General features: G+C 41.0%; 1 protein-coding gene across 1 annotated transcript; it reads left to right on the top strand.

The window, feature by feature from the left end:
• Nucleotides 1-21055: 21055 nt before the first annotated feature.
• Nucleotides 21056-39217, top strand: AMD1 (adenosylmethionine decarboxylase 1). Its single transcript, XM_085056162.1, has 9 exons — nt 21056-21603; nt 31644-31730; nt 33042-33168; nt 33597-33699; nt 34496-34538; nt 34638-34782; nt 35795-35887; nt 35970-36125; nt 37060-39217. Exons 1-9 carry the CDS (start codon nt 21473-21475, stop codon nt 37198-37200), a joined length of 1026 nt encoding a protein of 341 aa, XP_084912288.1. The 5' UTR covers nt 21056-21472; the 3' UTR covers nt 37201-39217.
• The last annotated feature ends 11995 nt before the right edge of the window (nt 39218-51212 follow it).

Below are 51212 nucleotides of genomic sequence, written 5' to 3'. Positions count from 1 at the left end.
GCTTGTTATGGAAGCAAGCGTGCTTGAAATAGAAATATGTGTGCTATCAATGGTAACAGAAGCAATAACAGTAGACTGGCATCAGATTACCAAACTGTTTTCAGTAGTGAAATCCTGAACATTGTATGTAGTGAACTGGATGCTTAAGGAAAGGAAGGTAAACTAAGATAAAGAAAATCTGTTGAAATGGTGACCATTGTGCTTATTACACTAATAATCCATTTTGGGTGCTAAGCTCACTTGATTCTGTTTAATTTTGATGTGTTGCTTTTGAGTCTAGTCACTCCCAAATAGACATCGAGTTCTGCTCTTAAGAAATTAAAAGCTCTGGCTTTTTTGGATCTGTGCCCCATTCCTCCTGATTTCCCCATGTCCACACCTCAGGTTCCCTGCCCATCATCAATCTTCCCTTCCCCCAGTGTCCACAGCTCCCTCCTCTTGCCTCCCAGCTACCATCTGGGTGAGAACCAAGGGGATGTGGCTGCTTTTGAGCTGGGCATGTGCTGGCTGCCAGCAAACTGAACATAATAAATAACCTTTGAGCTCAGGCAGCAGCCTTTCAGTCACGGTAGTAATTTGAAGGAAGTAGTTTTTCCTTTACTGAGCTGTTATGTTTCTTAAAACTTGGAATAATTTCATAGCATGAAGTTTTTTATTTCTGAGCCAAATGTAACTGAAATGAACTTATGGATTCAAAAGTTATTAGAAAGGGTCTGACAAGATGGGTAGGCAAATAACATATCACCTAAGCCCTGTTTCCTGAGGCTTACAATCCCAGAGAAGTATCCTTGGACAATGTAATAGATACAGTTCCCAGAAGTTTATAAATAAGGTTTAATGACGGAAGGTATGGGCAATATGCAAAATATTAGTCTCCAGAGTTTCCATACCATTTACAATATTCAAAGGAAATCTCCAAAGCCATTTAGCAGAAGAAGTACAGTGGTTTTGATTTATTTGGATTCGCACAGGAATTTAGTAGAGACTGGGAGCATATTTCAGGAGCCAGAACATGTGTCCTTGTTAAATGTCTCTGCTCCAGTAGTGAGACATCATTTCCCAAACAAATATAATTATAGTTTATTGTCAGAACCTGGACAGGATTATAAATAAATTGAAAAGGAAAAAGGAAAAAGTATCCATAGGTCCATACTACACAATCCAACTGAATGAAAGATTTTCACTGCCTTTAGGACTTCCTGCATACAAAAGATCTTCTGCTTGAACAGATGAGAATCATAGGCAATGTATGTATGACTGTATTTTCTGCTTTTATTAAGTGCATTCTTTTTTCACATTTTGAGCATCCTAGGCTATATCTGACCTGAGTTCAGATGCAAAAAAGAAATGGGTTTGGCACAGTGCAGGTAACATGATACCTGTTCTAAAGCCTGATAAAATTGCATGCTTTCTTTTCAGTGTAACCTCTTTTCCTTGATATCATTTGAATATTGATACCACATGTCATCCTTATCCCTTCCAAAATACACTAAAAGTGAGGCGGGAAAAGAGAAAAGAAAAAAAAAGCCAGACACAAATTCACCTTGATATGACCTTGATGGAAGGAAGACAAAGGCATATGCTGAACTCAGTGGCATTATTAATGAATTTATTTATGACTGGCAATAATTTGGATTTCATTGAAAATATGTCAGGTCCCTGAAATAGTAGAACGATCCATCTAGTGTCAATAATATGTTTCAGAAGAACTTCATGTCTGAAAGCATTCTGATGGTCATACCAATTCTGGTTAAGCTGAAAATAGAGGAGTAAATCTGGTAAATTACTGATGAGGAAATAATATGCAGTGACTGTAGCTCATATTGGTCAGGCAACAGAGCACATAATACACTTTCACAGAGAAAGGGGCTAATAAAGAAGTTCTGCACATATATGTGAGAAATAATATTGGAAATGAAGATAAAACATGGAAGAAAGCCATAGAACATGGGGAATTTGATTTCCCAGCTCAAACTGATCATGTGTAAAATGCAGATCTAAGTGCAGTGCCCTGACCACTGCAGAGCTTTCAGCAGGCAAGTCACGTAAAATCCCCTTCAGGACCTCTTTCCTACATACAGAAGCTATATGGACTTATTTCATGCGTTATTAACCAAACAAGTTCAATTTTTGTGTGTGGTTTCTCTTTCATCGACTTCAAACTATTTTTATCTGTTAGTTTATGACTATGCATTTACACCATAAGCACAAATTTCGTTTGCAAACATTTGCTCCTTTCAGAGTCATTACTTCTCTCTAGTCCTTTACAACTGACCATTTGCAAAAGGCCACTTACCGCCACAGTTCTGCCAGACTGACCTCAAACAGGTCCCTGATGCCAGCAAGGCTGTTAAATTCCTTCAATCACAACATTTTATTTATTGTACAGCATATTTGAAAATTATGCCCCTTATTTTAAAAGTATCTTCCTTAAGAAACCTAGACAGAAGTGTCGTGGGTTTGAGACAGGACCCTTGCCAGGAGGACGCACGAAAAAGGGCAAACAGGCTTCAAGCTTAAAGTTGCAAAAAGTGTTTAATTACCTAACAGAATTGGAGGATAAATGCAAGGCAAAAATATACTTTTCATACATTATTTTGTTCACTCCCCCCTCCCTCTTACGAACCTATAGTATTCACCCCCTTTCCTCCTCTACAATCCACAAGCCAGGTGGGGGGGGGGCAGGGTGTGGGGTCTCTTTTCAGTCCACAGAGCAGATTCTCAAATTTACTCATCACCACAATTCTTCTACTACAAATACTCTTTATCTCTACTTGTTTCTCTCTCTCTTCAGACAGTTTTCTGCTCTCACCCCCACCCTCTTAAGAAGCAGTCTCTGCACTCACCCCCCCCCCTTTTCCCTCTTTGCAAACTAGCAACACAGACAGGGGGCAGGTTGAGGGGTCTTCTGGTCAGTCCAATCAGGAAAAGAGGTTCTCTACTTAGCCAGGGGTCCTTCCCACGAGAGACAGTCCTCTAGGAACTTCTTTGGCGTGGGTCCAATCTCATGAGCAACATTCCCGCCCGAATTCTGCTGCAACATGAGTCTTTTGTCCATAAGGTGCTGTGCAGACTCTCCCGAGCTGAGGCCAGGCTGCTTCCATGCCAGGAGCAAGGCCTATCTCTCTCAGTCAAGGCCTTTTGCAGTTTTAACTCTTAGATGAGACTCCCACTGGTTCACAGTCTTTTCCAGGCATCCACCTCCTCCTCTGGAGAGAGCTGTGGGTGTATTTCTGCATCCTTATGGACTCCATGGGCTGCAGGAGGAATTTCTGGCTCCCCCATAGCTTCCACCACAGCTAGCAGAAAATTTCAGCTCTGGTGCCGGAAGCACTGGAGCACCTCTTTCTCCCCCCTTCTTCACTGACCTTGGCACTCTCCATGCTGTTCTCCCTCACATATTTTCACCTGCACCTCCTCCTCCTCCAACTACAAAGTGAAAGAAGTGCACGCCTGCTTTGTTTTGACTTTTTCTTAAATATGTTTTCACAGAGGCGTAACCAGCACCTCCAATTGGCCCAAACTTGGCCGGCAGCATGTCCATCACCTTCAGAGCCATCAGAGATTGGCTCTGCTGGACTTGATGTAAAAACTTCCAGAACTTACACTCAGGACACACAGGAGCCATCTTTGTGCCACACCCCACCCCTCAGACACCTCCCTAGGCCTACTAGAACAGCTTCTGAGGGGCCCAAATTTCTCCTAGATGTTAAAAACACTTCGCTGATGTTTTGGGCCAATCAAAACCACCACAAGAAGTCATTGCTATATGCAACTATATATTGAATGCATAAACATATAACACATAAAATTATTATTTTTTCTAATCATAAGATTGCATTAACATGGGTAAGGCTGGTTACCTGCTTTGATGCTTCTATCAGTACATTCACTTTGTGGGTGTAACTTTTAGGAGAACTTTAGCACCATGCCTTCTGCATGTTTACATTCCATTGTAAAGGTCTGCTCTTCCCTTTCCCTTCGCCTGAATCACACAGTCCTCAGAACTTACTGTCCTGCTGAGTTGTAAAGCTGTGTACAAGCACAGTAGATCTAGAGAACCAAAACCTGCAGGCAAGTAATGCATATTTGAGCACTTGCCTGTGCCCATGGCCACAGCCACATGATGGGCAAGTAATCCCATACTGTGCCTATCAGCCACCCAAATTTCTAATAGAGTTAAGAACTGAGTGACAGCCTTTCCAAAGGCAGCATCAGAGTTAGAGAGTTCAGACATGGCTAAATACTTGGTAAAAGCTCCACCTAGGCAATCCACATGTCTTAGGAATGCAAATATTTTGCAGCACTCTGATCTTAGTAGGATGTTTCTTCTTTGTAATCTTATAACAAATCCAAATCCAATAATTTTATCTTGTGGGACAATTTCTGCATTCAAACAGCAAACTCAGATATCTTTCTTAGTCAGAGGATTTGAAGCTGAAGTCATTCTGAAAGCTCCACCATAATTAATTTATATGTAATTTTGTATAAGTATATATATATATATATATATATAAGAAATAACCTGATAATATAAAAAATAGCAAGACCAGCACATGAAGGCAAGAAGTTTTATTTCTTGATTTAAATAATTTAGATACAGCATTTAAAAACTTTAGATGAGACTTAAGAAAGATTGTACGTTTAGCCATTAATCCATCTACTATTTCTAGCCAAGATTCCATTTACCGGAATAAAAACATTTGGGCAGGCAAGTACCAAAAAGAAGTGGCAGGAGCTGATCTCCCAATAATGAATTTTCTTAGGGTATCCCAGAGTAGGGGCAAATTCTGGGCCAACACATTGACAGCCATAATAATTATGTAATCTGGCTGGAGTTAATGGGATTATAGCTACCCTTCCTGGTTTTTCCAGTAGAATAACCTTGTATAACAGAGAACTTGATGGAAGACATACGTTTCCCAGCTCAGAAATCAGAAATCTGTGAGAAGGACCCTGAAAACAAGCTACCCCTGAAGCAAAAAACCAGCATTTCCTATTGCAAGTCAAGACACAGAGCAAACTTGAAGTACACCCTTCAGAAATGGTTTGATAAAACATGACTCCAGACTGCTCAGCAACTCAAAACAACAGGTACCTTTTGGTGGGTAGGCTGAAGTAGATCCCATTTCCTCTGCACTGTCTTGTGTAGTAAATGCCACCTTGCACCACCAGCCTTGGTGGTGGAAGTGGTATAACCCTTTTTTTCCCCCAAATCACATTATCTCAACTCCTGGCACAGAGCATTTCACACATGTTCCTCACTGCCCTGAGTTCAAGCAGACAAATAATGGCTGTGCTGTACCACGGGCTGCAGACCCTGCCTGAACATTATCTCAGTGAGATGCCTATCTGCTACTGCGTTTGTGCAGAAAAAGCAGGAACGCTCAGAAACTGGTCCAAGGTGTGTCCCAGACAGAGACAAATACCTTGTAGTTATTTGCACAAAGTCTCACATCCTGTGAGACAATCACCACAGGGAGCACAAGCCCTGGAAGGGCTAAACAAACCCAATGCTCAGAAGCCAATTTTGTGGCTTGAAAGAAGTCGCATTTGAGGTAGGATTTGACAGGAAGATGCTCTGTCATTTCACTGACAGACTTAAGCTTTGTATGAGATCTAGTTGTGACTTTGAGAAATTTAGCATGCAGTACAGAGAATAATGAATTTGTCATCTCTATTGCTTTTTGAACCAATGTAGCTCCTGAGCTTTGTGTGGCATGTATTCAGAATGTTTCCCACCTTTGTATAGTCCCCTTATTACCAGTTGCATTTGCATGGCAAAGCTAACCCTTTTACTCTCATACTAAGAATGCTACTTTTGTATTATATTACATTATCTTACATATTGTTAATAATCATGCATACTCTTTCTTTTTTTTAATAGTAATGTTTTCCATTAAATGCTCTTGTGTCATTTAAAAGATAAATAGCCATATTATCTTCAGATTGCCTCATGCATTGTGGCGCTGTAAGAAACTGGGTGTTGGAAATAAAATGTTAAGCCACCCAAAGCCACTGCAGTTAATCATATTTAACACCTGACTAAACTGGGCTCACCCAGAGATTTTGGTAGAGTCCTGCTCAAGTCATTCTGTTGCATTATGTGAGAGACCATTAATAACTGCAGTTTCTATTAAAGCTGGATGTAATTCTAACAAGCCAAAGGCCCTGTTCAAGTTGAAAGATATTTTGTATCTTGTTTCTCTGGTACAACAGGTCTTGGAAGGGCTTATCATTTATTTTTCTATGACCTACAGATTGACTACTGATCACAAATCTATTTGATTTTAATGTGTATATAATCATGGAAAGCATATGAAAGGACACTGTGGAGAGTATACTCTGCTTGTCAACCTCCATAGTGATGGCATAGTGCTGAGTGGCTATTTACTCTCTTGAACCTATAAAGAATACATCCTCTATAGTAATCGAAGTGTTAACTTTTGTTATCTCTATCCATGTTTGCATCTCAAAACTGATGTGAAAATTCCGCTTTTGTGTTGCCTGAATAACGTAATTCCCCCAAACAGCTCATACTTGAAATGTATCAAAGACCCCACCTCTGAAGAGCAAGCAGAGTGCAGAGTGCTAAGGCAGGGCAGGCATCAGTGTGGAGAGACATCGTTTTTTTGAAACAGGGTGGGATTAGAGACAGATTTACAAAAAGTCAAGTACATCAAGGAAAGGGGATAGGAGCTCAAGGATGTTCTACTGCATATTACTTTAAAAGGTATGCTTTTTCCTTTGTGGGAATGCTTGAACTTGACTTTTTTTTTTTCACTTGAAAGGAACAGCCTTTTCTTCTGTCTCTTAGCATAAGAAAGGAACAGGCTTTTAATAGTTGCTTGATTTTCTTCGGCTTGCAGACAAGTGAAAAATTCTGATTTCCTCAGAACATATATTTTACCTATAGAAAAATGGCCCTTTTATCCTCCTGGATCCTTTTTGATCCCTCCACATAATTTTCTTAGGTTCCCAAGCTTTTCTTCACTCCATGAAGATATGCCCTTGGGTCATCCCAGTACATATGGCTGGGAACCTGCAAAGGTGTGTACCTGGGCCTTTGTCAGTGCTGGGGTCATTACAATGGTCATAACCACTGCTTCCTGTACCGAGTTTGACACTGACTACACTGTTCCAGTCCTCCTACTTTAAGATCCCCTCCATCAGTTCCCCCTTTCATAGGACTCCCAGGCAATCCCCAGCAATTTAGCTTCCCTGCAGCAATGCATTTACACAGAGCAAGCTGTTTGGAAAGGGACAGAAATTCCTGCAGGGAAAGAAGTCTCAGGAACTTCCAAATTCCTTCTCCTTCCTGTTACCAAGCAAATCTAACAATCTCTCCTTTGATGGAAGGTCCTAGAAAACTGCAGCCTCCATAGTTGCTGAACAACAGATGCAGATTAAGGGGGGGAAAGGGTTAAACAAGATAATACACTTCCAGAGCCATTTTATTCCACAGAGAATGCTGACCAGAAGTATACACAGTAAAGAGAGAAGTATCCTGGGGAGATCACAGGAAAAATCCTGTTGCAGAAGAACAACATGCTTCAATAAAAACAGAAAGGCAAATAGGTGCATCTGTTATCAATCAGCTCTTTAGACAAGTTGAGGAGTCATGGAGCAAAAGAAGCAAGCTTTCCCTCGGGCTCAAATTCCTCCTTGGAACTTCTCAAATGTCCATGGCTGCAGAGCTGTAATTCCCAGTCTTCCCTGAGAACAGCAGCTATTGCCACCTTCCTTTCCAACCTGATTACCCAGCCAGAGAAACCAGCAAAATTCTGACTACCTGTACAGAAACCATACTGGCTTGCTGGGAAAAGGCAGATTTAGCCCCTTAATCTAAAAAGCCAAAAAGTGTTGAGAAATTCTTGATCACATACATACTCACTCACTGCTTTTTTGTTAGTTTGCTTTCAATAAGGATATTTAAACTGCAAAATTAACTTCCTGTGAAGTTGTTTTATAGTACCAATTCAGCTTTTCTCCCTGAGCATGGAAAACTGCAGAGTACATTACCGGTGTGCTGAGTGCCCATTTACTAATGTTAGTAGCAACCAAACCCCAGCAGTTTCCTTGGCATAAGAATAGGTTTGCTTTGTAATGACAATGCTGACTGAAAAACAGACGTTTCTGTAAAAACACTTGCATTTAAAGCTTGACCACATGTCCTTGTACAACACAAGTTGACCACATGTCCTTGTAACACACCCTCGTCCTTAGGGCTCTCACTTCTGGCTCCCAGCCCCCTCCTCAATCCTAGCTGCCCTTAACAGCCACAGGCCTCGTCTCTAACTCTAGGCAGCCCCATCTGCCTTGTCCCTTACTTGTCACAGAATCACACCAAATCAATTAGGTTGGAAAAGATCTCAGATCACCGAGTCCCACCTTGTCCTTCCTGACTGAGTGCAGGCAGGGTGGTTCCTGCCACTTGCCCTCTGGCACTGCTCTCCCTGGCAAAGGCACTGTGCTCCCTGGCAGTTTGAAAAGAGAGCAGGGCCTAAGTGATGAATTTCTGTGGGCAGGAAGAGAGGGGGAGGAAATTCAGAAAGAACGTTCTGGCCATGTAGTGAGTGCATACGCATTAGTATTTTGGTTTGGAAGGCCTTTTGTTCTTCATGTCTGTTCCTAGAAGTGTGCATTGAGATCGGGTATGTGGCAGCAGGAGGAGGACTCTCCAGAAGTGCCCTGCATCAGTGCTGCATGTTCTTTTGCTTCCAGAGTGTGTTCTTGTGCTCCTGAATATTTCCAAACCCTCCTCTAGCCTCTGGACTCTGACCTCAAACCAAGGAGAATTCAGTAATGAATGTAGTTAATTTGAAACCGATTATTGTTTCCAAGGTCAATAATGGGAAAATTGACTATAAGCAAACAGCCCTCCTAAGAACTCAGCTCTGAAGAGATCCTATATTTCCCTTAACCAAACAATGTCATAGAAACTAACCGGATGTTTGCCTACTCAACCAACCAATCTACTGCCATACTTTTCCTATTGGTTTAAGCAGGCCTCACAAGACCTGAACCAAAAGCATGCAGCAGTCACAACAGCACACTTATTTCACTCAGACCAAGCTTAACAGGGTGTGTTGCATCTGAATTTTAAGTAAATCAACCACATTCATTTTGCATTTGCTGAAACAAAAGTTGAATCTCTTCTTAGTTTCTGCATTTGGGAAGCAAAGGCCAAGTTTCACGATCCACCCTTGAATACAAAACAATCAAAGAAAAATGTTTCCTATGACTGTTGTGAATCTTCCTTGATCAGTCAAGGTTTACATCATGGACAAATATGCCCATTTGTATTCAGAGGATGCAGACTCAGGATGCGCCCAACCTATTTTCCTACCACAACCTCGTCATCCCCTGCTTCAGATTCCTCTGTTCCCCAGGCACCACCCTGATTCATAATCTCAAGAAAGTCGGGGATGCTTGATGATCTTGCAGACCTGCACAACAACTGTTTTCACTGTGGATTTTCCAGCCCAATTGATTGCCCACTGTCTGGTAAGCTGGCTTTGCTTGCTAACTTCTAAAGCATGAATACTATTTGCTTATCTGTCATCAGAGTGGCTCTCACTTTGGTTTCTCTTTGAAGGCCAAGGCCAGCACCTGTTCAGCATGCAATTTCCTTTATGTGGCTTTCTTCACTCTGAATTTCTTCATCCAATGCTAGCCACAAAAAACCTGCAAAACAGTTTCACCTCCCGGCCCAGTGGTTTCTAGGCCCAGAAGCATTATTCCATAGTGTTATTTTTTTCCTGCTCCTCAAAATGAAATCATTCTTTTCCTATAATGAGTCATCATTTTAGGAGGACTTGCTTTAGTTCCATGTATATAAAAGATATGCAAATGAGAAATGCAGGTACATTATCTTTTACAGATCTTTTGCTGATGACAGAAACTTGCAAAGTATGGATTTTTGTTAAATAAAAAAAAAAAAAAGAAAAATTGTGCAATGGAGAAATGTGTGAAACAGATCCTAATGTCTCGAATGGAAAAATTCTGCACAGAGGACTGCAGTGCAAGTTAGCACAGGGTGACATCAAATGTTGGTGTGACTCCACCCTGTACAATCACACTTGGTGAAGCTAGGTTGTGTCAGGCTGAGAAGCCCTGCGTGAGTGTACTCTGGTGTTGCAGTGTCAGCTGTTGCAGGCTGACAGCGGAGTTTTTGATGGAGCCACATCTATAAACCCTGGGGTTGTCAGTTACCCACTCTGCTTTGACTCCAAGCCTAGAGAACAAACTCAGATACAGACATCAGTACTGCAGACATCTTAAGTTAGATAATGCAAATTCCAGTGCTGATGCTGTAAAGATGTAAGACAAATGGTCTCAGGTCCATGTTCAGCAGGGCTCTTTCTTACCATTCTTAAAAAAATTTTTAAGAAATTTATTAATATTTTCTCTTCAGTAAAGGTGCATCAGTCTTTCAATCCCTGAAACAGCAAGGCATGCTTTTTATGTGGCCATTTTTTCATGCAGTCTATATGCAAAGTTCTTAGTAGTTTAGATAAGTTACATTAATAAAGTATTCCATAGACTACGATTTATTGTAACAGTTTGTAGTTTTCCTGAAAATGAGGAATAAAACCATTGCTATTTCTGTACAGGTGGTTCAGTTCTCTGCTCACTCATCCCAGACTGGACATACAGTTTCACTGCCACGCTTCCACTTACTCCTCCAGTAGAACAAGGAGATCCTTTGGTGTATGCAGAAAATTTAATAAATCCTTGCCTAAAATAAGTTGGGTGATTGATGCCCTAAACCTACTTCTGCTACACTGACCACCAAGGGAAGCCCTAGGTGACATATCTTAGTTATCAACATCAGCATTGTATATGTGAAAGTTAAATGAGATTCATTTTTCTGGTGGTATCTGCAATTGCTTCAGACATTTCCTAGCAAAACTGACATTTTTTAAAGAGCTCAAATGCATGTTTTTTTTAAAAGCCAAGAAAGCACTTGGAAGTCACTTGACCAAGGAAAATACTGATCAGCCTTTCCACAAATCTTTTTGCCACAGAGTGATTAATGTCTTAAAACAATCCACAAAGTAAATGCTCACAGACACAGGTGAGAAGAACAGGAAAACATGCAGAAATCTGGATCCGATACACTGAGGTAGAGGAAATAGAACCTGGACAGAACTTGCTGATGTTCTATATAAATCATATTTTCTAGTCTCCCATGTAAAATCCAATATGGACAGTTTAGTATCCTGACTAGACTAGAAAATTAAGCTGAGAAACAGCAAAAATTCATCACTTTAGTAGTCCTGTCAAATGAATAGTGCTAGCATGCTGAATTACTTTATTTTCCTGACATAAACAGACATGGATACACAGAAAGATAAATAAATTCTTAGATTACCTGTCTAAATCTTGTCATTTCTGTTATAAAACTAGAGATTGAAGAGACTGTCTGAATTAATGTCTTGTTTTAGGTCACAGAAATCTTAAGCATATGTATTTGCATATATGGTGTTTACAGTTTGAAGAACTAATTTGAAGTTATCAACCTCTTGTACTCAAACTATGTTAGGTGACTATGAGTCAAGAAAATTGGTACTACATCCTACCATTGTTTATGTGGGTCACAATTTGGTTACAGAGTATCCAAATCAGCAAAGTTCTTTGGATGAAACCTTGACCCCTTTGTTGACATATGAATTGGAGAGACTAAAGAGATGTTATGTAGCAGAACAAATTTATTTTTTTTTTAATATGTACAATCAAGTTATGTTTTGTCACTGCCCCACATGACATCCTCATCTCTAAACTGGAGAGACGCGGATTTGTCAGATGGCCCACGTGGTAGATAAGGAATTGGCTGCATGGCCACACTCAGAGTTGCCCAATGTCCAAATGGAGACCAGTGATGAGTGGTGTCCTCAGGGCTCAGTATTGGGACCAGTGCTGTTTAGCATCCTTGTCAGTGACATGGACAGTGGGATCGAGAGCATCCCCAGCAAGTCTGCCAATGACACCAAGCTGTGTGGTGCAGTCAACTTGCTGGAGGGAAGGGTTGTCATCCACAGGGACTTTGGCAGGCTTGAAAGGTGGGACTCTGTGTATCTTGTGAAGTTCAACAAGGCCAAGTGCAAGGTCCTGCACCTGGGTTGGGACAATCCCAAACACAAATACAGGCTGGGCAGAGAATGGATTGAGAGCAGTACAGAGGAGAAGGACCTGGAGGTGTTGGTTGACAAGAAGCTCAGCATGACCTGGCAATGTGTGCCTGTAGCTCAGAAAGCCAGCTCTGTCCTGAGCAGTATCCAAAGCAGCGTGACCAGCAGGGCAAGGGAGCTGATTCTGCCCCTCTGCTCTGCTCACCTGAGATCCCACATGGAGTGCTGCATTCAGCTGTGGGCCTCCCAGTGTAAGACATGCCCTTGCTCCAGCAAGTCCAGAAGAGGGGCATAAGGATGATCAGAGGCCTGAAGCATCTCTCCTATGGAGACAGGGTGAGAGAGATGAAGTTCTTCAGTCTGGAGAAGAGAAGGTTCCAGGGACACCTTAGAGCACCCTCCAATACTTAAAGAGGGTTACAAGAGAGATGGGAAGGGACTTTTTGCAAAGGCAGGTAGTGACAGGACAAGGGTGAATGGCTTTAAACTGAAAGAGTGTGAGTTCAGACTATATATCAGGAAGAAATTCTTTACTATGAGAGTGTGAGGCACTGGAACAGGCTGCCCAGAGAAGCTGGGGATGCCCCATCCCTGGGAGTGCTCAAGGCCAGGTTGGACAGGGCTTTGAACAGCCTGGTCTAGTGGAAGGTGTCCCTTCCCCTGGCAAGGGGGTTGAAACTACATATTTGAGATCCCTTCCAACCCAAACCATGCTATGATTCTATGTTATATGCTGCAAATACGAAGTTTAAAAAACAATCAAATTATTATAATAAACTGATGTATTGCTTAAGATGTGTCTTTTCATAACCAGGCTGCATATATTTCATAACTGCACACAGACTGAAATCACTAGTGACAGGTACTCTGTTGATGAAATGACAAAAAGGCTCCTGCACCTGCAGTTAGCAGCAAGTGTATAAAAGTTCAGTGCACATCTTCCACTACAGTTGGTGTAGCTGGTGCACAAATTTCAAGCTGCAATCAAAGACAGTTGTGCAATTTAGACCTTAGCTAGTATTTTGAAAACACAGAGGGAGGGGCAGTATTAAGCTACTAAAGAAACATTTATGAAAAGTAAAGGCACAAAGTAGATTTCAGTTTAATCAAGGACTACTGATCCATAGCAAAAAAAAAAAAAAAGTACTGTAATTCTGAAAAATAATAGATTTTTTTACAGCACCTTGTTGGGTTTTATGATGAGTTCCACTTATGCACAACACAGAGTAAAAGCTTTGTCTTCCAGTCTCCAAAACAACCAGATCACTTTTTTATATCAGCCAGAAATATGCTCTCTGCAACAATTTATCTTAGAGAAACTTTCAGAAATTAGTCACAACCTTTGTTTAAAGGTTTTATTTTTGAAATGCTGACAGCAGCTTAGCTGTAGCATTGTCTACAGATAACACTGCTATGGAGAGACTTAAATGATGCTGTCACATAGAGTAGAATAAATTATTTCATTGTAAATCAGCTAATTACACATTAAATCTGGTACCTAGTCCTCTTTGATATAAGAAAGCTTTTTTCTTGCTCTGGATGAAATATAGCAGTGTGCCCAAAGCCATATGAAGAACCATTTTGTTTTTATCCTATCAGTATCACTCAGTGTCTCAATTTAAGATTTATATTTCTAGTCATGTGATAGCCTCAAGTTTTCTTTTCACTTCATTTTCAGAGTTTTGAAATTTTCAATGTACACATTGACAAATACCCCAGAGGTCAAATCCCAATTTATTGATGTCTGAAATCTCATTATTTTTGTATAAATCTCATTAGTTTAAGACCTAACTGGTGATTTTTTTATGCTTAGGCTTATTAAAATTGATGATAATATAACCAATGTAAATCCCTTCTTTATATAAATGAGCAATTAGATACAATGTAAGCAATTACGAGCTATATAAATATATTTTCATTACTTTCCTGATAAATGTGATGAAATTTTCCCTGTGGAAGGCTGATTATAAATCAATCACAATCAAATGTCTCTGCAGAAACAGCCAGCATGAAGAAGAGACAGCCTGGCTTTCCTCAATCAAGTCAAAAAGGAATGAACTTGCTTTCCCTCAAAGACAGACTAAGTGAAAACAAAAGGAACATAATTTTAAACTGAACTCTGGATATACCTAGGTACCCTTGAGAGAAACATGAGTTTCAGTGTTGCCTCCCCAAGAATTGTTTTAGCTTTGACCGTAGGCCTTGTATGTGGGGTCATAAAAAAACAGATGCATTTTTGTTAACTCTGTGTAAACAAAACTTCTCCAAGTGGTTGACATCCCGCCCTTCCCAGGTTGGTTCCTTCAAACAAAGGAACCTCTATACAGTCCAGGTTGGGTATTTGAAAAGTTGGACCTTGGTCTCCTCTTTAAAATATAAAAATCATTTGGGGTTTGGGGTGTTTTTAAACAAATTATTTGTTTTCCCTTTGCCTACTGCACCTTTCTTAGTTTAGCTGCTTATCAGAAGATAATGAAAAGGTCTCTGATATGAACAGTTAACAATCCACATCTAGGAAATGAGGCACAGAAACTTTTAATAAATATTTCTCATGTGTTCATTCAGTATTGAACTATGTTATATGCCAATACAATTAATTAATTTAACTAATATATCTAATCCTTTGTGATGTTTCTATTGGTCTCTCACCATGGGCAGATGGAAGGAAGAAGGTAGAGCATATGGCAACCTGAATTCCTATTGTAAAAATAAGCACAAAAAAATTTTGGTTTGACAAAAAATGTCATAGATGAGAAGAAAGGGCACAGCCCATTTTCCTCCCTGGAGCACCTCTCTGAAGGTCAGTTCTGATGATTCTGTACCCTGGTGATAGAAGACAGTAGATAATACTGTAATTTACCTTTCCTTCCTTTCAAAGGAGCTAAGGGGAGTCTGCCTCTCTCATTCTGTCATGCCTGCTAATATTTCTGTACCTTAATTGCTTAATTGCTTCATAAATTTGTGTATTTTTATTGACCTCAAATTTAGTTTAAAAATTAAATGTGTAAATGTTTGCAGGAACAAAGCCTTAGTTTGTCTACTGACTTCCTTTAGACTGGACTAAAATGACCAATATAACATGGGGCTTTTAGAGGTTGTGGAAGGGGAGAAAGTATGAGTTTTGCTCACATGTGTGTATTGTCTTGTTTAGTAAAGCAACCTTCTCAGGGAAGTCTAAGTGAGTCTTTTAATTTTCAGGAACACAACTACAAGACATCTCAAGCAACAGTTTCCATTTACTTTTTAATTACCTAAATGTAAGGATTGACACAAGATTTTAGAACACTGAAAAAATGACACCAATAAGAAAAAAGCAGGAGTACCCAATTCCCTTTCTTCACTCCCTCTTTGAAGATCATCTGTAAGTCTTAGATTTTGGTTGAATAATATATTTAGTAAATTAAGTACAAATAAAAATTGAAGGTAACTACAACTGAGCTAAAGGTATTTATAAGTAATCTTCATAGATAAAGACAAAATATGTCACAATTGTGAATTAAATTCATTATTGCATTCAGTCCATTATATTCATTAATCAAATGCATATGAAAATCTATATAAGCATTATAGTAATTCCATTGCCATTGACTAATGACAGAAGTCTTTGACAGATACACAACAATTTAGTTAGGTAAAAATTTAATTGGGAAAAGACCCAAAAGCAAACAATATTCTCAATTTCAAAAAGAACAAGCTTTGAGAAACCAGAGAACTTGCTTGTGAAGTCAGGAGCTAAGGAATTCAACTACAGAGGATATTATAGTTATTTGAAGTGAAAAGGATAAAGGTATGTGGACTTTGTCTCAAGGAAGCAGAAGAAGTTTTACTGAAGAAAGGTAGTTGAATACATAACCACAAGCAAAACCCAAAACATTTGCAAAATGGCAAAGAGGCTTAAACACAAAGGAAATGTTATCTGAGGGATAAAGAAAAGGAAGGACAAAGTGAGAATTGCCAAAAGTCAAGCTGAATTAGACTTTTGAAAAGATATGAAAAGCAAACAACAAAAAAGATTCTTCATCCCCATAAACAAAAGACAATAAAGGACTGTAGTGTTATGGCATACAAAATGCAGAGAAATGGAAGATAATCCTGGCAAAATATAAAATGCACTTTGCTATTGATCTGAAATTAATCCTTTGCATCAGATTTTAATGAGTACATTGACTGATCATTGGAGCAAAGACAGTTTAGAAAACGGCAGGAGTGTGTGGCAAAGCATCATTCAGAACAAGGACAGAACAGAACTCAAGAAAATGAATGCAAGACCCTGCATCTTCTGCACCCCATTTCTGAAAGGAACTGGTACATGAGTTCATAGATCTACTGCCAGGTGATTGGAGAGGAGCAAATTTCACACCTATCTCTAAAATTCTGGTTAATTTCAGCAGTGGAGTTTTATGGCCCATCACCATTACATCCAGGCCTGCAGAACACACATAAACTAGCAGCAAGTATAACTTAGGTCAAAATTGAAACTCCTAATTATTTAATTCATCATTTCTAAATGTAATTGATTGATTATTCCATTGGCCAAATATTTTCAGCTGGATCTGCAAACTAAACTTAAAGAAGTTCCAGTAATGTAATGTTTTAAAATCAGACATACACTGTCCAACTATTAAAGTTATGCTACTTCTCTTTTACAATTTCATACATACAGAATTTTACAAGAGTTGCTTAATTGTCAGCACTTCCTTTTCTTTTTTCATCAGCAAGTATCATTTATCAGGAGATAAATTATATGGCACCACTACACTTACAACTCTCAGTCAAATCTGAACTAACTGCAGAGGAAACATAATGGCACCCTGAAAATTATTTCACAGGACAATTATTCATATTTACTTTCCCCATTTAATTTAGAAAATATCCTGGTGGTAGGTAATAAATCTATTTATTCAGTAGGGAATAACAGTATTAGGTGCTGAAATCACTATTCTGAGCTAAAAATAGCTCCTGTTACAGAAGGATCTTTTCTGCTTTTTATCATGACAGTTTACAATTTCTACCATATAGCAGAACAGCCCAGAGTTGCTAAGAAATTCTGTTCTGAGACCTTTGACTCTCTGAACTGTGAAGTTGGCTGCAGTTGCTGCCCTTTCTGTAAGCAGAAACCTGAGAAGCAAGGCAAGTAAATCAAAATGGGAATGGAGGAGCAGAGCCAGGTTGGCAACTGTAGAGATGAGTGCTTTTGTTTCTAAAAGAAGGGAAAAAATGCTTTGAAAGTCATGCATTCTCTATGTCTACACTGGCTCTGCAGGAATTTGCTTTTCTGTTCCTTTTGTTACAACCATTGAAGCAATTGAGGAAGACACTAAGGGTGCTCCTCCTCATAGCACACTACAGTTTTTGCTTTTCGTGGTGACATAGCAGAGATGCATAGAATTAGCATTAATGTAACTTTTACATGAATATTACCAAGCAATGTTCTCCTTCACAAAGAGTGAGCACGATCTGTTACTGCCCGGTGGGTGGAGGGCTGGTAAAGGCAGCTTTAATTCCATACTTGAATCTCAGTTTTTCTTGGCAATGCTTCTCATGTAAGTTGGCTGCTCTAAATTACTTTGCTGCCACAGCCCCCTATGGATCATTCCAGCTGCTCAAAATAGCTGTTCAAAGTGAGGAAACCTCTGCACAAGGAGTATTCCCTAGGGAGAAATTTTAAGAACCCTACATCCCCTCTGTGCTACTGGAAAAGTGTAAAGAGACTGGATAAGAATACAGAATTCATCATTGTCCTTTCCATACAATAAAACATTCATACTTTCTCATCTTTCTTTCTGGACTTGATTATTTGTTGACACCAAGCTTACCCTATTCAAGAATATGGGTAAGAGCAAAGACTGCTTCACACTAACTCTGAGAGCTCTGTGCTCTGTGGCTGGTCTAGCAATGAAAATGGGGAGCAGCTTGGTTCAGCACCATACAGGCTTGCATTCTTTTTCTGACTGCCCCAAAGGTCTGTCTCAGCATGAAGAAACTCTGAACCATTCTGACTGTTGGGCTTGGTTACACACCTAACATTAAAAAAAAAAGTCACAACAATAGTCACAACAGATTTTTTTACAACATAGAATTTCCTCCTGCACACAGGGGAATGTACCTGGCCAGTTACAGCCTGCTGTACCAGCAGATTACTACAAAGGAATCAGATCATAAACAATTTTTGGCCCCGCGTCCCACAATCATATGATGATATCTGAGCCTTCCTGTCTTCCCAAGCCATTCTTCCTCCAGATTCAAATGCCTGATTAATGTTATTAAACCAATTTCAAAACTGGTCGAGTTATATTAGCATAACCCCTTTGAATGGACATTTTCAAAACTGCTGGTCCTTCAGCTCCTGTCCTGTCCTTTATCTCTGGGTAATCTCAGTTGTAAACATGAATTCAGCAAGCATCTTTCCAACAGTGACTCACAGAACCTCCCTCTAATCCAAAACAATCTCTTTCTGTCCTTCCTGAAACCTCAGCCTGTCGCTCAGACAATACTTTGTTCATGTCTAGTTGTCAGTCAAGTTCAAAAAAGAGCTTTCACTGTTTCCCTTCTTTCCCTCCTCCACCTGTTTTTTGTGCATCTGTCAGCAATCCAGACTCCTGTGAAGGAAGGCCTGCAGCCTCCAGCATAATAACGAATCTCTTTTAGGTGATCATACCCACACTCTCTGGCTTCAAACATACAACATCACCATGCTACTTTTCCAACACATCAGAAAAAATACTATGTCATCTTACCCAGCATTGAGATCATTTCCCTCTGCATGTCAGCTGGTGATACTGGGCTGTATTGTCCCTTGTTAAACCTTCAAACAAATACTTCATGTGGTTTCATAGGTTATCCTTCCCAGAAAAAAAAAAAAAAAAAAAAAAAAGTACTTCATTTTTTTTAATCTTGTCCTCCTCCTAAATGTCTTAGAAACATTCTTATGGGCAATTGGTTTGCCTTTAAACCAAGGGACAACAGTAACAGCTAGTGGGTTAGGGACACTTTACTATAGTGAACTCTGTGTGGTAAAGGAGCAAAGTCCCAAATTAGAGAAGTCAGGGGGCAGACAAGAGAACAGTCAGACTTCAGGAAATGCTGAAGTCTGTGGGCACTTGGTCCAAGACACGCCATGAGACCACACCATAGTCAAGATCAGGAAGTCAGAAACTCCATACAAGGCAGGACCCATGACAAGAAAAAGCTGTATCTGGCTGGAGCAATGTCACACAAATCACTTGCAAACAGCAAGCAGGATCAAACACCTGAGTGAAAACCAGAGAAAACATTAGATCAACAGAACTCAGAACCAGGAGCTAGTACTGCACATCTGGAAAGAAGGATGGATGGACTGGTATTAAAAGTGAATGAAGAATAGTGCTGGACAAAGTCTCAGCTGTAGTTCTATTCGCACTTTAAGGAGATGTAATCCATTGTGGCTACTGAAACTAGTGGTCCTGCACTCCCCATCCATAATTTCATGTGCATGCCCAAGCACAGCTTATTATTTATACGAATACAAGCATCTATGCAGCTGGGACATGAACTGGCTTGGGAAACTGATGCAAATTAAAGCTGATCACAATTAAAAACGATTAACCATCATTAAAACTAAGTAGTTAGCATTAAACCCGATGCCATCCACTACACAGCCATGCAAGTGCTTGTGCTGGCACAAGGAAGGAGGCAGAATGGAGCACAGACAAACGGCTGAGGAAAGAAGACCTCTTTTTTGGGGTAGTCACAACTCCCACAAAGTTAATAGAAACCAGTGGAGCCCCAGCACTAGAGAACATGGTTCTCTGCCAGCTATTAAGGCTGTGCCATGTGAGCATCCAGCGGCAACTAGCCACCTAGGGAATGATTCACGTCCAGCTGCCTGGGGAATGACTCACTGGCTCAGTGACTCACTCCTCCGCTGGTGGACAGAACCCACTGCCTATTATGCTGTCCGATACTATCTCACTGTCTCCCAGTAGGGACTCATTCATCTGGCCCCAGCCATCTGCTGCTGCCTGTCCCATGTAGTGCAAGTACCATAGGCTCATCGGGGAAGACGGGATTTTCTGTTCTTCGTTTGGTCAGCAGCGAGCCTTTCCTCGAACTACGGAGTATTGCAACACTGAGCTTACAACGTATTATAGTGTCGCTAAAAAATGCTTTAAAAGCAACCATAAACCTATCTGTTTTTCAACAATTTATTCTAAATATTAGGAAAAGTCGCAGATCATACCGCGCATACAGATCAGCGGTCCCTCCCGTGTGCACTCATAGCCGCACATGCCCTGCCCGGTCACTCGCTCCTTGAGCCACACACCCCCGGACCTGTGACTGCCCACTTCCCGGTCACACACGCTGGGCTCCTGGAAGGGGCGAAGGGAACGGGAACTGCGCCTGAACGCTCGGCTGAGCTCCCCCTCACGAGCGAGGGAAGCGCCGTCCGGCGGGCGCAGAAGGAAGGCACGCCGGGTGCGGGCACAGCGCTGCCGCCGCGGCCCGGGAAGAGCCGGAATTCTCGGGATCGCCCCTTGCTACGCGCCGAATGGTTTCGGGGGATGCTCCCCCGCCGTCCCTAGGCCGTGTTCAGCCCTGCTCCGCATGGCACGGCTCACTGCCGACCACAGGCCGTGCTTCCCATCCCTACTCGGGGCGGCGCGGGTGGATCCGGGTGCGATCCCGGTGCGGCCGCCACACCGCGGCCCCGAGCGCTGCCCCAGCCCCAGCCCGCCGCCGCCCGCGCTCCATCTCCCGCTCCCTGCGGGCTGGCGGGCGGGCTGCAGCGGGAGGGGCCAGAGCAACCGGCATATGCCTCGACGGGCGTCGCTGCCGCCCTATGGCAAGCAGAGAAGGGCGGGCCGGAGCGGCTGCCGCCCAATGGTGCAGCGCGACCCGGCGTGATGCGGGTACCTACGGCTTATAAAGGCTGCTGCGTGCGCACTGGCCCCTCGCTTACACAGTATGGCCGGCGACATTAGCTAGCGCTCGCTCAACGCTCTTCTCTGTAACAGGGGAACACACGGACTACAAGGAACCGAACCGCATCGCCCGCCTGCATCCCCGCTCGGACTGTAACCCGCTCACACACGCTCACGCCGCATCCGCCGCCGCGCACTCCGGGTGGTTTTCGCCCGTTTAAAAAAAAAATCCTTCTTCTACTTATTTCTTTTTTTTTTTCCTCAAAAAATTAATATTAAGCAAATCCCCCAGAAGGTGAAACCCGCCCGGGACGGACTGGGACCCGGCGGCGGCAGCAGCAGCGCGGCCCGTGCAGCAGCAGCGAACGGTGGCGGCCGGGGGCGGCAGTTTGGTTGTCGTTTAATTTCTGTGGTTGTTGGTTGCCGAGTTGTCTCACCATGAAGGAGAGCGGTGCACACTTCTTCGAAGGGACCGAGAAGCTGTTGGAGGTGTGGTTCGCCCGGCAGCAGCCCGCGCAGCAGGAGCCGCACCAGAGCAAGGGGTCCGGCGACCTCCGCACCATACCCAGGTCCGCTCCCGGCCGGCGCGGGGTGGGGTCGGAGCGGGGAGAGGCGGCAGCGCTGCCCTCGGGGGGCGGCCGGCGGGGCGGGAGGGTCCCTGGAGGGCCCGGGTGTGGCGGCGCTTTGGGGGGCGATGGCGGCCGCGCCGGGGAAAGGCAGGTTCCGGGGTGGCCCTCGGTGGGGGCTGGGCCCCCGCGCTGCCGGCCGCCTTCCCGCTCCCCCGGTGACAGCCCCGGCATCTCCCCGCTGGGGGTGACCTTCCGCCGCCCTCCAGAGACCCCTGGGCAGGGAGGCTCCCCTCGCCCCGGCGGGCGGGAGGTGGCGGTGCCGGGGACGGAAGTCATTCCGCGCCGCCTCCTCGTGCAACCCCGCGCGGTTCCCGCTGGCAACATGTGGCGGAGCGGGGAGCGGAGCGGAGCGGAGCCGGGCGTGTGCCGCGCCGCCCGGGAGCGGGCGCGGTGTCGCGCTGTCGCAGTGCCGCTGGCGGCCGGGGCACGGCTGCGGCGCCCACCCCTCTGCGGCGGCTCCCGCCGGGCAGCGGCTGTCCCGCTCCTGCGGCCACTTTCGGGATGAGAAGGCTCGGGAAATCCCTGCCCGTGCCGTACTGCCGAGAGCGTGGGCTCAGGAATCTCTCTCCCAGTTAATGAAAGCTGGGAAGGGAAATAGCTCTCTATGTCGCGGCGAGGATTGATGGTTCCCTCACATGGCCGGTTTGGCACCGCGCAGCCGGACAGGTCCCTAGAGCGGCTCCCGCCGAGGGAAGCGGGCGGTACCCGGGGACCCTCCCCGTGTCTCCCTGCGGTGCGGTGGGCACGGGAGCGAGGGAGGCATGGGGAAAGGGGATGCCCCCTCCTCCCCCAGAAGTGTGGCTGGAGCCGCGGTTTACACGTGAGTGTCCTGGCCGCGCTCCCGGGCCGCGCCGCCGCTGCCGCCGCTCTCCCCCATTGAGGAGCCGAGGCCAATGGGAGCGGGACGCCGCGGAGGGCCGGGCCGCGCCCGTCACCCAATGGGCATGTGGGGAATGCGCTGGCGCCGCGCTCGGCGCCGCCCGGGGCGGGGAAGGAAGGCCCGGGGCCCGCTCGGCTCCGCTCCGCTCCCCGCGCACGTGTTCGGCACCGGCTCCCGCCGCTCCGCCCGCCGCCAGGAATGTGCCCGCGCCGCCTTTGTTAGCGCGGAGCCGATGGCCACCTGCCGGCACACGGCCGGCGCTGGAGCCGCGCTGGGCAAGGCGGGCGTGAGGCGGCTCTGCTGGGGATTGCCAGTGCCGGGTTTGGTAGGGAGACACTCTGGAAACGCTGGAGCTACATGGTCTTCAAGGCCCCTTCCAACCCAGACTATTCAACGAGTCTGTGGAATACTTAGACTTCTGACTTGGGAGGTCCAACAGTAGATCTGCAAGAAATTGTGTTCTCTAAATGTCAGAAAATGGTATCTGCAAGCCTAAAGTACAAAGCAAAATCTGCAGAACTATGCATGAGCTTGCAGTGACAACAAAAATGGTATGTAGGTGGGATCAGCTGACATATGGGCAAAGGCAGGTTTGTCCGAAGCAAACAGAGCAGATCTGAAGGTTATAGTTATGTCAGTAGTTCACCTTCAGTATGGTCTGCTGTTCAGCTTTCCGGGTTTGGGTGGTACCTGGAGCATCTGGCTCTCAATCTGTCCAGATCTGCTTGTGCATTTTTCTGTTGCCCAGTGGTCCCCGGTCAGAGAGCTTGAGCAAGAGAGCTTGTCATCATGTATCTGATGTTTGGAATAGGTTAATGAAGGTAGCATCTTCATTCCAGGATGTATCCTATCTGTATTTGCTTTTGGTATTCCTCAGCAAATATCCCATATATATATCGGTAGAGTTAGCTATTCACAGATCTGAATTGAGAGTGAGATAACTGCCTTTTTAAAAAATAATTAATAGCCCATGTTGTGTATGCATGTCTGCATGTTCATGGTTAGTGGAAGCTTCATTTCTGCTGCACTAGAAGCACTGCAGAATACATTGTTACCTCCGACCTGTTGGTTTAGTGAGGTGATTTGCTCATGTAACTTTGACTTGTGAAGCTATTTAGACCTTTCTGAATAAGGTACTTAAGGTGGAAAACATCAAGTGTGGTTTTATAGCTCCTTGAGACTTAGTGGTGTAGCAGATACAGGGTAGCAGCTTGTGTAGTTAATGTCCAGGCAATCCTGGAAGGAAAATTCTAGCCGAAATACTTGCAGATTGTGAGCTATGTAGGCACTTGAGGAGTCCTGTAGTGTTTGACTTTAAATGTGAAAGATTCCAAAAGTACTCGTTTGACTTTGTGTTAATATACAGATGTAGTTTGGAGATGGCATTCTGCAAATGCTTTCCTCGCTGACACATCCATGCTCTGGTGTTCCATTTGTCGGCTCAGACTTGTGTTTGCAAAACTGCAAACTTAACTTTTAAACTGCTCAAGAGCATTTAACGTAATTGCAGGGTAGGTACTGGGACAGTTCCTCTGTGCGGTTTAGATATGGCTGTAAAGTTTTAATAGAGTAGATAAAAGCTGTTAACTGTTGAACTTGTGGTCTTTAACACAGTGTCAGAGCTGTGCACAAGCTTTGAAGGCTTTTCTGTTAATTGGCTCTTAATACAACGCGTTAATCGAAGTTGCTTACTTTTTTTGGTAGGAAGCTGTGACATGCCTGAAGGTGCCATTAACGTGAGTCCACTTGTAATTATCAGTGATAGTGTGTTTCTAGAATGAAATGAACTTCTACAAACATTCTCTTTTGGGGAACTGTCAGAAGTAAATTACCTATTACAGCTGATAGATGCCAATGAAAGTCCTGAATACAATATATCCTACTATGCTAATTCTATAAAGGTGATTGAATAAGCTAGTTTATGTTGAACAGAACCTGAAATCAAAGCTGAAACTGTAGAACAATAGCTAAATTAGAATCAAGTTGCAAACCAGTTGAGCTTGCCTTTTGTATTGCAATACCTGCTTAGTAGTGAAATGTGAACCATTCATCTACTGAATGACTAAGCTGGTGTTCAAAGCTGAAAATTTCCATGTTGTATGTGCTTGTTAGGGATTAGATATTTTAAAGTCTTTGGTGGATATCATCAGTGAAAAAAGTTCTTGAGCTGATGCAATTAAGATTTTTTTTCCCCGCATTTTTTTCCTCCTGTGGACAAACCTGCTTTCTGGATAAAAGCTTGGATTAGGTGTAATGTATTCCAGAAAAGATCTGACTGCCAATATAATACATTCAATAAAGGTCCCAGCTAAAAAGTATTGAACTTGGGCTTTACTTTCTTGTTAAGTTTTGGGGTGTTTTTGCCTACTTGTTAATGAGTTACGCAGAAAGGTCTTGTGGTTGAAATAGTTAGTGGCAAGCATCTGAATATGCTTACCCTGCTTATATTCAGCAGTGGAATGAAATTAATGTTTTTGTGGTCTCAAAATAATTTGCTTTAATTTTATTGCTTGTTCTCACTTATGCTTTGTAAAGCATGTTTTTTTTTCCTAAAAAAATAGCCTTAAACTATGTATAGAAAACAGAGGGTTTGCTAAAAATGTGATGAACTTGCTGCAAGCCCTGGATTTCCATGGTGACTCTGTAGTGTGTTCACTATCCCCACAGTAAAATAAGCTGTTTATGCCTTCAGAGATGTGCAGCTATGCATTTGCCATCTCAAGGATTATCAGGATGTTGAACATACAGAAGTTTGAAACCATAAATAAATGATGCCAGTGTTAAAAGCCCATCTCTCATGTATTCAACCCTGAAGAATACTCAGAAATTAAGCTTATTTATGGACTTGTTAATCTGCTTCCACATTATGTGGAGACACAAGCTGGAGAAAACTGCAGCAATGAGCAGTATGGGGTGACAGTGATGCAACATTCTGATCCTGAGCTACAAGAAAGCTCCCAAGCACCGATACAGTCAAGGATTTGATAGGAGTCCTGTAAATCCTTGCTTTGTACTGCACCCTGTAGCCTGAGTCAGCTCACTGCTGCAGTGCTGCTGCACCTCTGCCCCTTCCCTCTTCCTGAGCAGTGTTACCTGCCTGTTTCCTCAAACATTGAAGGTACCAGGAAGGTGGGCCATGAGACCTGCTCTGCTCTTACTCCTGCAGTGCTTTGGAGCAAAAATGAAGGGACTCTGGAAAGAAGGCAGGCTGTACTAAGATAAGGGCTTCTGTCCCTGTGTACTTGCTGAGTTTTTGTTTTTTTTTAATGGGCAGTGCAAGGTTATCTGGAGAACTTTATGTAAGAGTGCAGTCTTCCCCTCATAGAAATGGATATTAACCAGATTTTAGGTTGGGTTCAAAACTGCAGGTAAAATATTTTCTTGTGACTCAAAATCATAATTAAAGAATGGTTTCACTCAAGGAAACAAGCCTTTTTATTCTCACTACTGCTGATTCTGATACTGCTTGCAGGAAGTGGAGACTTATGTTGAAGACTTTCTGACATTTTCCTGCCTTACCACTGAAACTGCCGAAGCATTTGGTTAGTCACTTTCTGTCAAAGGTCTGGGCCCTTAGTGAGACTTTAGAAAATAAATAAGCAGCTGCTGGAGTATTTCTCAAAGGGCTTTCCTAGTAGTTATTTGCTCAGCCAGGAGAACAGAAAGACTTGGGGCTTTTGATAGATACTTGCTGCCTTACAGTATTTTCCTTCTGGAGAAAATTACACTCGAATTTGCCCTGAATGTTGCTTGTAAGTCCTGCTGTGCCTGCTGGGGCTCATGTTTCTTTAAACACTTTGGATGTCCTTGGATGTGAAAGGCTTGGGAATACCCATTGAGTATCTTTGGACATAAAGGATGGAGTCCCCATTCCATGTAACTGTGATAGTGGTGTAAGGCCTGCAACAGGAGAAATATGCAGCCTTCAGAGCACTATCTGTGGCTATCCTTGTGCCATTGCTCAAATGTCTTAGTTTCATTTGGGAATGATGCTCTTAACTGGTTGGCTTGGGACTTTCTAGTTAAGGATTTTGTGAGGAGTACTGCATAGAATCAGTTTTGATGTGGATACAGTTTTCCATTCAGGTGCCTGTCTTTCAAGATTAGGTGCATGTCCCCAGAGAGCTTCTTAAGTTTAAGATAAGGGAGATGTGGACAGTCCCTCTGTATATCTGTGCTCAGAGCATATAAAGGGTGTGACACTTTTGTGCACCCCACAGATACTGCCAAAGTAAAATTATCAAGTTGCAAGTGCCTTGCACCTAAACTCAGGCTGTGTAAGTGGTTCAAGGTAATCTATCTTAAACAGCAATTTATAAATTAAGTTATATTTCTGATAGGAAGTAATTCACGTCCAGCTGTCTGCAGAGAAATACATGAGGGTATTTCACGAGGGTATTCTGCTGGGAGGTGCTTCAAAATGCTTGTGACTTTTGTGTGGTCTGTACTGCTCCTACCTGTTTCAGGATGCTTGAAACCACTGATACTTGGCCAGCTTTTGTGTGCCTTGGCTGAGTCTCCTCCACACAGGCAGTTTAGACACAGTATTAAGTTTGGCTGTCTGGATCATAGTATTGGTAGGAATTTGCCTATTTAACTGTAGTCTGCTAATGAGGTAACTGATATCTATGTGGCTCTTGAAAGTACTTAGTAGGTAACAGGTGAGGGATAAAAAATTGCTCTACAGTTAAATGCTTGATGTTAAAACAGAGTCTTACAGTCAAGATTAAAAGGCTTGTTACTTTTGGTACTACAGAATTGTCAGCTGTTCTATTTTATGAAAAGCTATGCAAGAGTATTTATGTGGCTTAAGCTGTCTTTAGGAGTTCCATATGATTTATTTCCAAAGAATTCCTGCCCTACTGCAAAACAGCTTTTCTTCCCAGTGCTGTCCAGCTGCCTTAGCCAAGGTACTGTTACTGGGATGGTGGGGTGGTGTCCTTGAGGAGGCTGTTGGTTGCTGATAGGATTGAGTTCTTGATGTAGTTCTTAATCTCTTCAAATTGCTGTTAGCACATTCCCAGTTGGCCTGAAACAGCAGTATTGTGCCTGGTATGCTTGACTCTTGTTAATGTGTTTTACCCCTGAAGGTAAAGGCTCAGAAGAGGCCAATAACTTGCCTTCAAAAGCACAGTTTTATCTGTCAAGGAAAACTTCCTTCTGAAATGAAGGAGCAAATATGATGCTTTGGAACTTGGTTGAGAGGGACTGTTGTCTATTCATTACAGACATGAAGCTTACTTCCTAGAATTAAATTACTTCTCAATTAGATTAGCTTTTCCTTACTCACATACCTGGTTGGCAGTTTGAATGGAAGTTATTCTTTGGTAACAAGCCTATTGATAAGGCACTAAATATTGCAACACAGGAATAGGAGTAGATTGCTAAACCTCATTTTTAAATTTTTTTCCCCCTTTTGGCATGTTCTGCTAGTCAAGTGTAGAACAAATAGCTTTTTACCATTCAAGCAAGGAGGGTTCTTCACACTTGAGTAGATGTATTCCATTTTCATTTGCTATTCTCTGAGAAGGAGCAGTCATTTAAGGTACATCATGCTTGGCCATTCGAGAAACTGATTTGACTCTGGCTAAGTGGCAGTTATTTGAAAATTCAGAAATGGGATCTCACAACTTTGGAATGAAGTGGCCAATAAGCCCATGTAGTGAAGAGTCCATCTCAAGTGTGTATTTTGCAGGTCTGCTGCAGAACTTGCTTCCAGTGAGAGCTGTCAATGACTCACTGATTGTATTCTACTGTGCTTGAGTATAGGAAAGCAATTACCAAACTGGCATTGTCCTGATATCTGACTATGGGAAATAATTTAGGAAATAGTAATGATTTGCACATTGATCATCGAAGGAGGAATTTTGAAGAGCAGAAGTCCATGATAGCACTTTATTGAGAATGTCTTACTTGGTTACCCTTTTTCAGTTGGAGAATTTGCTTCCAAGTTTAAACTTAACTCAGTTATGAAATAAGTAGTGTTTTCAAATACTGGAGTTACTAACTTAGAGGGCTTTGACTTATTACTGAATACCTGAAATACATGTAGTAATAACCATTGACAATTATACTACTTTAAAAAGAAAAAAAAAAGGAAGAAATGCGAGCATTATGTTTGTAGTGAACTTAATCTGCTTGGTACAAAGTAGCCCCAGATGTTCTTCCTTAGCTGTGCTTTAAACAATGGAACAAGCCAAATACTAAGGTCATCTTGTTTAAATAGATTATATTGGATCAAATCCAGCCTTTCTTTAGTTTTCTGTACTTAACTTTAAAATGCAGATAGAAACAAGCCAGTATCTCTGCAGAGCTTCTCCCTAATGGGGCCAAGTCTGATCCTGAGTGCTGCAACCCTTTGTAAGTCTATGTGTGCTTCTAGAGGAAGCCTGGCTGGCATCTTGTCCATTTCTAAAGTTGCAGGGTTTTTCCTTAATGCTGCTCTAAACAGATCAAATTATGACCTTGCCCTTTATTTCTGTAAAGGCTGATCACAACATTCAGTGTATGCTTAGCTATGGTTTCTGTAGTACAATAGTGAAGACTTGAGCAAAGCTGTGATGTGCAAAGGTCTTGTGCAACTGCAGATTTCAGCCCTTGTATCTAAACACCAGCTATAGTACCAACAAGCATAATGGGACTTCCTTTGCATAGTGGACTTTGGACTTCACGTGCATTGTTGGTGCTATGCTGACTCCTCACTGGATTACCAAACTTGTTACATCTTCCTGTATGAATATATGACTGAAACTTAGACCAGCCACTTCCCTGAAATGCGTGCACACAACTGCACTACAGTGATACTTAAAGAAAAAGTGTCACTTGCCTGCAGCAGGCTGAGGTTTTGACTGTCTGACCGGGTAAGAAGCTTGTGAAGGCTGAGACGTATGCTCTTCCAAAGCCCAAGATAGTTACATTCCCATTAATACTTAGACAAGTACAAAATCAGATTTGTAGTAATGTACAAATGGGGTTAGTACAGCTCAGCATCAGGGAACTCTTCGTCACCTTTCACAAATGCAATGTCAGACACTGCTGTTTATTTCACGGCAGGTGAAATGTCAGTAGGGATGCTGGCATGATTTGAACAATTTAATACATTACCTTGTTCAGTTTACAGGAAGAGTGGCTGGCAAACTTACGCTGGTGTGCTGTAGCCAGAGAAAACTAAATCCTTTAGTACTCATATCAGAAATAGAGTATGATTTTCTAGGAGCATTTAGAAGATAGTTTATATCTATTTCACTCTTCTCATTTACCAGTCTTTTTAAGGTGAGCAGCCACTTGCATTTTCATGTACACTTGAGTTTTAGGAACAGAGCTAAATCCAGTCAATGACATAAGCATAGAGCTGAATAAATGTGTGGGACTTGAGCTGAGAATTTAAATAACCTTTTTAATTTGACATGCAGATTGGAGTGTCTGTGCTGTCATGTCTGTGGCTGCAGAAGAGTATTTCATCAAGGGTCACTAACTGGGGTAAACCTCCCTTTGATTTTAAGTATCTAGTTATATCACAGAATTCCTAAGCTTGTTCAGATGTGCACTTGATTATGAGGGTTTTTTAAATGCATAGAATTTTCTTTAATTTTTAATATCTTCAGTCTCATATAATAAAAGGGTAGTATAGTATGAATCTGTAAGTGAAGTATGTTCTGGTTGAATCATATAGAAATATTATTATTCTGGTGTAATACATACTTTAAATGGGAAAACCCTCGAGTATTAGTAGTAAAGGTACAGAATTCAGTTTCAGGAGGCATTATCCTGAATGATTGAATTCATTGAGGGAGAAGTTAAGGCATTTATTTGCTGGAGTGTTTAGAGAGGCTAAAGAATATCTGGATATTTTAATTATGCATACAACAGAATCTAAAACTTCAGCTTCACAAATTGACCAGTTTTCAAAAGGGAAAGACTGGTGGCTGCAGGAGGAAACCTGCTGATGGAATTTACAGTGATTGCTTTGTCCTGGAGTACAGCCACAGGGCTTTTGCAGTGTCAGTAAAGGGTGAGAGGTCTGACTCCTGAGGAAGGATTAGGCTGACAGTTTTATATTGGCAGGCTGAGCTTGCTCGGTGTCAAAATATTGGCAATTCTTTCGTGCTCCCAGCTCCTGTAGATATTCCAGCTCTGCTGATGGGCAGCTTAGTTTTATGCTGGGTTAGTAAATCTCTTGGCTCATGACATCTCCAAGGACAAGAGCCAGCATAAACCTGCAGGTGGAATATGCTGCGGGAAGGGAGAAGTAGGACAGCTGGCAGTCTTGTAGTTTTGTGACGTCAGGAAGCTGTATCTGTTCCTGTCTTATTTATAGCAAAATTTACTGTATTGGATTCTGCTAATCTGGTGTAGACACAAGACTGAAGTGACAATCAAAGTAGTTTTTTGCAAGTACTTGGAAGTCTTTGGGCTTAATTTGAGTCTTTGGTTTTTGTTTGTTTGTTTTGAATTTTAAAATTCCTTGTAGAATGAGTAATATTAGTAAAAAACAGGAATATTAAACTTCTACCACCATACTAAATTCTAGCACTGTGGCTACAATTTGCACTGTATGAAGGAATTCTGTGATCCTGATTGGTCAAAGAGGAATTCAGGCCATTGAAATCGATTAGTTTTTAGGTTTTCAGTTAAATTATGGACTTGACTCTAAACTGGTCATTTAAAACATCTTAATGCCAACTTGCTGGTTTATTACTCTAGTAGGTGCCAATGACTGCTGTGGTTGAAGTGCATAGAAGTCCAACCTAAAGCATACCTTTAGTTACCAAGCAATTAATTTTATCTTAGTACCTGTGGGATGCAGGATTTGAGGTTATCCTGACTCACCTAGTTAGAAGCTTGAGTTCACTGTTTGGCAGTTTTTCTCATGCAGCAGATCATGGTAACAGATTTTGAGGAATACTGAGCCATCAGGAGCTAAGAATTGAGTATTACTGATTGTGAGAAGCAGTCTCTATATGAAAAGTCTTCTCCTTTTGTGCTCTCAGATGCAGTAACTCAATATAAGACTAATCTTTTTTGGGTTTTTTACCTGGGGCTCCAGCAAGCTTTGGTTTGTTTAACCTGTTGTTTGTGCTCTTCTATGATCTCTTCACAGGATTGAGTGGGACAAACTTCTGGAGAATGTGCATTGTTTGATCATAAGTGTGACAAAAACTGACAAGCAGGAAGCTTATGTACTCAGGTAAGGCACTACCTCATCTCTTTTTTTTCTAAGAGGGGAAAAAAGTGAACGCTGTCATATGTGATCCACTTGGCTGAGAATCCAATTTTGACTTAATGTGCTTCAACTTGCAGTGATCTGCTCCTCACAATACTGTCATGCTTCTGTTCAGAGGTGCAAATCTCTTCATAGTTGTCAATGTTTGTCTCTTTTTTCCTTTAAAAAGGCCGCTAAAAGGATCGACAGAGCTGTGGTGGCTTTGCACCTCATCACTGAATTTTGTCTGTGGGTAAATAAGTGTCCCCAGTACAGAATTTCAGGATTATTTCAGCAGAATAGGCTGTAGGTGTCCCAGATCAGCAAAAAAAAAAAAACCTTATTGGTAGATCAGCTTTAACTGCAGATAATACAATCAACTGGAACAACTCTTGCAGCTGACCGAAGGGTATCTGTAAAACTGTAGCTTTCCTGAAACCCTGGAATTTTTGTGTTGTGCAGCAGTTAGTTGTAAGTACACTACTTCTGCCATGTGTTTTTCATCTTGCAAAATACTTTCTTGCTTTTTCTACATGAACTTTACAGACACATTTGACATTCTCTGGTTTACTTCAGATTACAAATACTGAAGCTTTTGTACTCTGAAAGACTGCCTTGAGGGCAAGGTTGTGCTAAGAGGAAGCTACTCGGAGAAACTGTGCTCAAGTCTTGTTTCTTCAAGCTTCATATATTAAAAACAAAATTCTGAAAAGAGTCACTAGTTGTGCTGCATCCTGGATGAAATTTAACCTTGACTTTAAATTTGTAAACAGCATTCCAAATTTAGTTATTTAGGCTAATTTTTATTCCCGTTGTTTAGTTACTTTATGAAAAGATACTTGTTAAGAATATTTAAATGTTCTGGATATAGTATCAGTGCCTATCTCCAGTTCATATAGTTAAGGGGCTATAGTTAAGTATCTGACTTAGTTTATGTGTAGTTAACTTCTGTACCTTATTTATAAGGCATATCATATAGCTGTGCCTGTGAACCCACCTCACAGCATGTTTGTGTTTCTCAGATATTTTGAGGGTGTCTAATGTATGTTCCTTTTCCTGTAGTGACAGCTCTGTAGTAGCATGCTTGGTGCAGATACTTGTTTTGGGAAATCATAACAGCTCAAATGTTAGCTGCAATCTATTGGTTTGATCCATTTGCTAAGTATGTTTATGTGCATATGCTGAGTGTTCACTTAGAGTAATGCATTTAGTTGGGGTAAGAACCAAGACCTAACGACTCTCTCCTGGATTGTTTTATGTCAAGTACTTAATATGTTCTTAACATCCATTTTACAGTGAGAGTAGCATGTTTGTCTCCAAGAGACGTTTCATTTTGAAGACGTGTGGTACCACCCTCTTACTGCAAGCACTGGTTCCCCTGTTGGAGCTTGCTAGGGAGTACAGTGGGTTTGACTCAATTCAGGTAAGGTGTCAAAAATGCTGCATCTTCCTTGGAATGTACAAAAAGCTTTTTTACTGCTATTTCAGATTCACTCTTTTTATTAAATATTCTGAAACTTGGGCATTTATGCATGCTTCCCATAATGCAAAAATTGTAATGTAAGATTGCTCTGCTGTAGCATTTGCCCCTTTTTGTCTCTTAATGGATGATAACTAATAAATGGTATTATGCTGAGTTACTTAAGAGTAACTGTGCCCATGCTGTCTAGTAGAAAACAAGTTTGGAAGTAAGTTGTCTCCTGAAGCTTAGAAATTAAGATAGGAATAACCATGTGCTTCTGAACCTGGGTCCTGTGAAAATTCGTTATAAATGCTAGCACTTTTCAAAATTCTTAGATTCAAAATGGATGGATATACTCAATGCCTAAGATGCACCTTTATTTTTTTCAGAGCTTCTTTTATTCACGTAAGAATTTCATGAAGCCTTCCCACCAGGAGTACCCACATAGGAATTTCCAGGAAGAAGTAGAGTTTCTTAATGAAATTTTCCCAAGTAAGTTCATGAAACTGCAGCCATGTTGGGTGAAGGGTTGATGTTATGTGAGAAGTGACAAGCAGTACAATAGGTACAGGCTGCCAGGCCAAGCATTCAGCAGTCCTTGCATAAAAGTCAAAAGCTATAAATACTTATTTTCTGAATTTCTGACACTAGCTTGCCAAGATCAAAATTATAATCATACTAAATTTGACATTTAGCACCTTAACTGGGATAATCTTCAGACTTCCAATCACTCTGCAGAATCACTCTGCAGAATTCTGAAAGCTCTATGGAAAAGCTAGGATAGTAATTTAACTAAATAATATACTGAAGAAAAATGTGGGCTTTTCTCAGAGAAGTTACTATGCTAAAAACTGGATATAAACATTTAATACTGTTTAAGACTTACAAGAAGAATCTTAAATTTTAAATAGTGACAGGTTTTTGAAGGAACATGGAAGCTGTGGTGCTCATCTGAGTTATTTGAAAATAAATGATAATCACAAATGTACTTAACAGAGGCTTTAAGAGTAGCAGGCATTATCTCCATGCATAACTAAAGGTGTAATATCAATTTCCTGATAGTAGCCTCTCAGCTGGGATGTCCAGACCCAGTTCTGAGCAAGCTTGCCTTTCTGATTTTTAACTTCATATTCCTGAAGTTAAATGCCTGGTTATTTGATACAGCTGCTGACTGTGTCAGTGAACTTGTGGGGTTCTGTGAAAGTTCCCTGTCTTTAAATATGAAATGAATGTAATATTTTATATAAATGCTGTGGTACATTAACTGGGGACTTTTTGTCTTGTCTAGATGGAGCAGCTTATTGCATGGGGCGTATGAATTCTGATTGTTGGTATGTATGGGAAGAGTTTGGAGTCTTTGGGGGGGTTACAGTAGAACTTGGTAATAATATATGTATATAAAATGCATACTTGATCTGTACTTTATGTAGGTACCTGTACACCCTGGATTTCCCAGAGAGTCGGATATCCAATCAGCCTGATCAGACACTGGAAATTCTGATGAGTGAGCTTGACCCAGTAGTGATGGACCAGTTCTACATGAAAGATGGTGTTACTGCAAATGATGTCACTCGTGTATGTTTGCTTGAAAGCTGGGCTGTTTGGGGAGTGGTGAAAATTGGGCAACAAAATGCTTCATTCACTTACCTTTTAATACAAGGTTTATTTTGTGGTAGGAGAGATGTCATAGAAAGTGTCAAGTTAGGGCTTTGGGAGTAAAATGGGTTTAATTCCAGAATGTTTTGGGGAATATAACTTCATGTTTTCAATGCCCATCCTTTAGTGAAAGGAGCAATATGCAGTGCTTTTGGTGATTGGAAGCTTTTACTCTAAAGAATATAGGAGTAGCAATAAAACCACAATTTAAGAACTTTGAAGGATGTCAATTACAAGGAGTAAGGTTTAGAGTAGAGATAAGGAATGCAAAGCTTTGGTAGGGATCAAAATCAGGGTTAAATCATAGAGCCATTTGGATGAGGGGAAAGGCAGATTTGGGGTCTAAGCATAACTTGATGGGTTTGTCTCCTTTTCCCCTTTTTCCATATGGGGAAGTCATGTGACATGAACAAATTTTTCTGACAAGTACACTGACTTGATCTTGTTTTCCATCTTAGGCTTTGATTCTCATACTGTATTTGCTATTGAGATTTGGCTGTAGCTCAGGTACTGTGTGGTAAATCAAAACACTTGGGATTGCACTTCTTTCTAGGGTATAAAGTAGTATATCCTTACTCTGGAGTAAATAGCCTTCACTTTGTGGATAGTGGTTGAAGAGAAGCTCCATTGTCCATTTCAGCAGCAAAAGCCAATATATTTTGGAATTCTAAGCAATTTCCTTCCCTTGGATGTGTGCAGCTGGGCTCTGTAAGAGGCAGTGTGATAGCTTGCATGCAGCTTGTCACTGCCATTTACGTAGTGGCAGGATGCAAAGCAAGTTCATCTACAGTGGTACAGGTAATCAGACTGACTTGTTATTGGGGAGAATTCTGGTGTACTGTTTGCTAAATAGATGCTCATTTTGCCTTTGAGTTAAATCTAAACAGGTGTAAGGATCCACGATAAACAGAGCTGTTTAATTTTATTTCAGATGAGTGGAATTCGTGACCTGATACCAGGTTCTGTTATTGATGCTACAATGTTCAATCCTTGTGGGTATTCAATGAATGGGATGAAATCAGATGTAAGTTTTACACTTACTAATAATTAGCATTGGTAATTAAAATAAATATTTGGTGGCAATAATACCTTAATATTTTTTTCAGGGAACTTACTGGACTATTCACATCACTCCAGAACCAGAGTTTTCTTATGTTAGTTTTGAAACCAACATAAGTCAGACCTCTTATGATGACCTGATTAGAAAAGTTGTAGAGGTTTTCAAGCCAGGAAAATTTGTGACAACTCTCTTTGTTAATCAGGTGAGTTTTCTTGCTTGCATTTGCTCATTAGCTGATGAAATACATATAGACACAAATGAAGCAAGGCTAGAGATTTTTACTGGAGATCAACAGTTTTCAGTTTGCCTCTATATCTGGTGATGGTTTCTTTGGGAAGTAAAAATACTCTTCCATCTTGCTTTGGCATGTACTAAATCTGATCTCCAGAAAACTTCAGAAACAGTAAGATGAGGCATCCCAGTCTCAGTATTCTAATGACTTCCTGTGTAGCTCTGTATGGGCATGATTTCTTGCTTTTGTGTTTTTCTGGCTTTGCCTGCAAGCACCAGTTGTAGAACAGCTGCTGTTAATGGTGTTGCTCTCCACTGATCATAGAACCATAAAACTACTTTTGTTGAAAGGGACCTTTAAGATCATCTAGTTCCAACCTCCTACCATGGGCAGGGACACCTTCCACTAGACCAGGTTGCTCAAAGCCCCATCCAACCTGGCCTTGACCACTGCCAGGGATGGGGCATCCACAGCTTCTCTGGGCAACTTGTTCCAGTGCCTCACCACCCTCACAGTGACGGTTTTTTTCTTAACATCTAATCTAAACCCACCCTTGTTCAGTTTAAATCTGTTACCCTGTGTTCTACCACTACATGCTCTTGTAAAAAGTCCCTCTTCAGGTCTTTGCAGAGCATTCTCCAGGCTGAACAACCCCAGTTCTCTCAGCCTGTGAAGGCTCTCTCAGCTACCATAGGAAGGTAGCTTCAGCACCCATAATGGTTCACAGAGCAGCAATACCATATGTAGGGAGCAAATCACTGCTTGGGAATGAAACTTTCTGCGCCACTGTCAGAAGAGTTTTAAATTACTTTGGTAACACTCATACCTGTATATGAAATACAGTGTGCTAATCTATCTCTGAATGACAGTTTAAAAAGTAACTTTCACTCTTTTTGTTTTCTAGAGCTCTAAATGTCGCACAGTGTTTTCCTCTGCCCAGAAGATTGAGGGGTTTAAACGTCTTGATCACCAGATTGCCCAATTCAGTGATTATAATTTTGTTTTTACCAGTTTCACAAAAAATCGCCAGCAACAGCACAGTTGATTAAGAATGAAGAAAAAGCGCAAAAAGAAATCCCATATAGAAGGTGGTGGTTGCTTTCTAGTTAATGATTCAGGGGGCCATGCTTTCCACTCCCACCACCTTGTAGTTGTGGAAAGCCCTAGGTGTAATCATAGTATAACCATTTTGAATTGTATGCATTATTATATCAAGGAGTTAGATATCTTGCATGAATGCTCTCTTCTGTGTTTAGGTACTCTATGCCACTCTTGCTGTGAAATTGAAGTGCATGTAGAAAAATCTTACTGTATGAAACTTTACAACACTTGTAAAAATGATTCAGGTAGAATTACACACAGTATAGTTTTTCTCCAAGTATCACCAAAAATTCCCCACAGACAAGGCTTTCGTCCTCATTAGACTTCAGCCTCAACCAATTCACTGGGGACAGTTCTCTGTTAAATTGTCACTTTTTTTTTCATCTATGTTGTGATTTCAGTCTAAAACAGTTTTTGATGAACTTCTATGATTTCTAATGAAACTGATTTCTAATTAACACTTTCATGTTTGGAGAAAGTTCTTAAAACAGTTACAAATTTTTTTGCTACTACAGGTGGTGGTTGATTTATTTTTAAATCAGACTGACTTTTTCATGCTCTAATAAAGCTTCTAGGAATTTGCTCAGCTCTCCTGTAGCACTGGGCTAATGCATTGGTCTTTCACCTTCAGTAACTTGGGTATCGGTACTAGTGCAGACTAAATTGTCTCACCTTAATGCTCATTTCTCTGTCCACATCCCCAAACTGTCACACTGCTACGCAATGGCAGAATTTGATGAAGGTCCAAGACTTGATAGGGGAAGAGCTGAGCCAGGCTTCAAGTGCTTTGGTATAATTGTGTGACAGCTTTGCAAAGTGCAAGTTCATATAGGCACCAGACATTTTCTGTCCTAATCACCTGTTACGTCAGAGCAGGGAGCTGGTGCTCCTGAGCACTGGCAGGTAGGGCTAGAGGAGTGGAATTTGCCAGTCTGGGTGTGTTGATTAGTTTGGATTATTCTCAGTAAAACCTGTGACCTGCCACTTTGGACTGTAAAGAGTGCTTCTAAAACTGGTCCAGTGTCACTTCATTTTGTTGTTCCAAGCAAAGCTAATGCCTCTGTCTTGTGACAGTCCTGTGACATTGTTGTGCATGTGACTTATGTTGTGCTTGAGTGTTGTGACTTCATCTGTTTTTTCCTCCTAATTGCTAAGGTGGTTCCTCTTACTGTGACTTGAGGGCATTAAGTGAAGGCATAGAACAAGAACTGTCTGGGACACCTGGACAGAAGTGAAGTAGAATGCTAATCATGGAGCATGAATAAGTGTGTAATTCAAAGTCACTTTAATGAGTATTGACTAAAATGCAGGCTTTGAAAAGCTGGCACACTTTCAGCTATGTTTGTTTGCAAATACTGGGATTTTAACAGCTGTGAGACCAGCATGTTAATAGTGAAATTGAGATTATTTTTCCCCTCTTGTCATTGCAATGATTTGACTCTTTCTGGTTTGATGCAATGGTTCTTTTGTTCCTTCTGTATTTATAAATGAAGCACTTTTTCAGTGCTTCTAAACTAAAGTCTGCTTGGTTAGAAATCAAGTGGTTGGAACATTTTGATTTTTTTTTTTAAGCATATTATTGATGTTCTTTACCAATGTTATCAATTACATGCTGTAAATGGTACTAATGCTTTTTGGTGTTAATATTGAGGACCAATATTTCAATGGGTTTTTTTTTTTTTTGTTCTTGCGTTGTCCCAATTGTTCTGACATTTTTTGGCTTGAGGTCCTTTAAGTTGACTGAAGATCCCTTTTCAAGTGATACTGAAAGAACGCATCTTACAAAAAGAAGCATAAGCCTCGTCTATGAAAATGAAAGCTGTTGAATGGGTTATTGAACTATCTGGGTGATCAGGATGGGGGGAGTATGGTGTTTATAATTTCTGTGGTGTTAGACTTTGATCATTTAAAAATATCTGTACCACAACTTAACGCTTCAATAAAAGTTCGCTTAAATTGTTTGTAGTGATGATCCAGCAATTCTGCCCTTCACTGTCTTCATGCTTTTTGCTAAATGGTTTAATTCTGAAATAGATTTATGTCCTTACTGTCCTAATTTGCTCTGCCCCTTGTAGGGGATGCGTCTCAACACATTGGTAGTTTAAAATGAGGCAGCATGGGAAATGAAGCCAAATGAAAAAGTTACGCTGTTCTTGAGGCTAAAACTTTCTCTAAATGAACACAAAAATGTCTTCATCTAACCTGTATTTTTTTTCTTGAGCATTAAACTTTGAGAGTTCAAGGTGAGGTTTCTCTCTTAAGGTAAAGTAGGCATGTACCTGATTTGGATGCTAACTTAGACCAGAAGCTGGTGGCTAGGAATGTCAGTGCTAAGCAGATGCAACCAGCACAACTGAAAATTCCTTGAGTTCATGTGTCAAGTCCTACAGGAAGAGCAGCTGCAGTTTGCCCATACCTGAAAAGCTTTAGCAGTGCTGGTATCCCCCAAAGTCACTTAAGCAGGGAAAGCTTGTGTTAGTATTGGAGGTCTAAAACCTTTACATTGTTTAATGAAACTTGTATTCAGAACCAGTCACCCAGTACCTAATCTGTGATGTTACATGTATCTAATGATGCTCTGGATATTAAATAGTAACATCTAGTTATTTCAAATACTTGAACCATTGAAAATCCCCAGTGAATTCTAAAAAATTCAAACCTGTGAAAGACGGGTCCTGATTGACCAACCTGATCTCCATCTATGGCAAGGTGACCCACTCAGTGGATGATGGACAAGTGGGTGGTGTCCATCTGGACTTCAGTGAAGCATTAGATGGTGTGTCACAGCATTCTGGAGAAGCTGGGTGCACTGTCAGTAAAAAAACTGACTGGGTCATGAGACCCAGAGAAGGGGGGTGAGTGGTGCCACATCCAGCTGGTGGCTGGTCACCAGTTGCAAAGGTGGGGGTGTCTCATTCAGTGGCAGGGGGATTTTTAAGGTCCCTTCCAATCCAAACCATTCTATGATTCTTTATTAGACTGTGTGGGGATGGAGGGGAGGGGCAGATTACAGGTACCATGATTGGGGCAGGCAAGAAGGTAAGGCAGTTCTTTGCCTGAGCTCCCTGATGTCATTTCAACACAGGGCAGAGATGGAGATGCTGACACACCACTGCTGGTACCAAGCCACTGGTATTCAATGCCATTTGAAGAGACAGTAAAAGCCAGTTGTTTTCAATCCTAGACCTTTACTGTCTGTTGATGCCAAAGAGATGGCTCTGCTCTGGTACTTATATCTGAGTGGGATGACACTAGAAACAGGTACTGGTTGTCAAGTCTGGCTGCTGCTTTGGTGGTCCAGGATTATGTGTTGGCAGAAATATTGAAGCTTGCCAGCTGGGGTGGTCTAAACTCAGGTTTCCCTAGTGATAATCCCAAAAGCAATGCCAGCAATACCTAAATGCACAAGGCTTGGAAACAATGCTGAGGATATGCTCCTGAGATAGGGAATTTCCAGACAAAGTTATGATAGAAGTGGAAAAAGTTGCTTCCAGATATATTTGGTATAATCTGAAGCCTGGTGAAGTGTTAAAGCTGAGCCTGTGGCCAAAGCCAAGCAAAAACAGGATAGTTCAGCACTACTCCCATGCAACCACAGTAATGGCAATTCAGTAGAAAGGTTAATGAACAACTGAGGAACTGCTCTGGCAGCTACATGGAGCTAAGCAAAGGGGATTCATGGGTAAAAGGAATGCAGAGAATCACCTGCATGTTCTCAAACATCCTCAAAAACTGTTCTAATTTCAGATGCTTGTAGAGCCATAGTGTGAATGTACAGACAAGCCTTAGGAAGAGAGCATTGTCATTAGGAAACTACTGAGACAGAGATTTCCTGACAGTTTGTTCCATTGGCTTTCAATTAAGTGTTTAACTTCAGGTTAAATTACACTTGCACTTTTTCATCCCAACTTAATTTAATTCTGTGGGATTACTGGTGGTGTGGTCCATGGGGTATTCTGCATATTGCTTACAGTTCAGCCAGTTCTCTGCTGTTTGGGGAGATTGGATTAGGGTAAAAATTGCTTATAATGTTTGGTTTAAGTATCCTTCCTGCCTACAAGGAAGCACTGCAAAATAATTTTAAGCCAAATTTCAAGCTAACTTCTGTTTTCTTCTATTGCTTGTTATACACTGTAATTGTACACTTACAATACTGGAGTTGCTGTTATATTTCATTTTTAAAAAATTAAGCAGGCCCTAGAGAGTCTTGTTTCTGCAGCTGCCTGAGAGCCGTATCTTTATATAAATTTTACATTCTCTATAACATGGTTAGTTCTGCCTTTGGCAAGTGCTATTAATTTTAAATATATGTGTACAAGTGAAATATGTACAGTCACATTTAGGAACAAGATCAGACACATAAATACCATAATCTCAGCATTTTTCATTCCTGGATTAGCCAGAATGTGAACACACATTTTTGTGTCATGTAATTCCTAACATGGGTACTTTGCTTAATCCCTAACTCTAAATTATGTCATTTGTAGCCTTCCTGTTATTTTCCCCACATCTTTTTCTAGCTTATATTGAACCTCTCAGTCCATCACTCTAAATTTTTCTTACATACTAAGATTTCAAAATAGCATGCAAGGCATCTGCCCATCTGAAGACATAGAATCAGAATCATTTGGGTTGGAAAGCACCTTAGAGATCATCTGATTCCAACCCCCTTGCCATGGGAAGGGACACCTTCCACTAGACTGAGTTGCTTAAAGCCCCTTCCAGCTTGGCCTTGAGCACTTCCAGGGATGGGGCATCCACAGCTTCTCTGGGCAACCTGTTCCAGTGCCTAACCATCCTCACAGTAAGGAGTTGTTTCCTAATACCTAATCTACACCTTTGCTCATTCAGTTTAAAGCCATTCCCCCTTGTCCTGTACATGCTCTTGGTAAACAGTCTCTCCCCATCTTTCTAGTAAGGCTTCCTTCAAGTACTGGCAGGCTACAATGAGGTCACTCAAAACCTCTTTTCCAGGCAGAAAATCCAAATTTTGTCAGCCTTTCCTCATAGGAGAGATGATGCATCACCCTTATGAATGTGGTGTCCCTCCTCTGGACTTGCTCCAATAGGTCCATGTCCTTCCTGTGCTGAAAACAGGAGCGATTTGCAGCTCTCCAGGTGGGGACAGAGCAGAGCAGAGGGGCAGAATCCCCTCCCTTGCCCTGTTGGCCACGCTGCTTTGGATGCAGCCCAAGACATGCTTAGCTTTCTAGGATGTGAGTGCACATGGCTGGGTCATGTCCAGCCTCTCATCCACCAGCAGCCCCAAGTCCTTCTCAGCAGGGCTGCTCTCAATCTGTTCATCTCCCAGCCTGGATTGATAAGAGAGTTGCCCTGACACAGGTGCAGCACCTTGCACTTGGTCTTGTTAAACCTCATGAGGTTCCCATGGGCCCACTTCTTGAGCTTGTCCAGGTCCCTCTGGGTGACATCCTGTCCTTCAGGTGTGTCAAATGCATCTCTCAGTTTTGTGTCATCTGCAAATTTGCAGAGGGTGCGCTTGATCCCTTCATCTGTGTCATTAATGAAGATATTAAGTAACGCTGGTCCCAGTATGGACACCCCAATATTGCCCTCTACATTAGAAAGGTGCAAAGTTGTGGTTTGATTTTGCAAAGTAGCCATAGAAATGGAACTTCTGACTCTTATTTCCACTAAAAATGGACTTCTGGCTCCACTGTCTAATTTCCATCTATTAAATTTGATTGTCTTACTTTATGAGCGAAAGTAAGTATTTGGTACTTGTTCTACACTATTAAAAATGCTACAACAACAAAGCTGTAAAGAAACAAGGAAAAACCGGCACAGAATTGAACCCAGTTGTAAATTCAAATTATAGGACTAAATTTCAGCTTCTTCTCTGTGTGGGCAGGAGTTACACAGATGTAACAGAACAAGACAAAATGTTCCAAATCCATTGCTCTTGCTTAGAAACTTAGAGCAGTTTGGTGCCTCTTCATCATGTGCTTCATCCAGAAGAGGCACTGGCCTCTGTGACTGCCAGACATTGTTTATTGAAACGCACCCTGTGACAGCTCCATCAACACACCAGCCACTATAGCTTTACAGCAATCTCCAGTCCCTAAATCTGGACTTGTTTCTTTCAGAGGAACTTGCTAGGTGTCTGTCAGCTTCATTAGATTAATCTTTAAAGCACTGACCTTAAGCGTTAGGAAATATTTAGCCAAATATAAGGTCAGATTTCAAATACAAACTTAGAATCAAGGCTATAAAAAGGTGGATAAAACCAGACTGTACTTAACTAAAAGATTCCTTCTTAGCTGCTGTGGTATTTTGTACCCAGAACCCCTAACAGCCTAGGCAGCAGTAACATAGGTATTCCATGCTATTTCAGAATGAAACTTGAAACTAACCAGAGGGCCTAAGCCCTTGGGGGCTGCTCTCTAATGGTAACCCTCTCCAAACTCTCTTCTTTTTGTTGAATATGCTTCTCTCCTGTTTTTATTTCATGGTGCTGTTCTAAAGCAAAGATAGTGCTGTTGCATTATCTGAGAGAAGAGGGAAGAATGCATTTTTATTCAATTGCTAAAGCATCCTCAGTACTGTTACAATTTCCCACAAGGCATGTATCAATCAGGTCTGCTCTAGTGAATTGTATGTTCACTTGATTAGACCTGGAGACTTGGGTTCTTTCCATGCTGCATATTGTCTAAAGCCACATTATCAGCTACATTATAGGTAGGACACTATCCAAACCATCTCTCTCACAGCTTAAATTTGCCAGTTTTAAGGGTTCCTTACAGTCATGTATTTTAAAGTCTTATTTAGAGTGAAAATCTAATATAAAACTGAAAGTGTTGATAAAGTTGCTGGTTTAAATAAAGACCTGATTTATTTATTCCCCTAAACTGTTGTGAAATAGGGGAGGCTTAGGGGAGGAGGATAGAAAAATAAGGAAATTACTCATTCCCATTACAGAAGGTGTATTTTCTTTAGTGTGCTGTAGTGAAAGCCAGCATATATGAGAACAAGATAAAGCTGCAAAGGCTTCAGGGTGTAATTGCTGAGGCTGCACTACTTACATCTGAAGGACACTGCATATGAAGCTGATGGGAAAAAGCACTAAAGCAAACAGACAAACAGCCATTTTTGTAATTGTCTGTGGTCTTCTATGATTAATATTGGATTAATGTTAGTATTTCAGTTGTTCAGCTGTGGTTTCACTGGTTTTAGGCAGATAATCAACTGTAAATTCATAGGTTTTAATATTCTAGTTTTAAGCATGGTAAAAAGTTTATTTGTAGTTCTACTCTGTTGTTAAGTGCCATGACATGAAAAAGCTGAACAATTTATATTTGTGCCTTTCAGTTCTTCTACTTAGTGCGCTATTACATAACAGAAAGATATGTTTTCTGATTACCTGCTCTCTTAACATTGTAATCTCATAAATACTTAATTCCTGAAATATTTAAACTATGCAGACCACCCAGAAGGGCCCAGCAGACAAGAAGTTTCAAACCAGTGATTTTTTCTTCAACTCCTCATGTTACTACTGTGTCAAGCAGTAGGTAAGAAACGAATCAACTACTCAAAAAAGCTATCCAGTTTGGTTTTTCACAAAGAAAATAGTTCAGAGACACACAGAAATCACATTTAAACCAGCTTTAATAAAACTGTCTTTTTAAAGAATTGTAATCCTAGTTATTCTTGTTAAATTTGGATAAGTGCCATCTCACTGAGCCACTTCTCAATTTCTTGTGTTAGTCAAGGAGAATTAATAGACAAAAAATAGATGGTTACAGAAACAAATGTTCAGTCCATACCGAATATCTCAAAATATTCCATTTTTTTCAGTTTATGTGATGGTGACTCAAGAAATTTTTACAATGTCTGTATTCTATGTGTAATATGCATTTTAGATACAAGGTGAATACACACTGGTATATATTTGTAAATATCGAAAACTATACATGATACCTAAAACATAAGCAGTTCTAAACTACCAATTTTGTAACAGTTCCTCAAGTTTTATTATTTTGGAATCCTTAATTTTCAAGACTGTTTAAGACTCTGAAGGCACTTTAAATTATTTTGATCTCTCCATCTGCAAATCTAACCCAATTGCCCTCTAGCAGTAGAGCCTGAGCTCTGAGACAATGTGATGGGAAGTTTCTGTTGTTCCTGGAAACATACATCCCATACAATTTCTTAATGGACCTCTAGTCATCTGCAGAAAAGAAAATTTTATGCATCCTGGGGTGAAATGGGAAGATTTTAAGTCAGGCCTTTTTGCAGATGCTGGGTCATGCCTTCCACTGCCTCAGGAACCCTATTGGAATTAGAGGAATGGTTGCTTGTATGCTGAGGAGAATAAAAATGTCACATGCATGTCCCCCTTAAAAGGATGTTCTGTTGCCATACCAAAAAACCAAAAAAGCCATGCAGGATTTTACTGATAAACAACCCAGAACACAATTAAATCTAGTGTAATCTGAAACTGCACAGGTAGACAGACAACTGTGTCTTTAAGTGCTTTAAGGACCAAGTGGGAATGAGACATGACCTATAGGTCTTCATCTTGAGGCTTGGACCTCCAGTGAGTCATGAGGACTGCATGCAGGAATGGAAGTCTTTACTCTTTTCATAGTCCTGTAAGCCAGTTATACAGCATGGAAATAATGGTATTTATTTCATTTCATAGAAGCACCAGTGGCAACTAGAATGTTAGAAAAGGTGGTAACATGGAGAGGCTGAATGAAATGATCCTCCATTGGTAATTACCCTGATTCCACAATATTATGAGGATTTTTTTGATCATATGATCTTAAGGCTACAGTAGGAATAAATATATATATTCTAAATCAGGTCAAGAGGTTTAAGCTACTCACCCTCTTCTGTGTAAGCAAAATGACACTGATCAAAGACACCAGTGTAAAGATTGAATAGTGTAGAAGTTGAATATTTTTGAGGGTTTTGCTGTCTCCAGCAGTGAAAATCCTCATTATAGTATCCCTTGTGTCCGTGGCCACTTTGTGTATCTGCTAATATGGAGGGAAGAGCTGATTGGAATAACATAGAAGAAGGAAAGAGAGAAAATTATTTGTTGCTTCTAGTCACAAATTCAGGGCTCTTGCCTGTTAATTCTGAGCTGATTAGAGAAACTGAAGTAAAAGAGAGAAGCTGGCAGTGACCACTGCTCCTGTCAGCAGTGCCAGATCTGGCCATTCTGTAGCTCTTGCCAAACACACAATCCCTTGCCCAGACTGGTCCAAAGCTGGTCTTTCCAGCAGAATCTTTCCATCTGGATTGCTCCCAAAATGAAGATGACAGAAGGGTATTTGTAATCCTTGTAATGCTCTGCCTTGCCTTTTCTGGTTTCCAGAGCAGTGCTGGCTGGATAAGCTTAAAGGAACTGAAATGGTGCCAGTTACACATCGTTATGTGTTTTAACACACTGAATATAAGGGAGAGCAAGTCTAAGGTGTTACTCTGTAGCTTCTACAAGGGGAAAAACTTTCCTGCTTCCAAGGGACTGGGCATGCTTTCATATACAGTGGAAGTGTACAGCATTATACAACTCTTCCTTAAACACAGAAAGTCTTGGGTTTTACCGTAATATCTTCTTTAAAATTATCCTTTTTAAAAATAAAGTATTTTTGTTTATTAAAATTCGTGTCTGGTATTTTTTTCATAAGAACATATGTATCTAAATGGCATTTTTTTCATGAGAACATATGTATCTAAATGGCAACAAAAAGTTCTATTTGTCAAAACAGAAGTCTGTTCTTTGCAGGGGGTTCTGAGCCCATGATAGATAATAATGATTGACCTTACGGTTAAGATGTTCAAGTCTGACATTTGGATGTCATGTCCAATCCTTTAAAGAAGATAAAGCAAAAATATTGGTTTAAAATACTGATGTGACAGTATAAACTTACAGGCATCTTCTCTCATCTCCTATAATTGCTCAATTACAGTACCAAGACCCTGGCAGATAAAGAAGCACTTAATAGCAATCTTCTTTTACAAAAACTCATGTAGCACATGTTCAGATGAATGTACTTTAGCATCAGTTACCATTCAATCAATAACTTTTTATTCAGTATAAGCTACTCAGAATTCAAGAACTGCAATAAAAAGTTATGAAATCAGTTACAAAAGAAGGTGTTAGAAAGTGATGCCCCGGGGACCTAGTACAAATAAAACACATGCTTGTAAGAGCAGAAATAGGAACAGAAAGTCCTGAATTAATTATGTGTAGAGGGTATTTGTGTTGCTACTGACTGTAAAAGATGATCCTTAGTGTAAACAACATGCCTTCAGAATCTCCAAGAGAGCAAATAAATGGAGCTAAAAAGGTCAATGCCATCAGAATCCAATATTTTCCGTTTTCATTATAGACTTGTATAAAGTGTGTCAAGTCCACCATTTGAAAATACATATGAGAAAGTACAAATTATTTTATTCTCAGAGCAGATCTCTTTGGGAAAAAAAGAAAAGAAAAAAAAAATCACATCAGCAGTTAGTGCTACTGAGGCATTTTCAGACAGCTAATAACTCCCTCCAGAGCTGCATAGGTCCAATTTGGAATTTGAGCTGACAGTTGGATCTCCCTCTCTTGATTGCTTGCTGGGGAAAAAAACAGCTATGCTTCACTGCAAATGTAAGTAATAAAAGATAGTAAGGTCTTCAGGCCTTGAGGCTAATAAAGCTTTGGTTTTTAAAGATTGTCCACCTGCTTTTTTGAAAAAAAAAAAAAAAACAAAAACAAACCAAATGAATTAAAATTATTATTTTATTATTTAAAAAAAATCTATTCTGATATAGGTTAGAAGTCAAAAGTGTACATTTGTACATACAGAAAATATGAGCTTACTGCAAACTAAATGAGACAATTGTCAGCAGTGAGTTTATTTTTTTTTAATAAAAGTGAAAATTTCATTCACAGCAACTATAAAAATATAGATACACTCTTTCACAGCTCATCTCCTGACCTGCATTTCTGACTAGCTTAGACAGTAATTTCTTTGCTCTATTCATGCTTTGAGCCAACTGGACGTAAGACCAGCTTCTTTCCAGAAATCATGTGGCCACATTAGCACAGTTCTGAGCCCAAGCTAATGTATCATGCTTCACAGCCAGCCTTATTAACTCAGGTTCAGCCACACAAATCGCAGCTAAACAGCTGCTACACTGGCTGGTTCAGGGCACAGGCAGAGTGAACCTGTCACTGGCTGCACCATCCATGAAGATGCACCCTCAGATGACCCTGGGCACTGTGTGCTGCAACAAAAGCTAGATTTAGGACTTGATTCTCCAATTAATTGCATTTTAATTGCATAATACAAACTATACTGGAAATGGAGTAAAAAATCTGATAAATTAGTGTAATGTGAGTTTGTGTCAACATCGCTACAATAGTGTCGTGCCTAAGCTGGTCTATGAACCAACCTGAAAAAAACCCCAAACAGATTCATACAAATATAAAACATTTTAAGCGATCTAACTGTCATGGGAAAGATTACCATGTTGCATTTCTGTCCTTGCTTTCCAAACACATCAGGAAGGAAGGAAGGACTACTGAAAGAACGTGGTCAACTGTGATGATGTCCTTCTTCCACTTTTTGCTTGGTGTTACTGAGCAGTATTACTTAGTCAGTGTAAGTAGTAAGTGTATTTTGGTATAGATTCAGGTCCTTCTTCACCATTCACTACTCTTCCTTCCTCTTGAAAAGAGGGGCAAGATATACTGTCAGTGGGTCAGTGCCCTGGCTTTGCACCAGACTAACCTGACACAACTCCTCAAAATTACTTTTCCAATAGCTTTAAACTCTTAAAAGTAACTCACAATACTTTTCTGTGCACTTCCTACACAGAATTCCTAAAGAGCCAAAAAACAGCCTTTTCCAAGTACTGATACTTTCATAAGTAAAAGCAGTAATTATAAGCATACCAAATATCATGATACGTTAAGTGACAATGGGAACTTCACAGGCATTTCCACCTCTTGGGTTTTTGTCTGATGTCATTTACCTACTGTGTTATATTCCTGTGCTTTTCTGTACAAGAAACAGTGGAGTTAAATATCTGAAATTAAAAATAAAGTTGTAAACACAATTTCTTGCTCATAAAAGGTTTCACCTTTTGGGTCTAGCTCACTCACTACATTGTCTGTAAGCAGTGGCCACCCACTGAAGAACACAAGTACCTATGGTGTGCTCACAACTGTCAGCTCACTTATGTCTTTGGCGTGATAGATTTGCCTGCGATATTATTCCCAGTGGATCGTTCCTCCAAGTACTTGTCCAATCTCCCATTGAATTCATATAAATTTTTGCCTTTACAAATTTTGGAAAGGAATAACAAGTTTGTCAGCTTTTTGGTTTGTCATTCTGAACCAAATTTGAGAGCCTAGAACAGCCATACACTGAGACAGCTGAAAGAATCACCTAACTCTTGTCATCTAAAACACCCCATAATGAATGCATGGAAAAAGCAGTAGAACAGGCAGGACTAGCAAAGGTATTTCCTCATTCTTCAGCAATCTTTATCTCAGGAGTTCCTGAGCCAGAGAATGGTTGCAATTCACCTGCCACTTTACCATCCAGTAACATTAAATCTCACAGTAGGCTTTCATTTTTACAATCCCAAAAATAAAGTGCCGTCATCTAACTTCAGTGCCTCACTTTCCACCTTTGTTTTGTTAGGATTTTTTTTCATCAAATAATTTAGGAATATGTTTCACACTTCACATTTCCATGAAAATACACTAATGATCATTCTTCATTTTGTAAACAAACCATTTTCTCCTAACCTTTCTTTCTCAACAACTTACTCCTTTGATAGCTTAGTTTCTTTTAAGAGCCTCAGTCCATGGTGGTCTGTTAGCCAGAGATCTTTATTTTGGTCCAAGAGCAGCAGCTGCAAGTACAGCAAGATCACTATTTCAGAATGGCCCTCCTATAAAAACAGTTTGAAGTGGACCATGAACGATGGTGATCAAAAATCAAGTCCTGACCAAGAAGCCTAAAATGTATGGCACCAAAAATTTTAGTCTAATGACTCTGATCAATATGTCATTTACATACAACACTCAAGAGCACACAGACAATCTTTTCTCTTTCATTTTCTGCTTTTACAGTGCTTGATTTTCCTTATCAGGAACTGTTTGCCACCATCTAGATACTACAGTCCTAACAAGATGCATTTCTCATCTGGAATTCATTTTAACTGATTTGTCTCAACATCCTTCAGTAGTGCAAAGAGCTGTTTTCACCTTCTCTGCATAATTTATACCTGGTGTTTATTCTCCCTCCCTCAAGTGTCTCATATGTACACTATCACACTGTCCCAATTTAAACCAGTTTTTCTTAGTCTTCTGGATTTGGAAGTTTTGGTGTTTGTGGAGAAATAGATTTTTGGTAACAACTGAGATACGCACATGGATAACTGAGTCAGTGCATCCTTCTATTGGCTGTACAGCTGGACTTATTTATTGTGCTTCTCCACTATATCCTGCCTCACTTTTGTCAGTTCTGTCCTGTTCTTTGGAGATACAGAATGCATTTATGATTTCACCCACACAGTATAAACTACCATTGAAAAAGCAGCATTCTTACACCTCACAGTAACATCACAGTATGAAAAAACAATATATACAGTACAGACCCTCAGGCCTCAGCAATATGATTCTTACTTTTTATACTGTGTTAGAAACATTTTCTGCAGGTCAGTGGGCATATGTACAAAAGCACTAAACTACCAGGAATTCCAAATTGCTGCCAAGTTACACCTCAATAAAAGCCTACTGAATGAAGACTGATGTTTCTGATGCAGATTGACTAATAACTGATTTTTATTTCCTGCACTGCAAACCACTCTGGCAGTTTTTGAGGTGTGTAAAAATTGCTTTTAACAGCACTTCACTAACAAGCAAAATGGTATTTATGTAGATGGAAAACCAAACACAATTCAATAAAAATATTTCACTTCAAT

This window comes from Lichenostomus cassidix, chromosome 3, assembly GCF_008360975.1.
Source record: "Lichenostomus cassidix isolate B80296 chromosome 3, HeHo_3.0, whole genome shotgun sequence".
Lineage (NCBI taxonomy): Eukaryota > Metazoa > Chordata > Aves > Passeriformes > Meliphagidae > Lichenostomus > Lichenostomus cassidix.
Note: the sequence above shows the minus strand (reverse complement) of the source record. Positions and strands in the feature narration are given on the sequence as shown.

Excerpts from the sequence above, each read along its gene's own strand:
- AMD1 (XM_085056162.1), top strand. The coding sequence starts at position 21,473 with ATGAAGGAGAGCGGTGCACACTTCTTCGAAGGGACCGAGAAGCTGTTG. Across the intron at positions 33,169-33,596 it reads GTGGGTTTGACTCAATTCAG|AGCTTCTTTTATTCACGTAA; the intron begins GTAAGGTGTCAA and ends TATTTTTTTCAG. Across the intron at positions 34,539-34,637 it reads CGTATGAATTCTGATTGTTG|GTACCTGTACACCCTGGATT; the intron begins GTATGTATGGGA and ends TACTTTATGTAG.